We start from the raw sequence: 71487 nt of genomic DNA on the forward strand, positions 1-71487 counted from the left end.
AGTGGGAAAAAAGGGACTTTGACTTCTCTCTCTCCCCCTGTGCTGTTCCAAAGGCATGACCCAAAGCCCGTCTTCCTTCACGGACAGTGGGGAGCTCAGCATGTCTTCAAAGGATCTCCAAACCCGCTGTAGGTTCCTGCGGAGGAGCACGGTGGGGGGCTCAGCCTCAGGGTCACGGGCTGATCTGAGAACAAGAAACCTGCTAAGCCCAGGAGAAAAGGCACCTCTGGCTCACTAATTGCAAGTTACTGTGAGCAGTGGGCTTCGCCACACGATTTTATTTTCCTTTGCAGTTAGCATGAGTCTCAGTATTCCCCCAAGAGAAAACAAAACTACACACCAGATATCAACACAAACAGAGGCAAACCATTTGCAAAATCCCACAGCTCAGTGCAGACCAGCCATCCCCCTAGAGCTCGTGCTGGCAGGGTTTTCCCACCATCCCTTTTCATTCCCTCCCCCTCACCTCCAGCCTTGATTGCTCCAAGTACACAGCTGCTCAGGACACCGGATTAGAGGAACAATCTTCGCCCTCCCAGGTTATTTCTAACCCAGTTCATTTCCCTGATCTCATTCCCCAGGCAGCAGCACAAACAGGTGAACCTACACAACGCAGGGATCAGCCGCTGTGGGATACGCTTGAGGGATGCAATATGCTTAGGATATGATGTATTGCTCCAGAGAGAAATCCCTGCTTAGCTGCAGCCTGAGGCTCACCTGAAAAATCAGAATCAGCTATCAGAAAGCTGACGGAGCTGGTAGCAATGCTTGGTGTTCAGTGTACCTGAACAGCTATTTGTTGACTGTGTACCAGCCCTCTGCAGTGATATTTGTCATGAAGCCTCATACTGTTTAGACCTGTGCATGTGCCTATACAGAGCTATTGGTTCACGCAGCCAAATCTTATCACCTGTGTCTGGCAATACATGAACTGTAATTACTTTGGATAACCTGGTCACTTATTACTTGCATAGCGTGAAGATATATAACAGCGATATACTAAGAACGAATATTAAATAGTGAGTCTGTCCCCATATGCAGATTTCCATGCTAAATCATTTAACCGGGTGGGGGAGAGGAGGATGGCATTAAAGAAAAAAATAAAAGAAGAAAAATCAGTGTAACATTTTTCAAGCAATGGTAAAAGCCCCCTAGCAGCCTGTAATTCCAACATGCATCTCATTGTTGAAGTGTCTAGGCACTTGATAAGCACCTGCATAACATCTAGCCACTATTTTGTGGGGATAAACACCTTAATTTTATAGAAGGGAAACTGGAGAAGAGATTTTAAGCCCACCTCCAGTTACCTGAAAAGCTGCTTCCTACTAATTCTGTCAATCTCATTATAGATCAAAAGCCATCAGCAAAAGACCAGAAAATTGAACCCAGGTCTCTCAAGGCAAAGGTGAGCATCTGAAGCATTAGGGTCATGTTTTCTTTAAGTCAGCTACACTGAAAGTCTGATCCCTGAATATCCTAATCACTACAGCCAGGATAAATATGAAGAGGGCTCCCCTACACAGCTCTCCTCAAAGCAGCTAGGCATCTAGAGATTTTGCACAAAGTACTGGAGCAGGTGGGTTATTCCCAGCAGAATTTTTTATAGCAATTAACATCAAGATTGAAGCGCTGCGTGTTGTACACAACTGCTGTGCAACATCCACGCAGTTGAGAAGGACTGTTGGGGTCTGAGAATGAGGTTTTGTCAGAAGAAACATTCATCGTCTCTTACCAAAGTCCAAAATCCATCAACAATGACCTCCACCCAACTCCCCAAAAAGTGGAACGATGTGTGTAGAGTACCTGGGCCATGGTAGGGGAGGTTGGCCCAAATATGGTCACAGCCCCACACTGTTTTCAAAGATGAAAGAACAGAGTGACCACATCTCAAGGCACTGAGCTGGATTTATTCATTTGACCATATCAGTATCAAACTAGAAATCATCTGTTTAAGATCACGTGTTAGATAGGAGCAGCATTAAATAATAGACGTATGAAAAAGAGACTGTGCTTCAGAAAAGATTCAGTGTACAACATACATAGTATGCCATTTTAACACAAATGCTTATAAGAGTCATCCTAAGCATCAAAGAGAGTTTTATAAAAGTTTACGTTCTCATCCCATGGGATGTACAGAACTATGCAGTTTACATAGTTTTACTATCATCCAAAACATCATGTTTCAAATGTATGAGGCACAGCAAGAACAATATAATTCCATTTCCATAGGAACATAAACACAGCTTGTCACTAATGACACGCTTTCCAAACCATAGCACTCACGGCAATTATACATGTGTACAATTTTAAAGTATTAAAAAGCAAGAGGCTGGAGCCTGCCGACTGTTACCGATAAGGGAATAACATTTGCTCTACCCTTGGAAACTACCCAAGGTACCCTCACAGTAGCTGTAACATAGGAAGCAGGTGAAGTCACTGCTGTGCTTTGCCAGGGCCAGCTTGCTGTGCTATTCCCAAAGCTAACCAATATAGCCAGTGAAGGATTCGCTACACCCACAGAGAAGGGGAACAGCACCCTGCTTATCTCTGACAGCCCAGGGAAGATGCAAAGTTAAAACACATCTGTAACCAAGTGATGCTTTGGCTCCAGAGACAGCTGATAGAAATTAGCTCAGCTTAAGGGAGGCCCTGATTTCCATTAAGAATGACCAGAGACTGGCCAAGACTCAAAGACAGAACAAGACTGAACCAGTCTTTGACTGGCTAAGTCAAGGACTTCTTTTTTGGAAGGTTTTTTCTAAGGACAGCTCAGATAGACTGAATGTTACAGCCCACATGCTCAAGGTTTTTTTTGTTTGGGGTTTTTTTTTGTTTTTTTTTTTTTTTTTGTTTTTTTGTTGGTTTTTTTGGAGTTTTTTTTGTTTTTTTGATGGCAGTATTTGCAAGCATATATTACAAGTTTTATAAAAGTGCAAGGCCCAGCACAGGAAGATATCCCGGATTAAGACATTCCCAGTGTTCTTTTTGCCGCCTTCTTGTTGGTCAACCAGCAGACGCACAAATATCGTTGCTTGTGATCAGCTTATCAGAGCCCCTAAGGGTTTAGCTTAATCATCTGTTCAATTAAACACTATTCACATTTTACAGCCTACAATGGCAGTATTTTTATGTACAAATTTGAAAATCAAGTCTTAAAATCAAGTTTTAAGAGGTAGAGGTCCATTTCTGACCTGCCGACACACAATGTTACTGAGTCAGTCGTATTCTAAGGCTGGTGGTCCCCTAACAATATTGAAGTAACCAGCTAGAGCTCCAAGATCTATGTAGAGTGATCTTTGCCTCTTTAGCAGGTCCGACTCTTCCATGCTTCCAGTACACAATGAGGAATCTAAAAAGGAAAGAGACAAAGCATGTTCTTATTGCACAAATAGCAACATTAGTTCAGTTCCATGGTTGCAGACATTTCTGGAATAATTGGCCTAATATTTGCTTTTATTTATCTGTGGTTTAGAAAGCTTCACTTTTAAGGACAATATAACATAAACCTCATATAAAACAAAATAAAAGATGCCATATCAACCCACAACTCTAAGGCAAAGAAAGGTAACCAGTTTGCTACTGAAAAGAGCAAGTGTGTTCAACTATTTCAAAAAAACCTCCATCAGCTGGGACAGCTCAGCAGAGCTTCCTCATCCTCTGAGCCATAGCGCTAAAGGAGAGTTTGGTGCAAGAAAAACCTCTGCTAGCTTTCTGCCAGTTGAGAATTCCCCTTCATTACAGGGGAATTTTAATCTAAACAGATGACATCCTCTTTGCGTCGCTGGGTGTGACAATACAGAACAAATCTGGGACCATCAGTCTTAATTATTTTTTTCTTTTAAATCAAGGTCTGAAGAAACCTTTGCAATGGCAGAACACTGAATACTTCTGTAATGAGTGTCCTGCAATCTCAAGCACCTAAACTAAAGTTCCAGTTTGATGGTCAAATATTTTTTCATCTTCAAAAGAATTGATTCAGATAGCCTAAGCTAGTAAAAGGATTACGCACCCACAAGGCAAAATCCAGAAGGAGCAATGCCATTCTAGATGCAAAGGCATTGATTTAAATGTTAAGTAGATTCGTTGCAACACTTATGCATTATGGCACCCAAAACTTTGCATAGATATCTTTTCAAATACTTATCACAATCAAATAAACCACTTGCCTGGGGTCAGTTTTTAAATGCTTTTTGTCAGAACCCTCCAAATATATTTTACAAGTAGAAGAAGAGCATTTTGAAGCCTGTTAGCAGGTTGCTGGCTGCTAATCTCCCTTGGTCTTGATATTAGCTGAGGACACACTGAGTTTTCTAACTGGTTCATGTATTATCCTTCATAAAGCACTTATTAATGCACAAGGGAACTGTGTTCTATCCTACAGTAATTTTTGTTTTTAAAACAAAGGGCTTGTACTGATGACACTCAGCAACATTACAGTTACAGTTTTGTGTGTGTCTTTAAGGAAGGGTTGGTTTTGGTGGTGGTGGTGGTTGTTGGGACTTTTTTTTTTTTTATATAACGAACAAATCATTAGCATCAATAAAACATCTCTACTACTGTGGCAAATTAAGGCAATTTGGGACAGCAGCCTATACTTTGTGAAGAAGTATCCTGAATGACTGCCAGGGCTTTTTCATGAGCCAGCCCTTCCGGAGCTGCAGAATTCAGGCTAAGTTCTTCCCCTGTTGAAGTCAATGGGCGTTTTACATAACACTTAATGAGCTCTGGGTCTGATCTCATCTGATTGGGATTTTTACTGGTCTCTTTCCAGAAGCTTTCTGAGTTTCATTTATTTCTAAACACTCTCTCACATCAAGCTTTCACACAAAGTAAAACCTACAAAGTGCAAGGTAAGTAAGCCTGATATCATTACCTGTAATGTTTTCTGGCAACTGCAGCTCCTTCCTTGCGAGTAGTCTTTTCCTTTCAAACAATGCAGAGTCCAGACTCTGGCACCGCGGTTGCTCTTCTGGGGGTGGGTGTAAGGCTTCATGCTTCAGTAAGTCTGCTGCAGACAGCCTATGATTAGGATTCCTTTCTAGAGCTGCTTCTAGCAACTCTCTCATGGAAGTGCTGCAGTCTTCAGCAATGTCCTCTAAGGGAGGAGCTTGCTTGTGTATCTGTTGGAATAAAAAAAAAAAGACCATTGAAACAGTTATTCCAAAAACAATGGAAGAGGAAGTCACAGATAACCACGAGTGGTCTGGGAATTCCCCACTTACAACTCATCATCTCGCTGAGCTGCATTGATCAATCAGAACAGAACATGTAACTGCACAAAACCCACCTTCTTTAAAATCAGATTTTATCATAAATTTAAAAACTCAAAGCAACTCCAAGGAAGCCTAAAATCCGGTGCAATGCAAATTCACCAGATTTCTGTACCACGCTGGAAGAACCAGAGAATCAGATTTGCCAGGCTCTGTTTTTTATCTGCAATTTCTAAGCAAAACAGACAAGTAGAACACAGATGAGCTTGTTTCAATGAAGTCTCATGCTGTTCTAACCCTGTCCTTGCAGTAAACCCCAGGCCTGTAAATTGTAACACAAACCACAGAGATGACTCCAGCTCAGCCTCTGTCTTCCCCTAAATGATCAAAACCCACTTCTTCCCTCCCTCCCCCCAAGCAAAAAGGATGATATAATCTCTCTGACAAATATTTTGATAGTTTTTATATGACTGGAGCTTTCCCAACAAGAGTACAGGAAACACTTCAACTGAAACTGAGCTACAGCTTTGCTAAGGACACTTACAATATAGAGGTAGGATGGATATGCAGAACGAGGGTATCTGTTCACCCAGGGGGGGACGCCGGTTTGCATATGAATAATAGTAGCTCCCATGCTGTAGATGTCTGCTTTTGTTGTGTGGCCTCTGCAGAGGATAACTTCAGGGCTCATGTAAATCTGTGAAGAATAGTCAAAAAAAGATTCATCAATAGGGGAAAACAACAAGCAAAGACGAATCGTGACATTTTGTGATTCAGGAAACCCCCCTCTGAAGGGATGCATCCCACTAGTACCTGCAGCCTAAAGACCAGGGAATAAGATTTTTCTGCTCTGCACATTGCCACAATCACAGAGATTTTCTGGTCTGGCTTCTGGACAAATTCATATTCCAGGTTTGCCCTCCCCAGACAAGCCACAGCTCAGTGGCTATGGGACTTAGCTGAGCTGTGAGAGGCTGATGTTCAAGCCATGGCTCTGCTTCATTCAGCTGGGTAGCAGGAACCTCATTCCTCCACAGCAAAAGGAGGTGCCTGAATTGCCAGTTTGTTTTGTGGGGCACTGCTGGGACTGCTCCATTCTGCTTGAACAACATGGGCATGCATTAGGCTAAAAAGACAGGGTGTCTCCGCTGCTAGCCACCCAGCTGGGGGTAGGAGTCCACTCCTCAGATCCCTGTTACACTGGATACTACACAACTGACAGATATACACCTTCCTGTCTTCCTTACTCTTCTCCTCTCCACCCCTCATCCAATAACCTGTATGCTGAGGCTTTATCCTAAGAAATGGGATGGTGAGGAACAAACCAAGTCTAAGCCAAGGCATAAATTAAAAAACAGATCTCTTAAGTCCTGCTGCGTGCCCTTTCCACTAGGCCACCCCAGAGCAGCTATTAAGGCAAGCATCCCTCTTCCATTCTTTTTTTAAACCAAAAATTCTAATCTCAGCTAAACCAAAACAGAGTTTCCATCCAAACATTTCACTGAAACGTTTGGATTTGCCAAGAGTCTGAAGAAGGATCCGGTGGGAAGCTCGAGGCAGCTGGGAGCGCGGTGGGAGGAGAACCAGCCGGGCAGGATGCAGGAGGCACACCCGGCGGCTGGCAGGGCAGGAGCGGCCCGCACGGCTCTGCCACGGCCACTGGCCCGGGGAGTAGGTTTCAACACAACCTGGGCACAGCCCACAACACACTAGGTTAGCAAGCCGCCCTATTTGCTTCTGGTTTCTGCTTTTCCCTCACCCAATTTCCCTCTAAAGGAGCCAAACAGAACTTTAATTAGTTCAAGTCATCCTGTCACAAAGAATCACACTAAAAGCCATTAACTGACACAAGAGCAGGAAGTTAAGTCATCACCACATGGTTTGACTACTTATTACCACAGATCTAGAACAGCTGTAGGGCTCACGCAAATTCCAGGGAATATTTCCCAGTAAATCACATACCGTATCTGCAAACAGAGCTTCAGATCGGAATTGTGTGCAAAGGTTCAGCAGGCATCTACAGCTGCTGCTTACCCCTATCCATTGCTTTCCTCAGGGCTAAGATACAGTAAGTGCATCTGCACCCGCTACATTTAAGTCTCATAAGGAGCAAAGAACAGAATTTCTACTTTTGCAAAAAGAAGTCATTAGCATATACAGTGCAACTTGAGTAAAATCTATGTGAACAAAAAGCAGCTGCCTTCTTGAAAAAAGGATGCTGCAACAAGAACCTGTCTGCAGTTATAGTCAAAGTGTGAAAATGGTCGAAATGCACCTTGATAGCACAGGGCCAAAAAGCAAAAACGAGATGTGCACCCAAGCTGTGATTTCAGACTGATTTAGACTGGCCTAAGACTCTGTTGCCACCAAAGTAGGCAGCCCAAGCCCCAGGTACCTTCCCATTCCCACTCCTTCCTACTGCTGGGCTGACACTTGTCTGCCAGTCGGACCAGAGACACGAGCCAGCTAAAGCCCAGTCCTTTTCTTCATGCCGTGCTAGTTTTAGTTTAGCATTCCTGCAAATGAATCACACCTTCCACATTCCATAAATCTTAGCAGACAACTTTTTCCTCCCCTCAAATGGTTGTAACTGAAGCTCACATATTTTAACAAAGTGACAGGAGCATAACAGAAATTGTGGCAAATGCCTAGAAAAAGTATTTCCTGCAGAGCACTTTCATCACAACCATGGTATATTGTGCTGCATGCGTTGCACACACGCTGCTCAGAAAACCCAGGTTTTTCATGCTACACCAACTAAGCAAAATTTAACTGTCTTTCAGTTACTCTGCCTAGAATTGCAAGTATTCATTTTCACAAACACAAAGAAGATTCACTATGTTCAGACTTTCTGTGCTATAGAAGCAAATAAAAATCCTAAATCCCCAGAGAAGAACATGCCCAGGAGAAAGGTAACTCCAGCTGCCACTTCCTTCGTGGACACGAGTCTCTGCCAGTACCAGACGTAAGAGAAACCCGCCAGTTCACAGGCACGATGCTGCATGGCAGTGATAGAGCCCTAGCAAGGGGTTGCACAGCAACATGCGGAAACAGCACTCCTGGACAACCGCACCACTTCTTAAGGGTGCATAATAGAGGGCACAAAACTCAGGAGGACTTTGAAGAGTCAAGATCTTACTCTGAAAAAATCAAGAAAGCCAGTGCTATCAAAGATTACAGAGGACATTTGTGAGTGACTGGATTAGGCACCCCACAAGGCTGAACACAGGCACTATGGAGAGGATGATGCCTAGGAGAAAGACTGTGAGCAGAAAACCCTATGGATTAGCATTCTCAATGTTCCTACAAGTCTTTGGTATTTGAAAATCTCCTTTCCCAGCGCTCTCTCTGTAACCTTACTTCTGGCTGCGATGCTGCAGCAGAACAGCAGAATTGCCAGTTCTGAGGACTGGCTACCTCTCCCCTCAGACAGCAAACACCAAGCACCGCCACGTTTCAGGGTTGTGGGGATTATCGGCTTTCTGAGGACATAGCTGCAGGTGCTCAACAGTGCGGAATAATTTTCTTCCTACTAAATGAAGAACTAAGTGTTTTTGCAGTTGTTCTTACCAACACGAACTTGACCTGTCCTGCAACAGCCAGGAGAGGATCATCACCAGTCAACTCTACAAACCTGGAAATTTCCTGTTTACACACTTCTCCATCCTTGGGAAATACCTTACCAGGGCTTCCAACTCATTCCCACCATTTTTCTTATTCTCATTAACAGCACACAAAAAACCCCCAGAACAAAAAAAACCAACCCAAACCAAAATAAAAACCCCACAAAGCATGTACGTTAAATGTCAGAAAGCATGTTCCTTCCAGTACAAAGCACATACATTAAATGCCAGAAAGCATGTTGCTTCCAGTACAATAAGCATTTTAAGCTCTTAACTCCCCTGACTAGAAAGACAGTGAAAACAAATTCAAGTATTTTCCCAAATATCTCAAAAACAAATAAACAAACAGGCCTGGTGTTCTGTGAAATCTTAGTTTATCTTACTCTTCCAAGGAGTGAAATGCTCTTTGGCAGTTATACAAGTTCTCTGAACACATGCCTATGCTGTGGAAGACTATGAAAACATCAAGTGCCAGCATTTCAGCTGAAGTGTTTCCTGTAAAAAACCTCCTCCGGCAACAGAGAGCATGCAAAGCCACATTTGCAGCAGCTATCCAAGCTAATTGTTGCTGCTTGGTTGTTTGTTAAAGCTCCAGCCCTAGAAACACTTCGGCACACGGGCAGCCCAAGTGCCATGCAGGACCTCTGTGCACGTTCAGAGTCAAAGTCGCTGAGAACATTTAAAAGGCCCCCACCTCCATCACTGTAATGCCTAAGCAGTTTACCAGATAATCATCAACCGTGCCATACATAACCCCCAAAGGACAAGATGGTTACATGTAGATAGGGAACAGAGCTTAGAGCTTATGCTGTGGAAGACTATCAAAACAGCAAGTGCCAACAAACAGCAAGCACTAAGGGATGAAACCCAGAGGTCTGTAATTTCTGCGGTTTCAAAGGAGCTGTCAAACTACTGTGTCGAGCAGGTCACCCCAGTCCAGAGCTGGTATCTCAGAAGAAATCTTTGCTAGAGCAAAGAACCAAATTCTAGTCTGAAACATCTCTGACCAGCAGCTGATTCACTGCAAACAACCCTCCTTTGCTTGACTTAAATGAATCCCAATTTCTCTTTGACTTCAGATTTAATAATCGCTAACAAATGGGACTGCAGAGAAGGTGACATAGCTTTCAAAGTGTGACAGCTGATTCTCCATTCAGTAAGTTGAAAAGAAAAATATAATTGAGATTATACAACTGTTTGCTTGTAACTTTTTGATAAGTTAATATAAAACTTTATTGCCCAAGCTTCTACCCTCAAGCTCCAAATTTGAGCCTAAGCATCACAACCAAGGGAGTAATACAACATAAGGGCTTTTGCACCTCCAGCTTCTTACCTCTGTTCCTCTAAGGTCCTTGGGATAGTAAATGTCTTCAGTCATTTGCACACTTAGGCCAAAATCCACCAAAACAGCCTTAGTTGACATAAAGACAATGTTGCTTGCTAAAAGAAAAACAAAACCGACAGCATTTAAGTTTCTAGCACATTAGGCATTTATTTTGCAACATGCCTGTTTCATTTGGATGTTAGCCTGAAAAGGGAGACTAGCACAACCAGTCTCTATAGCTGACACAGTCCTTCTCCTAGCCAAAAGACGTCCGTTAGTCATTGGGTCCAATTTTAAATTATATCTTAAAAATCAAACTGGACTGGTTTACGTAAAAGAAGAATCAACATTTGGACATTTTCCTAGCTTAAAAAAAAAAAAGGGAAGAGAGAGAAAAAAATGGCTGAGGGTAAAGGAGGAAGGTGGAAGACTGGTAGGCACCTCAGCACAGAGAGGCTTGCTCTGAAGATGTTTAATGGTCTCCAAGGTGGAAAGCATGCAGCGCAGGTCTGGCTATAAACAACATAACTGTTGGTTACCAAGAAGTTTCTCTACACTAATGATTTAAACGAGGACAGAAACAGAGAGGAACCGAGGCCCCTCCACAGCAGCCACACCAGCCTCCTGCGCTGGCCAGCGAGAGCGGCTCAGCGTGACGACAGAGGACAGACTGCGGCTGCCAAAGAAATAAAAGACAGAGTTCCAAACTCCCACTGAATTGCAGCAATGTCTAGGAGCTTAATTCACTTTCCTTCATAAAACTCTGCCTAAGGCACAACTTTGTACTCAGAGGCTTTCTTTGCAGTTGTATTTCTGATCAAGTATTTATGAAGGTAGTGCTCTGTATAAGCCTTCAGAAATTATTGTTTGCTGTTTCAGAAGACATGGACAAATGAAGTCACCAAGTTACACAACATAAACACATCTTCTCCCAGAGGAAACTGTGGGTCATTCTCCGCCTTGACAGTGCCCACTGTGACCCTCCAGTGAGAAGACGCAGGCTTGATTTCAGCAGGACTGGTTCCTGAAGCAATCCTTCACATACCTGCCTCCTTACCAGTGCTACAAAACTACATAAACTTGTAATTTTAGGGATACCTTTGAAGATACGGACTTTAAGCACCACATAAATCATGGTGCAGAGGGCCACGCTGCCATAGCGCAGCAAGCTCTGCAACGAAACAGCGTGGCCGGGGTTTGCACCCCGGCACCTCCAGGCCTGGCGGCCATCAGCCCCGGGAGGCCTCCGCCTCAGCTCCTGCCCTGCACCCAGCGACGCAGGAAAAGGCTGGGAAAAGCGAAATGCACTCACATCCACCACATTCACAATGGGCTGGTTCTCCTACCCACTATCTAGATGTAGTGGGTTGGGGTTTGGCTGGTTTGGTTTTTCAACCTTTTAATTAATGTCGTTGTTACTGCCAATTACAATAAACCCATAGGAAAGACTCTTACTACAAGCGAGAATGCACAACTAAGGGAAAAATTAAGCAGTTTTATAGTTGCCAGAATCTCAAAGGCTTACATCTAAAGTACTGACCCACATTAACTAAAAAAAAATGCAAAATTAAGATAAAAATTTAGCAATTCCTGATAATTGCCTTCTGTCAACTATTTATTGTAACACTTCAGTTCGAATATTTCTATTTCAAACCCTCAAGTTTAGCAAAAATTAACTCTCAGAAGCAATATGTCTTCATTAGAAGCACTGTTACTAGAAAGCCTGCGGGGGGAGGTGGTGCTGGAAGAAACAGTATTTCATATTAAATTAAATTAAATGCATTAAAATTAAATTTTAAAGCAATTTGATTTAGGCTTAATATCAATACATTTTGATTACTTATACATCTTAATACCCAGAGCTTTTTAAAAGCAAATATATACTAAAATTTGCAGTAACTGTTGAAAGAAAAAACCAGGACAAGTTACGTATTTAGTTTCAAAGTGTCTCAAACTGAGGAGCAGCCACGCAGAAGCATAAAAGCTAAAAGCAGGTGCAACTGGAAGGTGGGCATGGAAGCACTCAGGATGAATTTACATGGAAAGAGGGAAACTTCTGGCTTAACACAAACTGATAATTTTGCTCATTTTCTTTAGGTTTTTATTTCAAATTGAGCTGCTCAAGAAAGGCAAAGGAACTATGACTTTCGAATCGTCCTCACCACTGAAGTTAATTAATAAATAGCGTAAATAACAATTATCTCCAGAACCTGACCTTGTGATTTGTGGGGCATTATCCATCCCTCCCTCCCAGAGCCCCAGGCTCTCCACCAGAGCTCCAGCCCAGCCTGGACTGGGAATCACACACACATACGTTTGATATCGTGGTGGATAATCCTCTTGGAGTGGAGAAAGTCAAGTCCTTTCAGAATATGCTTTGTCACCCAAATGATTTCAAATTCTCTCATAGGACCACAACTCTCCAGCTTTTCCATGACAGATCCTCCCTCTCCGGCTTCCATGAAGAGATGGATCGTCTCATCCCACAAAATAGCACCGTATAATTCAGCAATGTTTTCGTGACGGAAACATGCCTGTATTTCAACATCCGATGGTTTGAACTGTTCCACTGGGACCTAGGACATTGAAACAAAACCACAGAAAAGCAGCTCAAAAAACAAGTTATGTGTACTAACACTAGTTATCCTATAGATTAAAATGGAAGAAGGAAGCAAAGCACTCCTATCCACTTGTTAAAATACAGAGCTTTATTTTGATCCTGTGACTTGTTCTTCCTTTCCAGTCGAGATACATCCTGTTTAAAGTTGAGACAGTTTTTGGAATCATGCCCAAATAAAAATGCAATCTTCCAGAAAAAACAATGTAGCAAGAGTTATTCCCGTCAAAATCTGGTGGTTACGCAAAAGCTCTATGCAAATTTCCTGGTGGAGGAGATAAAAATCCCAGTGCTTTTTCTCTTAGCTTTGTGCAGTCTCATCTGCTCTACCACAACTATACACCTGTCTGACACGTGGATCAGTGCTTGCAGCACTCAGCACGGGTTACAGACTAACCATGCTCAGAACCACTACTGACCTCGATTCAATCCTTATCAGTGCTGGTTTATGGCTTACAAGAAATTAAGCCTGCTTTAAAACGAGCACCCGGCAGCACTATATTTATTTAAAAAGTACTGACAGCAGATTGCTAAGACAATAAAAAACAGTGTTTGCTTACACACAGAAAGGCTACTACGCTCTTTTTATTCTCTTTCCCTCAGACTTGTGGCTATGAACCAAATAAGAGGCTAATATTCTTACTGCGAGGAGAAATACTGTTTGTATTTTCAGAAATATTAGGATGTTTTAACTCTGCAGTGGGTTATGCAGGAGCTGCAAACTAAATCTGTTCCCATGTGGATACGTTGGCTGCAAGGGAAGGACATAAAACTGCCTCCCCAACTCTTTGACATGCAGAAGTAATACAGGTACTTATTCATGAGCTGGGGGATATAGAGCAATGTCCCAGCTGAGCTTTTACTGGCCCTAAATATTTACTGCCCAATTTAGAATAACAAGTTGAAAGAAAATGTTGGCTTGTATAAAAATAGGGGGATGCTCAGCAGTTTTCTTGAGACATCTCACGACCCTAAGCTGAGTCAGTGCCCAAAACAGAATGAGAGTTACACGTAAGCTGAGCTTTCAGGGACATTAATGGCACTGCAGTAAAGAAAATTTAAGTCTGAGGACCCCAGTTAAAGGACAAGATCCTAAAACCATCTGTAGCAACAGGGTTTTGCTATCACCTTCAGCAGGGACGTGATCTCATGCTGATATTTTACCACTCTGAGTACAGCAGGACAAGTAGAAATTCTTCTACCCCCACACCGCAGCAGACCTGCCCACGTGGCAGTTACACATACTTCCCGATACTTTCAAAATGCAGAAACTTCTGCAGTCTCAGAGCCAAAAAATTAAAACAAGTTAACAGTTAAATACATACCTTTTTCCTACCTTGTGTAGGCCAACAAAACCAAGATGATCATCAGCCTAACAGTGGAATTTGATGCAGACATATTTGAAAATATACTGTATGTACTATGTCGTACAATGTTTGCTCAGAGATAAAACTATTGAACTAACATACCAGTTTGCATGCCATTCGTTTCTTGGTTTCTCTGTCTTGGGCTAAGTACACCTTTCCAAAAGCTCCCCGAGGAATAAAATCAGAGCCAATGTTCCTGTAAGTCAGCTTCCACGGAAACAGAAGCACATCCGAGTCGATTTGATAGCGGCCATTCTTGGGTGTGATCTGTGAAGTTAAATAAAGTTCACAATAAAGTTAAAACTACTTCAAGCCTAATTAATTTTATACATGTAGTGGAAAAAAAAAAATATCACTTATATACGTGCATGATGCATGGGATCTGTTCAGCAGTCTTTATTTAGAAACACCAAATGGGAACAGCATGTGAGGTGTGGCATTCATTCACAGCCCAGGCATCCACGTTTCTCTCCAGTGACTAACTTACAAAGTGTAAGTTGCAATTAATTGTCTTGAAACAACAACAGCAGCAGCAGCTGGGTTAATGAAATTACCCACCTCTTGTTATTAGATTCACCTGCACATGTTTGTCCTTCCTGTAATCTGTTAACTTGTTATGCCACATACCTGTTACTCACAAGCTATCTTATATGATGTGAGCAAGAGTTTCAGCATTTCCTAATATCACATGTACTGCTAGGGGAACACATTTTAATTTTCCATCTTGTATCAGAGTTTCTGATGCTTAGTAAAAGGTCGAAGAAGTCTGCCATGATTTTACCAGCCACCTTCTTCTAGTTTTATACGGTAGTTAAAAAAAAAAAAAAGAGTGGGAATCACACTGTCTGCTTTAGCTGGGTAAGGTTGGGATCTTTGGCTGTCTATACTGTCAGCAAGGCGAGGAGGGCTCCTCCAGGAAGCAATTCAGAGCATCTAAGTCAGTATCTTGCTCTAAATCTGCCTCCGAAACAGCTCCCTCCCTCTGCACATGACAGAGAGAGACCAAACTCCTAACTACAGCCATGTGAGTACTGCTTGAGGTTTGATGTTATTTCTTCAGTCTCTTAATACTCTCTCAGCTAAAGAATTGGTAATGTTTACTGTGAATATGCTTTTAATTAATTCAGGGATATACAGTATTGTCGGTACCTGGAATATCATTAACCTATTTACTCCTACTTTATTAAGATTCTTGAAGTTATGTAAAAGCAGATCAAGGATATTTATCAGTTTATGTCTGTCACATGGTCTCATGTACTCAGCTCTTCAGCTACCCCATTTAAAGTAACAGCGCACTGGAAAGATTATTCGGTTTAGATTTCTTTTTAAGATGTAATGCACACAATCCTTCTGTGCTTTAACTACCTTCATGTTTTTCAATTAGGAAAGTATCTTCTTGACTGCTAAACTGTCATTTGTGACTAGTATCTACACGAAAAAAGTTAATTCTTAGAAGTTCTTAATTTTGGGGAGGGTAAGTTCTTAACTGTTGCGGGGGTGTCTTTTAATAAAAAGTATTTTACTTCGGATATGCAGAATGAGCCTCCCCTCTACTCATCAAAGCCAAGGTAAAGACTCTAGCAATCCGTACATCTCACCTGCGCGCTTCTGCGTTTCAAGGGGTTGAGACTAGCTAATCCACATGGGTTACACCCATCCTGAAAAGTAACACAGACCAAGTGGAGTGGATTTGCAAAGCAAGAGAGCAACAACCACCACACTATTCATGTTTTTAGGAGGCCTTCAGGACTAGTTCCTAGCCTGGTCCTGCGGAGTGAATGCTCGTTTGTGGCTGTAAGGCATCCTCCAGTTTAGTTTCAACTGAAAGAAATCCAGCTTGTGTGCTCCAAGACCGTTCATGACATGAGCCACGGTGCGTCAGTGGGGCTCACCAGGCAATCAGAAGCACTCCTGATCCTAACTAAAATGCAGTAGGTATTTACAATGTAGATACACCTGCTGAAACGCATGTACAGGTAATGCCCTGCCTCCAATCCTCAGTTGCTCAATGGATCACGTGCATCTAATAGTACTTGGCTCATACCAATTGCATGCATCTATAGAAATAACATGCAAGCCAAACAACCACGAGTATGTAGAACACTGTCTATCCTAAGTATAAGAAACATTTAATATTAGTAACTGTCATTTCAATGTTACAGAGTTTAAAAAGTGACTGTTTTGCAGTACTGCAATGCTCTCTCCAAATCAGAATAAAGCAATACCCTGTGCTATTTCACATCTGAGTAACCAGCATGCCTCAAGCAACCAATGTTCACATATAAAACATATTATATACAAGATATTTAAGATGATAGATGTAGAACATCTTAAGAAAATAAAGGAGCAGCACAAACTTATATGAATAAACTTCCATTTCATAACTGATTGTTTTCAGAGCAACTGATTTTAAATAGAAGTCCAACGACACTAATATCTACAGATGCTTGCAGAACACAAATCATTTTAGGGAAAAAATGAACATATCTCAAAACAACGCACCTATACTTGAATTTAGCAGTGTGTGATATTACATAATATTGTAATTGTGAAAGTCACAGTTGATACTATACGCTTTTTCTCCCTACATTACTACTTTTTACATATCGTGCAGATAGAGTGAACTCAGCTACTATACCAAAATAGATCTTAGACCTTTATTTGGGAGTTTTGCATAATGAACTCTTTTTACTGCAAGAACACAAGGCACTGGAAAACCCTTACCATCTCCCAAACCTGCAGGCCATCATAGTTGTGGCTTTTGCTTTTTTACTGGTTTGCATTCAATGTTGGGAAATGTTTTCTAATCTCCAGGGATACCAAGAGGCAACACAGAGTGGATCCTTCTGAACAAAAGACCTTTCTCCATAGCTGCCTGAGACTGCAGAGGCTAGACTTGATAACCTCAGAGATCCACTCCAGCCCCCCAGGTCTGCACAGGGAACAACAGCCTAACTATTACTCCTGAGACTGCGGCTGATTTTTATTTAGGTTCATTAATAACTTCTAACTCCTAAGGTCTACTAATTTTCAAGTAAAAAAAAAAAAAAAAGAGACATACCATATTCAAGAGGATTCCAGATTCTTGCTGTCTGCATCCTTTAAATTGTTTTGCAGTGTTAGACACCTGATTTGCAAAAGCAAGCAGGTCTTCCACAGTCCCGTATTTGACGGAGGACATCAAAGAAACCTCCCTTTCACAAAACAGTAAAGATTCGGCGCGTTCTTCATTTTGATTTGCCTCTTCACACATTGTAATTAAGCTGTCTTCATAGACTGCAAGGTCTCCACCTGGATAAAGGTTTTCCATGATGTCTATCACCTCAGACATATTTAAATTAGCTAGCAACAAGTCAATCTCCTCTTTGCTATCACTACCCGTGCTCATATACTCCATTCCTGTCCACTTTGCAAAACCACTCCTGAAAAAAAAGAAACAAACAAACCTGAAAACACTTTTCACCTAAATTTGTTTTAGCAAAGTAAGAATGAAAAGAAGTGATCAGGGTGATAGACAGCTCATCATTATACAGCTAGATTTAAAATTATTAATTTGTATTATGCAGAAAATGATTATTAGTAGACTGGGTGAAGAGGAAATGGAGAAAAAGTTTTTGGTAGTGAAACTTTATTTAGAAGTTATTAGTGAACTTGCCCTGTCATTCATTCTCAGAACTTACTTTGATAAAGCTTTTCGTTAGAGGAACTGGCACATTAAGGAAGCACAAGCTAGTTATATTTTGCTGGATATGCAAAAATGAAGGAGCACCCTCAATATAAATGAAGGAATTCATTATTTGGAAATGAATGACAGAGAGATATAAATGTAGTCAATTAGTTTATCCCCAAGTTTTTATGAGCAATTTATGTGATGTGTCCAGAAAGAGGAGAAGGTCACGGAGCAAGATCATTCCACTAGTAATAAGCATCTGTTAGCATCGTTGCATAAAGCACAAGTAAGTCACCACCTGAGATACAAAACCCATCTTTTTTCCAAATAACTGACCAGAACTAGACTTGAACTGAAATTTTCACCAGCTCCAGAAGCAAGTCAGAAATGGAGCTATTGTAAAAGCAATGAGCTTTCAAAGCAGTTTCCAGCAGCCTGTCCTACTCTCACTATTCCTAACAATAACTTTTAAAGATAAATCTTGACCATTTTGCTGAAGTGGACTTTCACTACTAGAAACTGGATTCAACATCCCAAGAAGTCCTTTCCCATCCCAGGTTTCTAGCTGAAGCCAGAGAGAGTTACTCTATTCAAGTTAAAACCATATGCACGGTCAGTCATTAAAATATTTACACGAATAGTTTTCAGCACGTAAATGTCTAGGAGCACTTACCCTGTATTTATCCTGGTTACATCACACGAAACCATCAAAAAGGTCTCAATATAATCCCTAAAGCCGTCATGTTTCTTGAACCCGTATTTACCACCGATGATAATTTCACAGTGTTCTGTACCAGTCTGTTAAAAAAAGCAAAACAAATAAAGCCATGGCAGAGCAGCTCAAGCAGAAGGACTGGTTTGTACTCATATGATCATTTGCTTCACAGGCTTCACGGAAAGAAAAACTAGTAATCACAAGGCTGAGATAACAGGGGATTTTTTTTGCAGAAAGAAAAAAAAGATGACAGCTCAAAAAGAATCAAGCTACTGTATGATCATCCAGATTTCCAAGTAGTAGTGAAAAATAAATTTTCCATGGCTAGGTCCTGAGTTTTATTCTTTGCTAACAGCAAAGAAGAGAATGATCTCCTTTTCCTCTAGCAGAACCGAGTAGAGCGTGCCCTATTTAGACAGCTCTCGTTTCCCTTTTTCATAATCCACTGCAACCATCTATTTTGGGCAAAAGATAACAACCAGACAAAAAGATACTAAAAAAAAAAAAAAAGAAAAAAGAAAAACAGCAAGCACAACCTATTTATCTCAAGGACAAGCAGCAGACTCGGTCCCCTGAGGCCATGAAGCAATGCCGTTTACCCAGGTACAGTTTCTGGTTATGATCGTTATCTTTCTTACCCTCCCCACAAGGACGTGGAAGCTTTGTGGCACATATTTCTCATGGGTTAGAGTATTTACGTCAGCTCTAACGTTGAAGAAAACCGAGTAAAATGACGTGGCTGACTTGGCAAAGAAACTCAGACCACGTGCTGCGAGTTCGAAAGACAGGACAGGACAGCTCAGCAGATGCAGCCTAGGAAAAGGCAAGGGGAGTGCCTGTGGTGCAACGCGCTCCTTCTCAAACCCCGAGGGTGACGGTGGCAGAGCAGCACCGCGTCCCCCCGTCCCCCCAAGATGGACACGACGACTTTCACCAGCACTCTACACCAGGTCACCCCGCCTCAAGTCAACCTGACGGCAACCCTAACATCACGGCAGCCGGCCAGGAAATCTTGTGGTCACCAGCACCACTCAAGCAGGGCTGAGAGAGGTCAGGTTTTTCCAACCTTCACAAGAAATAAAAGATGCTAGGCGTGTTTTCTAACCCCGAGCATCCCACCTTCCTGCTCTATGCCCAAGCTAAAGGCTGTTAACAATGCCCGAAATTATTTACACTTTGTTATAAAGGAAATTTCTATTTTTCCCCACAGCAAGGCTTTTATTCATTGCTTTTTCTGGTGCTGAATTAATGGGGGTGGAGAGAAAAGAAACAGTCCAGTCATAAAAGGAACTGAAAGACTACATGTGAAAAGTCAGGTAAAGTTAGAAACTAGTCCTGAGGGACTTTCTGAAGACAAACACGAGCCTCCCGATGCTCTAGTCTCTTGTGGATAGAGACAAGTACATACCACAATTAAACTAATTCACTCTCTGATAATGTTTTACGTGCAGAAGGCACCTGTACAGTTTAGACCAAACGCAGCTTTCCACAAGTGCCAGCTCTGCTCTGTTCTTCAAAATGTTCCCAAATTACAGCACAATACTAATACTATTCTTGACAGTTTCAGTACTACCCAAAAAGCTCTGAATAACAAGAAAAAGTGACTATAACCTGAATATTCTCAGTTCTGTGCTTTTAGTGCTTGAGAAAAGTTGCCGACCCTTCATTTTTCCCTATATCTAGCAAATTCTAAATACTAAATATTCACATAATGAGAGCAGTGTCTAGACTCTGTAAAGCTGATTTTTTAAATTATGCAGCGATTTATATATTTCCACCACTTGCAAAAAAGGTGTCCAGTTACCAACAGAGAATTCATTCTCCCTTTTTTCCCCTAAAATCCTGTACTAGTATCTGTGCTGGGCACGTAAGTAATGTTGTAAATCATTCTATACAATCCAGTTAAATGAAGAAATTACAGCACTAAGTATGTTTTACTTATGTTCTCAGTTAAAAAAAATGGTTACCTACAGTGGAAAAATAAAACTAAATGTAAGCACTTCAGTCAGTTGCTAAAGCACAAGACTGTTTCTCCAGTTCTGCCATTATTTCAACATCATCACATGAGTAATTTGTAAGCCAAAGGTTTATTTCTCTAATTATCACGAGTAGCTTTTCCTTAAACCCCTTTTTCTGAGAACTGTGCTGCTTGAAAGCATCCTTATATCCACCATATTAAAATAAGAGTAACTGGGTACCAGACTTCTGAGCCCCTGTGGGATTTTTTTGTGTCAAGGATCAACAAAACAAAAAATTAAAAAAAAACTACAATAAAAATCAATAAAAAGAAACACAAACAAAAAACTAACCAAAACCTGCACAGAATGGCTCAACACAATCACACCCCCATAATCAGGATTTCTTGTGCTGCTTTTAGGGAATAATTTTCTGGTCTAAGTGGCAAGTAATTGTCCACCACTGATGGAAAAAAAAAAAAAAAAGTCCTTATTTGCTTTTAAGAAAAGTTATCAACAGACCTTAAAAAACACAATCCCTTTGAAAAAAAGCTCTGCTGTTGAGGGACAAGAAATATCAACAATTTCAATTTCTAAAAGAAAAAAAACCCCCACCCCCTCGCCGGGAGAGTGGCACAAGGCTCCCCTCCGGCAGCGGGGTGCTTCAGAGCCCGCCCGCCGGGCCGCCCCGGGGAGAGCCGCGGCGCTGCGAGGGACGGGCTGCGGCCGCGGCCCGGGCGCCGTGCGGGAGGCGGCGGGCGGCCGGGTGCTGCCCGCGGGAGCCCCCCCGCCCCTCCGTGCCCCGCTGCGCGCCGGCCCAGCGCAGAGGGCGCCCAGCCGCCCCCGCCCCGTCCCCGGGGTCTCTCCTCCCCGGCGCAGCCCCGCGCCCCCCGCCGCCCGTCCCCGCTTACCCGCGGGGCGCCGGGAGAGGCCGCGCCGCCCGCCCGCCGCCCGTCCGCCGGCAGCCAGCGCCGGGGCCGCTCGGCCGGGGCCGGCGGGAAACTCCCGGGGGCGGGGAAGGGCGCAGGTAGCGCCGCCCGCCCCTCGCCGAGGGCGGGGGACCGGGGCGGCCCCGGCCCGCGTTTCTGTTTCGGTTTCCTGGAAGGCGCGAGCCAGCACCGCCTGCCCCGGGCCACGCTGCCGGCGCGCCCCGTCCTGTCCCGTCCCCGGCGGCGGCCGCGGCTCACGGCCGGTGGCGGCGGCGAGCCCCGTCCCCGCGGCCCCGGGTTCCCGCGGGCAGCGTCCGCGCCCGGAGCGGAGGGCGGCAGCCGGCTGCACGCGTAGTTCAAGCACTTTCCGAGTAAAACTTCAGCCGAAGCGCGGGGGGCACTCAGGACGCAACGTGAAGGACGTGTGAGTGGCAGAAAGATTAAAATACTCCGGGAGACAGCAGCGCGACAACTGCTAAAACTGGGTAGGGCTACGCTTTATTTCTCATCCAAAAGGCAGTAACTCTCACAGGGCTGCGCTGCCCAACTGCTCCTCTTCAGTGAATTAGGTTTTGATTCAGGAGGGAAGTGGCACCTCTTGATCGCCAAAACCAGCTCCCGCAGCACGAGCAGCTGATGAGTTGAACCAGTCTCCGGATCTCATGAGACACGAGCTGTATTTTCTGTTTCTTACCTGCACTCTAATGACTATTTGCTTACTGAAGTCAATGGCAAAACTTTCACTATAAAGTTTCAAGACAAACACTTATCTTAGGCTTCAGTGTTTATTTTCAGTACGTACAACTCCTTTTCTGTTTATATTATCCAGACACACTGACTCCCTTGCTTAAAGGCTACCCCTCCTATGTTCAAAATTGTTCAAAGTATGGCACAAATGACATTCTGAAACGTGCGGGGATTCAGACAGACTCACTACTTGCTCTCGTTTTCCTCAGCATCGCAATTTAGTTTGTGGAACACTGCTAGCAGGGTTCACCGCTGTTCACACGTGGTTTCTTCTCCAATATTTACAGATGATAAACACATTGGCAAACCTCCATAAAGAAATACGCACCTGCTTTGTTGAGTTTGACCTGGTTCAATTGCACTACTCAGTGCACTTGCTAAGAAACGTCTGGGAAAAAAATGCAAGAAAGTTGAAGATGATTAAAGGAAGAAAAAACAGAGGAAGGAAACGAAGGGGATTGAGGAAGAAGGCAGGCTACAGGAGAGGTAAAGAGCAGAGAGGCCAGGCCTAGGAGGGGGCAGAATTGGCAACACCTTGAAGGTGGGAGGTTAAGGCTGAGTAACACATCCTTAATGTGCAGCAGCTCTCACGCTAGGATACTTTAGGTATACTCTTTCGGGAACTTGCTTGGGTTATTAGTTTTCCTAAACCCACAATTAATTTTAATGAAACCATTTTCCTTTTTTAGACCAGCTTCAAAGGGAAAAAGAGGAGGAGTTTCCCTCTCTCCACATCAATGAATTTAGGAAGGACGAGTCAGAATTCCAGAGGAACCTTGCGTACTTACTATGGAGAGATGGAGAAAACACAAGTTTCTGCTCCATGGCATGCATACATAGGATATAAAGTAAAATGTAGTATTTTAAAACCAATCTACTCTCTGTCTTCTGGATCATCCTGGGATACAAAAAAAAGATAATACGATTATAGCAATTACCTACAGACCCTGACTTACCCGGAGGCTACCAAGAGCGTAGCTCAGCAGTGAAGACCTGCTAACACACAAAGTAGTCACATGGCCCCTAACACACACTACAGACCTACCCACAAGTTTTACGTAAATGACTGTTTTTAAATACTAAAATAACCGATGACGTCTCCATTCCACATCCAGGGAACCACACAGCAGGCCAACGACAACTCCCCGGGCGCCCCGCAGCTCTGCGCCCCAGCCACTGCCCTTCTGGTCCCGCAGAACGGGAGCACTGCCGTCGCTACAGCTACCCCGCTTTTGCGCCCCTGGCATGGGACAGACAAACGTTGCGTTTCCCCTCCGCGCCCACCTTTACCCCCCTGCCCTGGCCTGGCGGGGCTCCTGCGAGGGACAGGCCCAGCACCTGGCACGCAAGAGGCCCAGGCCGCTGTCTGCTTCCTGGCCCCGGGCAGGCCGCTGCCGGGACGCGCAGGCCCCCGGCCCGGCCAGGGCAGCTCCCCTTGTTCCCTCTGCCTGCTACAGGCCGCTGCCCGCGCCCCCATCTCCTGGGCCTGGCCTGGGCGGCTGGGTTTGCTCCCTCCGGCCGGAGCAGGCAGCTGCCTGCACCCACACGCCCGGGGCTGGCGGGTCAGGTTTGCTCCCTCACGCCAGCTGCCTGCTCCCGCACGCCTCGGCGGCACCAACAGCCCTTCCCGGCTGGGGGAACGTCGTGCCCGTAAGCCCGGCGCACCGCGGGCCGCTCCGCGCCAGACGGAGGAAGGCTGAGCCTCGCCGGCCGCCGTCGAAGGCGGCGGAGGGCGCCTGCGCAGAGGCTGCTGCCGGCGCGGCCCTGCCCGGCAATGGCGCACCGCGCGGGCGGGCGGGCGCTCTCCCTGCTGCGGGGCCGCCTGCGCCTCCCCGGCCCGGCGGCGGCGGCCGGCGGTGGCTGCGCGGGCCGCGGGCAGGCCCGCCTCGGGCAGGCCCGCCTCGGCTCCTCCGGCGCCGCGGTGCAGAGGGCGCCGCAGGCCGCCGGCGGCGAGGAGGCGGGTGAAGGTAGGGGTCACCGGGCCGCGCCGCGTTCCCCTCAGGGCCTGCTGCCGTGTGGGAGCGGGCCGGCGCGGCGCGGCTCGGCACGGCGCGGCACGGCTGTTTCTCCCGGGGGGCGATGAGGATGGGCGAGGGCAGTGGGATGGCCGCCTGTCGTGTGTGCGGCAGGCGGTTCGGCTCCGGGGGAGGCTCCTGGGCACCAGAATCCGCTATCACGGTCCGGGACTTGGTTTATTAAATGTAGATATCAGTTAGAGGTAGATGAAGTGATAGTGGTTTTCCTGAGAGACCCCCTTAAAAAGGTGTGGGGAACGTTTGGTTGATGCTGTGTCTTTAGTACAAGCCAAGAACTAGTGAGGACTGGCCACTGTTGATGGGCTGTAGCTTGGGCGTACCGCGTAACTTACAGTTATGCCTTTGTGAGCCTGAGGCTTGTACTTCTACTTACGTTCATGTTTTAGAGCTCGAAAAGCTTTAGGTAGCAACCTTTTTTTTAAAGAGAGAAGATCAGGCTGTATTATCACAGTTTCACAAAAATAACAGTCTTTTGCTCTTCATGTCCTTGTACTAAAAAATATGCAGCAAATTGGATTAAGAAACAGTTCCAGATTTTAGTTAATCATTCTTGTTTTGGCGTATAAATTTGATCATTGCTCTCATCTGGTGTGCTGCGTGACTACGTGAATGCTTGCATTAGCATCGGCGTGCGGAGGGCAGCATTAGCATATGTGCAAGCACCATGTGGAGGATGGGGCTGTTTCTTCCAGCAGCAGTGCTGGTGTATACCTGTTTAAAATGATTGCGAAACTCTGGCACTACCTGGAAATGTTGTGTGGAACAGGGGAAGCAAGCAAAATGGACTGCCTCTTGTGCATTTAAAATGCTTACAACCACCATTTGGATGTGATCGTCTGTGTCTGGGCTGTGCTCAGAGTGTGCAAATGACAGAAGAGCCAGGAAGAGATGTCAGAGTGCATCTTCTGTAGTAACGAAGCATGTACAGGTAGTAGGTCAGGCAAGAATCACGTAGCCACTCTGGCCTAATGCAGAGCTGTGGGAGTGAGAAGATCTGGGTTCATCTCCTGATTGTGTCACTCATCCATGGGACTTGTCCTTTCTGCATCTCAGTCGCTTCATCTGATGAAAAATGCTGTATAAAACTAAGCTATTGAAACAACTGTTTTGCATATTTATTATTTACAAGCCTGTGTGAGACCGCAATAAAATTGCAAAATAAAAGATTTTTTAAAAATAACAGTAAATACTAACAACTGTCATTAGATGATACTTAAGATTTTCTTGAGGCCACAATATCCCGTGGGTTCCTCAAAATCAAAAACCTAGAATAAAAAGCTCTCTGTTCGATCTTTCTGTAGCAGATAGTAGCTGCAGGGAAATAACTGCATGTTCCCGAGCTTCCCAGTCTGAATTATGAATGGCATAATTCATCAGGTAGCCGCTTCACAGGTTCTGGTAATGTGATGTGGTCAGTGGATTAGTTTGAGAGTTATACAGGGAAGTGATTATGATTTCAAATTAGAGACGTGGCCCCTTTGCCTGTATACAATCAAGAAAAAAGTTTCTGTGTGTCTGGATGTTCCAGCATGTCTCATTTCCGTGTTGATTCTGTAGGCAGTCAGCAACAATATAGATTGCCAGTAGTGTGGCGAGATATGACTGATCTGTGGGTTTATTGTAGTAGAGTAGATAAAAGTATGGTATTAAATGAAGATTTTGAGTAGGCGTTTACTGTAAAAGAAGGTGATGGGTTGTAAAAATAAGCAAGTGTTGAATTGTTCCGAAGGTGAAAGTGCTGGTTTTGTGGTAGCTGAGAGAGATTATCTTTTCTGTGCAGCTTGCCAAAGATCTAGCTCTGCCTCATGCCCTAGCTGGTGTTTCGAGACTTGTATGTAGAGTCCGACTGTGTGTGATGAGTTTTTTGATGCTGAACAGCAAATCAAAGAAGAGCTAAGATTCCTTGTATCATCAAGCTTCCTGTGGCATCAAGGGAAGTTAGTATTGTTTTCTTCCTACATTTCCTATTCCTTGTTCTTAAAATGTATGCATTTGTGAGAGAAATACACTTATGTTTGTGTCTTTCATTCATTCTTGTTTGTTTTCTGTTTTGCTGTGACCCTTTTAGAGAGCCAGGGCAAACCTTTGTTCAGTTGTTCAATGTCAGAGGAGGAGATTAAGTGTATTAAAATAAGTTTTAAACCTTTTTCTTTATATAGAAAAATGTTGATGCTTGTTTCTTCTCACAGATGCCGAAGTCAATATCAGAAAGAAGACATTCACTGAGGTTCAAACAGAACGATTGGAGCAAGCAGAACGGACTGTTTTAATTAAGTGCCCACCAAAACTTAATGAAAAAAAATTATTGCAGTATTTATCCAGTCATGGAAACATTAACAGTCACTTCTTTTTTGAAAATCGTGTAAGTAATTAACAAAGTAAACTAAAATCTGGACTTAGACAAAAAGAAATAATAGCGTTTGGTCAAGGCCTCGTACATATAAGTTAAGCAAATTATATACAATTGATATATTAAATTAGTTTTTGTCTTTGTTAATGTTTGCAAGTTGCTGAGCAGCAGATTTTTATTCATAAGTCAGCTAAGCAACACCGCCTCTAAGGGACAGGTAGCAACCTGTTTTGCACTAAATCTTTGAAACTTTTACATAGCACTGTTCATTGTTCTAACAATAGAGCTAACTTTTTAATGTGCTTCTTGAGCATTACAGTTGTGAAGGTAAACAGATTTTAGAACTTTTATGTTTAGTGCTTGCTGCCAAGAATAGCATATCTTAAATATTTTTGACCTCTTGTGAAAAAGTGTCTAATAAGAGTTGAAGTACCGAACCTAGCATTCAGCATCAGGACTGTTGTATTAAAGTGTCTCAGTACTCCCAGGAACATCTGAATAATACCAGTAGAATCAGTTCAGGGCTTGTATGCATTCATCTAACCCTGTCTGTTTCCATTCTTAATGTTTTAGGGTGTCCATGCTTTAATAGAATTTTCTGAAAAAGAAAGTATAGCCTCATTGCAGGATGCTATTGGAATCCCAAATGCTGCAGAGCATCACGTTGTCCCATTTAAATCTAGACTTTTTACTTTCACGCTGAAAAACCCAGTGAATCAAGCTACTGAAGAGACACCAGTTCACCTCTCTCCTCAGTCTCACATTCCAGTGAAAGAGCTTATTCAAAAGCTTTGTAATGCAGACGATGTAAGTATAGGTTTCTAGATCTCTCTCAGTTAAAAATGAACCATGTCTATCTCAGATTTGCAAGTGGTCATGTGCAACTTATAAAGCAATTTATGTCTACTGAAATAAAAAAGTAACCTCTGTTAGTTTTGTGTGAATGGTTCTCTTACAATGAAACAAATAGATGAAATCCGTCATTTTAATTGTCAAAGTAATTTCTTCTGTATGAAATAAACCTGTTTGAGATTAAAAAAACCAATCTTTTAACTGCAATGATATTAAGTAGATGAAAATATATGTTAATAGATAGAAGATGGGTCATTGTATTTTTACAATGTTTATTTTCTTAACTAGATAAGCAGTCAGATGTACATTCTACTGAATGAGTATCAGCTTACAGAAGAAAATATCAAGCTGCGATTTCTGGCCTGTTCTCTGGTTCGGGATTTCGCACGTGCATATTTTCCAGACAGCACGGTAAAGCCATTTGGCTCTTCAGTCAACACCTTTGGCAAATTGGGCTGTGATGTGGATATGTTTCTGGACTTCCATGATATACAAAAGCATGCCACAAAAATGGTAAGTTTATGCTGTGCATCTTCAGTCTGTTGGATTTCTTCAACAGAGCAGCTCATTTGCTGTTTCACACACAGGAATCAGTTTATTTATACTTAGGTTTTACATGAGTTCATGCTGTAGACTGTGAACAAGTTTATTTGAATGTTTAGACTTGAAGACTTTCAGAAGCTGGATGTGACATGAAAGAGATCTTCCTTGCAATAGGAAGAAAATGATGTGGTGTTTGCATAGACTTGGTACTGTCAAGGTGAATTTCACTGTGGAAAAAAACCCCTCATCCTCTGAAATTGATTTGGCAATGTTAGACCTTCCCATCCTACTGTTGGGTTTTCTTCTCTGGAGCTGCTGGGCTTCATGCTTTTTTAAAGCTTGTCTTTGATTTTTAGGGTCCCCCATGTTCTGAAGTGGAATTTTGTGTGTATGTGTACATGTGCGTTTTCGGAGGGTTGTCAGGTTCTTTTCCTTAGTTTAAAGAATTGATTTCATGCTACAGAAAAGTTACTGAATTATGTACTGGGTTGCATATATATATACACACATAAGAGTGTGTGGAGGTGTGAAAGTTTAAGACTTCCTGGGATAGTATTGGTGAATAGTTGCAGGTGGCACACATGTTCATGTTTGTGATGTCTGTCCAGAGAAAATTACCATGTTACCCGCACTTGATTTTCATTGTGAAGGGAATTAGTTGGCTTACTCCTGAAAGGAACCTGAGGATAAGCTGGTACATGTGAACTGTAGATATTTTGGGAACCAGGACCCAGGAGCAAAACAGGAACAGAGCCAGATCAATAATGCAGATATTTCAGTTGTCAGACTTTCTATAAGATACTTCATAATCATTTGGGTGCCTCATCGATAATACAGCAGTTAGCACCATGACAAGTGATAATTACTAAGCAAGTGTAGAGGCATGAAATTGAATACACTCATTTGAACTTGCTGACCAAAGTGCAGAATTTGCATCAATGCCTCAAGAAGCTGGAGGGTTACAAGACTTCAGTAAGCAATATTCAGTCAACAGTATTGCCTTTTTCAATGCACACATTCAACTTCATCTTAATCATGTCTTAACCCATACTACGATTTGGAAATCTGTGCTATGTAACCAAGTTGACATGTTTAGTGTTGGGATTTGGGCAGCTTCAAATCATAATGGTTATTTAGAGTAGGTTGCACCTCAGTCTGTGTGTGTGTAGGCATAAAGAATGGGACAGGACTAGATAAGGCATTTTTGGAAGGCTCTTACCTCTTGCTGCTGTTTTTTGATTGCGGACTGTGTAAATGTCCTTTCGGATTGGAGAACGAAATATAAAAGAGAGAGATGAGACTCAGTGTAGGAAGAAGGGAAAGTTGGATCAGAAATGCCCTGTGGCGAAGTTGGGATTCTTCATGGATTCTGAATGGGTAATTAAGTAAGTGATTCTGGCGTTCTAAAAACTTTTCTTTATTTGTATGGTGACAGATAGTTTGGGGAAAACTAGTTTTGTTTTCCTTAAAAAAAAAAAAAATTGGCAATGGATTTAAGCTTTTGAAGACTGAAAATTCACTTAGCTTTTCTGTACAATTTGTATATTGCCACATACTTTATTTTTAAAGAAATATCCCTTCAAATGTATGTATATTTTACTATTATTGCAGTGATGAAACACAATGAAAGCAAATACGTCATCTGAAAAGTAGGATCATCGTGTGTGTGTGGGAAGTGTTAAAATCTAGGAACCGTTTACATTTAAACAGTAAAGTTGCCTCTTAAATTTTGAGGGAAGTATCTTTCAAGTATAAAATGTCTATTTTCAAAGCATGTTTTGTAACTAGCTGTTGTCTTTAGTATTCATTCTCTGTAGAAATAGAAGTTCTATTGTGAACTTCAGAGTTATTCGATGGTGGATGGGGTTACTAGCAGTTGTGATTACTTGTGGACAGTTGACAGACATTACTATGGGGATGCTGCAGCAAAAGCCAACAGGCATACTATCTGAGCATATGTCTTTAAGTTACATGACAGGTTAATCGGCTGCGTGGCACACTTATAGAATCATAGAATAGTTTGGGTTGGAAGGGACCTTTAAAGGCCATCCTAGTCCAACCCTCCTGCAATGAGCAGGGACATCTTCAACTAGACCAGGTTGCTCAGAGCCCCGTCCAACCTGACCTTGAATGTTTCCAGGGATGGGGCATCTACCACCTCTCTGGGAAACCTGTTCCAGTATTTCACCAACCTCATCGTAAAATGTTTTTTCCTTCTATCTAGTCTAAATGTTCCCTCTTTTAGTTTAAAACCATTTCCCCTTGTCCTATCGCAGCAGGCCCTGTTAAAAAGTCTGTCCCCATCTTTCTCATAAGCCCCCTTTAAGTACGGAAAGGCTGCAATAAGGTTCCCCAGAGCCTTCTCTTCTCCAGCCGGAACAACCCCAACTCTCTCAGCCTTTCCTCACAGGAGAGGTGTTCCATCCCTCTGACCATTTTTGTGGCCCTCCTCTGGACCTGCTCCCACAGGTCCATGTCCTTCCTGTGCTGAGGACCCCAGAGCTGGATGCAGTACTGCAGGTGGGGTCTCACCAGAGCAGAGTAGAGGGGCAGAATCCCCTCCCTCGCCCTGCTGGCCACGCTGCTTTTGATGCAGCCCAGGATATGGTTGGCTTTCTGGTCTGTGAGCACACATTGCCTGTTCATGTCCAGCTTTTTGTCTATCAGTAGCCCCAAGTCCTGCTCTGCAGGGCTGCTCCGTTCATTCCCTAGCCTGTACTGATACTGGGGATTGCCCCAACCCATGCACAGGACCTTGCACTTGGCCTTGTTGAACCTTATGAGGTTCACATGGGCCCACTTCTTGAGCTTGTCCAGATCCATCTGGATGGCATCCTGTCCCTCAGGTCTGTCAGCCGCACCACTCAGCTTGGTGTCATCTGCATGCTTGCTAAGGGTACGCTCGATCCCACTGTCTATGTCATTGATGAAGATAATCAACAGTACTCGTCCCAATACGGACCCCTGAGGGACACCACTGTCACTTATACTCTGTGTGGTGCAGTGAGGCTTTTGTCTTGTGTGCAAGCACAGTCTTTGTGCATTAAAGATGATGATCTTGTTGGTTTTGTTGAAATTTTGGAGCACTAAAATGCGGGCATATATGCTGCATCAATGTGAAACTATGTACAAAAATAAGGTACATCAGAGCATTGTCCTGTAAAGGAGTGTAAAAATCATTAGTGCGACTCTTGTGTCTTGATTTAAGCATAGCCAAAATGGGAGACTAAGGTGCCAGCACCTAGAAAGCTTTGTACTTGGTAGGTGCGGTGGGTTAACCTTGGTTGGCCTCCAGCTGCCCACCTGGTTGCTCTCTCGCTCCCCGCTCCTCAGCAGGATGGGGGGAGAAAACAAGATGAAAAAGCTCGTGGGTCGAGATAAGGACAAGGAGATTACTTAATCAATTGCCATCACGGGCAAACCAGACTCAATTTATTGCCAGTTAATAAGAGTAGGATAGTGTGAAATAAAAAAAACAAAGTTAAAAACACCTTCCCACCACCCCCGCTTCTTCTCAGGTTCAACTTCACTCCCAACACTTCTGCCTCCTCCCCACAAGTGGCGCAGGGGGACAGGGAATGGGGGCTGTAGTCAATTCATAGTGCTTTGTCTCTTCTGCTCCTTCCTCCTCATGCTGTTCCCCTGCTCCAGCGTGGGGTCCCTCCCATGCGCTGCAGCTCTTCAAGAACTGCTCCAGCATGAGTCCTTCCCATGGGGTACAATCCTTCAGGAACAGACTGCTCCAGTGTGGGTTCCCTGCGGGGTCACAGGTCCTGCCAGAAAACCTGCTCCGGCATGGGCTCCTCTCCATGGCCTGCAGCTCCTGCCAGGAACCTGCCCCACCATGGGCTCTCCATAGGCTGCAGCTTCCTTCAGGGCATACGTACCTGCTCTGGCGTGGGGTCCTCCACGGGCTGCAGGTGGATATCTGCTCCACCATGGACCTCCAAGGGCTGCAGGAGGACAACCTGCATCACCATGGTGTTCTAGGGAATCTCTGCTCCAGTGTCCGGAGCAGACCTTCACTGACCTTGCTATCTTGCAGGTTTCTTTCTCTCACATTTTTCTTACTCCTCTCTCCCAGCTGCTGCGCAGCATTTTTTACCCGTTCTTAAATATGTTATCACAGAGGTGCCACCGGCATCGCTGATGGGCTCAGCTTTGGCCAGCCGCAGGTCGGTCTTGGAGCCGGCTGGAACTGGCTCTGTCTGACGTGAGGAGCGGCTTCTGGTGTCTTCTCACAGAAGCTACCCCTGCAGCCCCCCCACTACCAAAACCTTGCCACATAAACCCAGTACAGTAGGAAAATAAGATGTTGGGTATATCTCCTGTAACAGGCAACACGCAGTACTTCAGAGGAAGGCAAAAATCTCATACAGTTGGCATATAGATATATAAGGATATAGATTTAGATATAGATGTATTTTATAGATATATCTCATAGATTTTTAAGGATAATGATATTGTCCCAGGCAAACTGTGTTACTAGTATGTGTAAGTTGACGGTCTTAGAATAAGTGAAGGCAAGGTGAGGTACCTTTAGTTATAAGGTTATGTAGCAGCAGTGGAAAGGGTATCTTCTGATTTCTGGACTATTGCAGCCTTTCAGGAGGTACCAGCAATGGAGGAGGACCAGGCATTTCAGCACCTATTTACATTAAATAACATTCTTTGAGTCTTATGGCAAACTGATTACTGATAGTGAATTAAAAAAGCAGCAAAAGTGGGAACATCCTTTACCGAGAGTGGATTATCAATACAGTGTTTGACCACAGATACAGTGTTTTTAACATGCAGGCAGTTTGGGAGATTAGTGAATGACTTAAAACAGAGTTCTGTGATATTTTTAGAGTAACAGGTATTGCGGTAAAAGTTATGCTTCTTGCTGAGGGTACTATATCAATTTACCCCAAAGTAGTAGTTTACTTTATCTACATTTGCTGTTTTGAGCAAGACGGCAAGAATAGGGGGAGAAGCACAGGGTTGGGGCAAGTGTATCAGTACTTCATCCCCCCAGCTGGCACCAAAGCTATCTATGAAGGTCCTGTCAATTATTAGGAGTCTTATCATTACAAAAAAAGTCTTCATCCAGCTTCTGAGAGATATTGAGCTGCTGTCTGGGAAGGCACATAGTGATTTTTGTCACAAACAAAGGTGCGAACACCAGCCAACCTACGTGTTGGCTGTGTCCCCGTCTTTTACTTGCCTGTTACCTGCCTCAGTGTTGATAGTTACAGGCTCCTTTCACTTTGAGCCAGCCCTGTTGTAGCATGCAGCTACACAGCCAAGTAGGATTGGGGACCTCTGTCCTGGTATGTTCAAACACACGCAGTGGCTGGAGGACTGTTGGCAAGAGGAGAGCAGAACAGTCACCTCAGCGATTGCCAGTGCGACTGAGAAATTCAGCACCTGAAGTGAGTTTGTGGGAAAGGTTGCAAGGTCCGTAACTTCTGAATTGTTTCACCTGTCTGTGAGCGCATGTTTTCTTTGCACTAACCTGGTGACAATGAAAGTAACCTCCTCTGTTTGTGTCTCAGAGGACTAGTTAGGTCACTGTGTAATGCTGCTTGTGTAGTATGCATTCACCCATGACGTGTTCCACAGGGGAGGGTAAGTCAGTGTCATGTACTGGATTAGCAAGCAAAATTAGCTGAGGCTTAAAAACAGAGAGAGACTATAAAGAGAGCAGAGATTTCATAAGTATGAATTTATTTTATTGAGGTATAAACTACAAAGATGACAATTCAAAATACAAAGACCTACAGGAAAATTCATGTCTCGTGTTGTCAGAATACATCTTCATGGGGTTTTTTATTTGTCAGAAAAACTGTATCTGATGTGAAGCGATGATTTCAAGTCTTATAGAAGCTTACCTTCATTTTGAAGGATTACGTAATTTGCATGCTAAATTTTTAAAATTTTTTTAAATTAAAAAGACTTTTTCCTTTACATTGCTACTTGTTTCACTAATAATGCACTGTTCTTTGAGGATTTGAAATGGAATTACTGGTGGTTTGAAATTAACGGTGGTTTCGTTGTGCTTTGTCCCTCTTTAATTTAATTGTATGCTCCTCTTTTCAATCAGAGCATATATGCTCTCTTGGAAATTCCAGAATTACGTGTTTTAGGCAATAGTGAGATGTGGTAGTATTATACCCTCATCTGAACAAGTAACTTTACAGTAAGTTGATCACTATTAACCTGGAAAAATTTAATCACTGAAAAAGAATATAGAAGAGAAAGTAATGTGTTTTTACCTTTTTTAAGTTCTGCGGGCTGCTTTGAATAATTCTTGTCTTTCAGTCTCTAATTGTACAAACTCCTTTGTAAATTGTTCTAGTCTTTCAGAAGTATTCTTAAATGTTTCTTTCATTCCAGAGCTAACAGTTTACTTTTAAAATTCTGTGTTAGAAAAAAGGTCCCTTTGAAATGGAGTATCAGATGAAAAGATTACCATCTGAAAGATTAGCAACTCAGAAAATTCTTTCCGTGATTGGTGATTGCCTTGATAATTTTGGTCCTGGATGTGTGAGTATACAGAAGATACTCAATGCTCGCTGCCCACTGGTGAAATTTTCCCATCAGCCGACGGGATTCCAGTGTGATCTGTCAGTGAGCAACAGGTGAGACCTGGTTTAAAAAAGTTTAGGAAGAATGTACTTACGTTCTGAAAACCTGTAATGAAAACTGTTTAGTCTGCTCCTTTCTGTGTTCTTAACAAATGTAAATGTTGGCTTTGAATAAAAAGGGTATTTTCGACTTCTAGAACTTACGTTTTAATGTGCTTAAGATGTCTTTCTCCAGCATAGGAAATACTTGCTAGCTGAAACTGAAGGCTTGAAAACCAGTCTATACAATAATGTTGGCTTACAAGGAATTGAAAGCAGGCAGTGTTCGTTAGTCATTACTTCCCTTGATGTATATGGGTATATGCACAGCCTCCTTTTGATTGCTTTTTGGATTAAGCGGCTCCATTGTGTTAATTTTCAGTCATTGGACTTCTTTTGGTGTCCTTTTTTCCTTCTTAAGGGCCTGCATATACCTGTTTGCTGGCAAGGTATCTTGAATGCTAAATTAACTCGCTGCATCAGAAAACAGTCTGAAGTGTTACTGTCATTTAGGACCTTTCACAGCAGTGCCCAATAGAGGGAGCAGGCTTCTTAGAAATGCCTCTCTTTGCATCTATTTTTCCTCTTCCAGCTTGCTCTCATTTGGTTGATAGTAAAGCATATAATTTGTTTTGCTGTCACTTATTTTATTAAGAAATCCCCACCTTAATCCAGTATACATCCATAGCCCTGGCATAAGGGTATGTAATCAAAAATCAGTTACTAACCCTTTTCATTGTTGTTAGGGAATAGTAAAATATGAGTGATTATCTTTCAGAATACTTTTGATATTACTTTTAGTGCAGATTTTGTGATTTGTCTACATCAGATACAATCAGACCCTAGAATGAATTTTCTGAATTACCCAAAGTTCTGTTTCAGAATATGCAGGAGTTGTTAAGGCAGTACTGAGCAAATGTCTTACAATAAAATTACTTTAATATATGCAGCCACAGTGAAAGTCAGCATGCAGTTCTGTGCAAACTTCCTTGTAATTCTCTGCTGATGGTTTGGCTGGTTGGGACTGTGTGTGTTGTCTTGTTATCATTTGGAGTAATAACAAACCTCTGTGGGCACAAGGAAGCACTTCACAGCTGAAATTTTAGAAGTCTAGGTGTTAAAAAAACTTTGACATGGTAAACTTCCCCAAAATGCCATGGTGGATTTTTTAGAAGAATTCAGTGCCAGATTAGGAGTAAAAACTCCTGCAACTGTAGTTCAACAAGCACTTTAGACTTAAACTGATCCCAAAGTAAGTTTTGCTCTTGCATCATGCTTCCATTTTTCTTGTGCTTTTTCTTGCCCTCCCATTTTTATACTATATGAATGTTTGTATGACCATATGCTGAAGCAGGTCAAAAACTGATCCATATGAAAACCTTTATCCTTCCAGATTAGTTGTTTTTTCAGCAGGACCAAACACTAGTCATTTGAAAACTACCAGATTGACTTATTTTGCAGATTTCATTGTGTTTCTGCATTTCATGTATTTTTCAGTGCATTATTTTATTACTTTTTAGATTAAAGTTGTAAAAGAAATTCTAGTTGTATTTTATTATATATTAGGATAGATAGATAACGTACCTCAAAGGCAATTGTGGCTAAATTATGGTTTTTGCCTTGATTCTGCATAGTTTCACTCCTGAGTACTTGAATGGTGGGGTTTGTTTGTTTGTGTTTTTTTTTTTTTTTTCCTTCTCCCACTGTGATGTGGAACAAAGAAACAGGAAGCAGTGCAAATGCAGTATGCACTATTATTATTTACCCATAGCTGTATCCTTCTTATTATGGAAAACTACCAGGTATTTAATCCTGGATAATTTCAGGCGTTCTATTCTATTTTTTTAGATGCATAAAAGTTTGTGTTTTCTGTTTGTGGTTGGTTGGTGTTTTGTTTGTTTGTTTGTTTGTTTTTTTAATGGATACTCTCTTCCCTTATAACTGATGCTTTAGGGCTGAACAAAAAACACTTCATCTGGTACTTCACAATTCTCTCAGTATTTACATGTCTCTTACTTTTCATTTCTTCTTCAGCATTGCTGTAAGAAGTTCAGAACTCTTGTATATCTATGGCTGTCTCGATTCCCGTGTAAGAGCACTAGTGTTCAGTGTACGATGTTGGGCCCGTGTTCATGGACTTACAAATAGTGTTCCTGGTGCCTGGATTACAAACTTCTCTCTAACCATGATGATCATGTTTTTTCTGCAAAAGAGATCACCACCTATCATTCCAACACTAGACCAACTTAAAGAACTGGCAGGTAAGGACAGCTGTTTATGTGTTTATTGACGTGACTTTCACATTTGTTTTCTCTAAAGTGATGAATAAACCCAAGCAATTTCTTCATGCTCTCAAATACTAATGCATATTATGTGTGCCTTAAGTTTGAGGGAATATACAAATTTTACTTGTGTTTTTTTTGTGAAAATAATGCATTTTTAAAGGCAAAATAAATCAATTTTCAATATAATACTAAATTCTATTTCGAGGGCTTAGGCTTGTTCTGTGCCTCAGATAATTAAAAGTAATTTATTTGCTCAGTGCTCCCATGCTGGCTGTTTTTTGTTTATTTTGTATTTTGTTTTTTAGAAGACTTGTAGGGTCTCAAATGTCTCTGCAATTTTTAAGGATTTTGTGCAGGTTGATATAATGTGTATTGTTTTATAGATACCAAATGTTTAGAAGAAAGGCTATATTTTTTCCTCACAATTTGTAATATCCTTGAGAATGTTCAGGCCATCTGCAAATAATTCTTATATCTTCGCAAACAAGCTGTTCTGGCTGTTTCATACATAGCTTTCAGGGTGTATTATCTTCAGTAAATCTAATGAAAGCATAGAGAATGACACCCCAGGTTCCTGATTCCTCACTCATGCCTTCTGCTTCCTTGGAAGCTTTGAGTGGAGAAAAAGGTCTGTGTTCAGTTGCTTTAAAATCAGGTTAAACATTTCCATCAGAATTCTATAGAATTTTTATACGTAAAACAAAACACCTATCCTGAAATTTTGCAAGAATATTCCTAATTCTCTTAAGTTTTTCAGAAAAAGACGGTGGACATTTTGGGTCTGATTTTTTTTGAAATCCTCATGTAGGTATTAACCTCAGAGATTTGTGCTGCTTAGTGTATATTAGAGCTCTGTATGCAGAGATCTTAGCTTTGTTACTTAAAAGAAGTAACTTCAGAGATACAAATATGTCATATACCTTATTCCTGTAGGCTTTTGAAAACATGCCATTTACTCATACTTCTTTTCCTTTGCCTGTCCATAGATGTTTTCCTTTTAAATCTTTAACCACTTAGATTGAATCTTAACGTGAAAGTTCACTTGTGAACTTGTAATTTGATTTACTTAATATGATAGCATTCATCCAATTTTATTAAATACAATGGCATTTTATTGTTTATCACTTCAAAATATGCCCACGATTTTTGTTTCAGAAGCAAAAGACAAGCACATAATTGGAGGATACGATTGCTCATTTGTTAGTGATTTAAGCAAGATTAAACCTACAAAAAATACAGAAACACTTGGTAGGTAAATCTTCATCAACTGTTTTGTTTTGTTTTTAATTTTTGTAAGCATATTGAAAATAAACTTTTCCTTAATGTTACTGGTGGCTATTGTTTTTCTTTCCCTTAGATGTACTGTTGGCTGACTTTTTTGAATATTTTGGAAATTTTGATTTCAGAAAGAATTCCATAAATCTTCGAAAGGTAAATGCATTTTAATCTTTCATCATTACCAGTTGAATTTCTCTGTCTGCCTTTTGTCAAACTACATATGCTAAGCAACAATTTCTGTCATTTGTAATTGTATATACAAAATACATTTAAATTGGTTGTATCCAGAAACCAAGTCCTTTCTGTGAATGAAGAGAGTTTTTCTCTCGGAGCCTAATCACTTGCAGCAACATTAAGAACATTTACAGTGTCATTACTTGGAGATCTTGGCAAGCACAAACTCTGATGCAAAGCCTGTATGATTTTTGTTGAAAACCCTGTAATAAAAGTTGCAGTTTAAAAAGTAGAAGCTATTTTGCTGCTGTGAGAGGAAAACTTTTAAAATGTTGTGATGTATGTCATAGAAAAAGTCTATGACAAACCCTGTACGCCAACAGGCTTTGCATTTAAAATTGGGAGTACAGACCCAAACAGCGTCTGCATTAAAACTTAACAACTGAGTTCTGAAACTCGCTTTTGGCACTTGAGTTGCCTACTGCAGTTTGTATCAGCCTACAGTAAGCATACTTACAACACAGTAAGCATGACCCATAACATCATCATTCTGTGCACTATCACTTCGGTTTACTTTATATGTTTAAGTCACGCTATTTATTGATACATGTGTGTGTGCACACAAGTATAATAGAAATATATATAAATGTAACTGTGTTAACTCACACCTGTTCTTGCTGGGCTGCTTACAGGATGGGGCTTTCAGTGCCATGTTGCTGTGTGGACACTCTTGCTTGTGTTCTGCTTCCTACTTGGGCACTGTGGATTACTGGCATAAAAGCTCTTTTTGCCACTGCAGGTTGATCCTAGAAAAGAATTCATTAAGCTGGAGAACCTTTGTTTGCCATTAAGCCTTAAAAAAGGCAAGCAAAACTGTACACAGGTTGGAGGCTGAGCTGGTCAGGGGAAATGTCTGCGCTGCTAATGTTTTTCTGTTTAACTAGTCAGTCCTTTGGGCCCTGGGGCAAGAGTATGTAGCACGTACGGGGACGCTTCCTGGACTAGCATTAGCTGGTAGGCTTCTGCCAGAGCTTGCAGTGGAAGGCTTGCAGAGGTTCTGTAATGCAGAGCAGGTCAGCTAAGGAGCACTGATAAGCACTGAGATGGAAGTGCATTTAAATAGCAAACTACATAGTTGTCAACCGCTTGCATTGTACTCTACCAAGTGCCCAAAAGTGGACCATGACCTGAATAGTTCTGTACTTAAAAGACAGACTGAACTGGGAGGAATTTCAGCCAAGGCAGTAATCTTGTTTTGTTATACTAGCTCTTAATGAGCACTGTGAGAGGAATGGTTTGAACAGTTTAAGTGCTTGTAGTAGTTTATCAAACTGGGCTATGCAGGTTAATATGACACACTCATGCTGCCCGTACACAAATGGAGATAGGAGTAGGAGGTTGCAATGAGTGAGGTCTGAGGTTTGTGGAAAAGCAAATGGGAGAGTGGCCAAAAAGACAGGCTAAGCTGCAGTTGTGTATTCTTTGCCGTGAAGGAAATCTAAGCTGAATGTGGCAAGAAAAAACACCACTAAGAGGATTTAGAGAACAGGAGTCATACAGTCAGGTTGACAGGAAAATTAACTTGATTAATAATGACGACTTTTTTTTTTTTTTTTTTTTCCCAAAAAGTTCTCTACTAGGTCAAAATACTTTCAATGCTAATGTAATAACTCAAGTGATTTGTTACTTGCCTAGCCTATAATACATTATATGCAACTTTGGCTTTTTCTTTACACTGTCTGCAGGGAAAGGAAGTAAATAAACCTGAGTCGTCTCCTCTTTATATCTGGAATCCCTTTGAACAAGACCTTAATATCAGCAAGAATGTTAATCAGCCACAGCTGGAGAAATTTGTAGCTATGTCCAGAGAAAGTGCCTGGATTTTACAGAAGGAAGATAAAACTCAGCGAATGATCAATAAAGAGCCTTGGGGACTGGCAGCCCTACTGATACCATTTGGAAAAAGTAATTCCAGCAAGATGAAGAATAGGATGAAAGGAATGGGAAGTGAAACAATTAGAAGCCTCTTGGACTCTTTAAAGTTAAATAATGCAAACAGTCTACAAAAAGCAGTGGGAAAGTGACTTTCAGCACAGGAACACGGTAGCTGATATTCTGTTTTAGGAATTGAATGTGACACACAGTCCGAAGAACATTACTTTTAATATTTCTAGTATGGTGAAATGGAGAGTCAAATGACCTCTGTTTTCCATTGTGATGCTTTTTGTACAGGTCTGTTTTCTTTCAGTACATTTTTCTCCCCCTTACTCTTCACTTTTCCATCTGTTTTATGAATGAAGAGCATTCAAATGCAAGTTTTACAGATACATTTTGGAAGCATCCTTCAGTTGGGCACTCTTAAAAAAAAAGAAAAAGACTGACAGGAGCAGCATGGGAAGAAGCCTTTGGGAATTCTTTTGACTAACATGCAAATGATAGGCTAAGTAAAAGCTCAAGAAACAACCACCTTTCAGTGAAACCACAGTTTAAAAGAAGATGAACATTAGAACCATTGCTTCCATTCCAGTCATGTTCTGGAAGCCAGTAAAACCAAAGTGCATGTATCTATTTTTGCAATTGTTTTCCATTCATGTAGATAGTGCCAAGACAAAATAAAGAGAATGGAATTAGATAGTAGGGTTTGCAGTTTCATAAAGCATTGCCCTCCAAGGCTAGTGCAACTGTTTTGTGTTGGAAAAGTGGTTTTGCTCTTGTGTTTACCACCTGATCTCAAATTTCTTCAGTCAACTGTCTTTTATTTTCTGTACCCATCGGACTGGTTGCCACACATACTTGTATATACACTCATGTTTCTCATTTTGCCTTCAACTTCACTTTAAACCTGTATTTCAGGTTCAGGCAAGGGCTTTTGCATGCCCTTCTTGCCTCCTCACTCTCCTCAAAGTTGCTGCCCACTAGACGACACCAAAACCTTCCTCTCACTATCCTTTGCAGAAGGATCTGTCCCTTGCAGAGATCCATAGACTCATCATGCTGGAGTCCTGTTCCCAGTCTTGCCTTGTTTTTCAGATATTCAGCAGAAGGGTCACTGTCCCCCTTCTAGATCAGTTGGGCCAGCGAGAGTCTATGCTTCTCATTGACTTGAAGCATGGAGTTCTCTCCATCTGCCACAAAAGAGAGGGTTTTCAGAGGACGGGGGAGAGGGGAGGGAAGGAAGGCAGTCAAAAAGGGAAATGGAGGGCAGGCAAATGTCAGATTTTCCAGGTGCATTTTTGAGTGTTCTACCTGTAATTGGAGAGCCACTCATGCATTAAAACTAAATGGCAACAGTGATAACAGGTCTACAGACTGTTGTCTTTATTCTTAACAGAAATTCTGTACAAGAAATTACTGTAACTCGGAGATTATCATACAGATGCAACATTGATGTTTATGATTACTGTTTCATTTTCAGTATTTTTAGAATCTTTAATGTTGCAGTGGTATATGACTTTGTGTAGACTTTCTTTCTAATGGTGTAGCCTGAACAGTTAAAAAGTGTGTTTTCTCTTTTCTCTGAGGTATTTGTTGGAAATACTGTGGGCAGTAATGCATACTTCCAAAGTACTTGTAAAAACTGAGCAAGGAAAAGCACTTTCCAGCAGTTGGCAGACTAAAGGGTTAGACCGTGAGTGGCAGGAAGACCCTCTTACAGATTGATTCCATGTTAGTTTATTTGGAGTTTAAAATAATATTCATACATGTCCATTCCTGATTCATCAATGTTTTCTCAAATAATGACCCATAGTCATTATCTTGGTCACAGGAATTAATTCTCATATTAACTTCTTCAAGATTGAGCCTTGAATTCCAGACTTTGTTTTCTACCTAAATCCCGGTGCTAGTGTGTGAACTTAATCTTCACAAAACCTAGAGGTACATTTTCTGCTGTTTCCCCAGCAATAGACTTTGAAGCTTTTTGAAGCTTTTTGAAACTTTTTGAAGATTAGGGCGGTACTCGAGTACTTGCGAGGTTGGTTTTTTTTCCAGCTAAACAAAATGGGTAATACTGCAGTGCAATAATAAGAAAATGGCTTATCAGGGACAGATGTGCGCAGCGGAACTGTGGCAGTATATACCTGCTTGCGTTACATTCACAGTGATTCACTCTGACATACATAGGAAAGATTTTATAAGAATTTTGACACATAGACAGAGGACGCGTGTAGTCAAATACCAATAAACTTTGTAATTTGGTTATACAGTTGAGCCACGCTGAAGCATGTGTGTACATGAAGTAAATGTGTATAGGCGTTCAAGCTGCTTAGTATTCCTTAAAAGGCAGGGCAGAACATGGTTACTGTACACGCAGCGCCTTTCAGCATCACTTTTCTGTTTAGACTGCTTGTCCCTTTTGGGAATAGTTCTGAACCCTTGTCATGGCTGCAGGCCAATTTCTGAAAAGAAAAGAAAGAAGCCAAAAGCGGTGTTGTAGCAATGGAAGTGCACAGGTGATTATTTCAGATGTCTGTAAGTCCAGGGAGCTGGAGGCCAGCTGCTGAGCAAAGCCTAGAGACTTCAAGGAGCAGCTATCATTGGTGATATAAATAAGCCTGACTGGCAGCTTGCTTAGAGGAGGCTGCTAGCTGGGGGTGGAGAACCGGCCGTAAGCTTCCCTAGAGCCTGAGCTGTGTCAGCTGTGTGACGCTGGTGGGACTGAAGCCACCTGTGGGAAGAGAAGAGGCAGAGAAGAGGAGGACCAAGAGTTGAGGGAGTGTATTTAGCAAATCAAGAGAAATGGTGTGATGATAATTTCCTGAGGGCAGCAGCCTTATCACATTGAGGATGGTTAGAAACAATCAATATGGTTCTGTCAGTGAAAACAAGGGTTGGATATTTGTCAAGAAAGGACTATGGTGACAGTCTGGATTTGAGAGCTTGTTCATATGGTCCAAAAACATGTAAACAATGTCTCGGCGAGAGCGAGGCAGTAAATTTTAGTTATTTCCCAAACTTGGCACTGATATGCTATATTGTGAGGTAGGACGGTTGGGGAGGCCACATGTAAGGAACATTGGTGCATTAAACACATTTTTGCCCCTCTGCCCCTTCCCCTCGCTGGGAATACTTTTTAGTGCAGTCTCACATTCCCTGGCTCTTAACTGGTTAGGGAAACTGAAAACATTTAAAAGTTCCTTGCCCCGAGAAAATGCTCTTTGGGACATTAACTTCAAGTTAACATATGTTGCCAGGGATTTTTTTTTTTTTTCCCTAAATGTTTAATGCTCACAACAGCTGCAGGAATGGGTTCTGCTACAACTGCCACTGCTCCATCATTCCTCCATAGCTTCCTGGGAATCTGCAGCCTTGGTCTACAGTTAGCTGCTGGGTGAGCATCTGTGTGTGCTGCTCGTGGCTAAGACACAGTCACCAAATCAGCTGTGGGATTAGACCAGGTTCCTCAGGGCTTTATCTAGTCAGGCCTTGAAAATCTCCAAGGATGGAGAGTGCACAACCTCTCCGGACAACTGTTGCGGTGTTTGACTGTCTTCATCACCCTGATGGACTGGTCTGTACTACACTGCCATCTGCTTGTCACTCTTACTGCCATCCATCACAAATGTTCAAGTTGCTCCTTCATGTAAGTAGCCCCCCCCCCAGTCTTCCCTTCTTCCTTCCCTGTCTTTCCTGAGGAGCTTGTATCCATCCGTCACAGTGCTCCCACCACATGCGAGCTCTCCCACCATATCTATTATTCCAGCAGTGCTGTTGGCAGCTAACAGCACGAGGAGCTTTAGTTCCTCCTGCTTGTTCCCCAGGCTGCCACACGTTTATATCCGTACATGTGAGGTGGGTTACCTGTTCATCCTTTTTTATTGTTTTTGAGGTCCCTCTTGTTCGCATTGCCCTGCATCCTTTGCTCTCAATCCATGTCCATGGCTGCCTCACTTGGTTATAATTGTCCTCTCGTGTTCCTAGCTGAAAGCCTTGATATGGACACTGCTCTTACCCAGCTTACAAAGTCCCCTCAACATTCAAATCCTGTCTAAAAACTGATTTCTAAAAGGATCTGCAGGAAAATAAGAGGTTGTAAGTACCAGATCAGCGTGACAAAAAAGCAGCAGAAAATACATTTGCACCTCCGCAGGGGAACGTGGTGGAAACATCCGAGCGAGCCTCAGCTGTGCATGTGCATCTGCAGAGAAGCACATAGCACCACGCAGAGTCACTCATGCAGGTGTGGAAGAGGACTCTGCTGCCCAGCAGAGCTTGTCAGCTTGGATTTGGCACGTTGCTGATGCTCTGTTACTTCTGGGTCCAGAGCAGTCGGGCTCTCAGCTGCAACACAGCGGTACTCCATGCTCATGCTGGGTCTGTAGTCATTGAGGAAACGTGTTCTTGCAACACCATGTCTTCGTTCTTGCAAATTTACTTCTAAGACCAATTTAGTTTATACTCTCTAGGGGGTACGGGCTATGTTTTTACTTGACACAATTTTGTACCTTTGGAAAAAGGAAAGATGGACAAAGAACCTTTATTTAAATAATTTTGCCAACAAACTAGTTAAAGGTTCATGCCAAGTTCAACTGAAGCAAGTTTAGGAATTTCAGCCTGGGCTGCTTTGGAGATCTGGTGAATTGACAATTAGGAAGATTTTCAAAGTGAAAGCATCCTGTTCACTGGAAAGCTCTCTCTTCCAAATGCTTTGCCTTGCTTATTGCAAAAATACCACCAAGGTTCTCTTCTAGTACAAAATTCTTTTAAACGTCATGGGTAATTTGAGGTCAGTTTGTTTAAAACAAGGGTTAGGATTTATACAAGGCTAACCTGTGCCTGGAAATAAAGTCTCTTTCTCCGTAAGTCCTCTTAGCTGAAAGTCTTGATCCACTGCTTTTGCAGACCTGTTCGTCATACTTTCTTTAAGTAGAGGTTGTTTTGCTTTTTTGCAGGACCTTCCTGCTTACTTTCCCCCTCCCCATTGTCTTTACATCGTATCTGATCTGATCTGATCTGTAAAAAATAGTATTTCATTTGGCCTATAGTATTCTGCTGGAGTGTGTCCAGAGAAGGGCAACGAAGTTGGTGAAGGGTCAAGAGAAGAGGTCATATGAGGAGCGGCTGAGGGAACTGGAGTTGTTCAGTCTGGAGAAGAGGAGGCTGAGGGGAGACCTTATTGCTCTCTACAGCTACCTGAAAGGAGGTTGTAGCCAGGTGGGGGTTGGTCTCTTCTCCCAAGTAACAAGTGATAGGATGAGAGGAAACATCCTCAAGCTGCACCAGGGGAAGTTTAGGTTGGATATTAGGAAAAACTTCTTCACCGAAAGGGCAGTCAGGCACTGGAACAGGCTGCCCAGGGAAGTGGTTGAGTCCCCATCCCTGGAGGTATTTAAAAGACGGGGAGATGCGGTGCTTAGGGACATGGTTTAGTGGTGGGCTTGGCAGTGCTGGGTTAACGGTTGGACTTGATGATCTTAAGGGTCTTTTCCAACCTAAACGATTCTATGATTCTGTTTTGTGGAGCAATAGTGAATACAGCTCCCTTCAAGAAATGGGTAGTTTTTAAAACGTGGGTCTCACATTGCAATGTAACTTTTTGCGACTGCTTAATTTCTTGTGTAGATTGAGTCTCTGTACTGCCTTTTCCCTGGCTCGTAGAGGGATCAATTATCTGGACTTGATGCACCTCACCTATAGCGAGCATGTATTTTTAGGAAGTCTGTTCATTTAAGAGACTTGTTTAACACAGTCTGTAGTATTAGAAAGCAGAAGTTACCTGCACATTTTTTGAGAGACACTTTATCCTTCAAAATTATTTCTGTTTTCCCCTGTTGTTATGGGGAAAACTATGTTCAATTTGTTTCACAGAAAGACTTCAGAGACAGGTTTTTGTTCCCATGCTGAGCTCTCTTGTGCATACAGATTTGTAGTCAATGTAAACAGCGCAGCCCTGTACAGGAATCTTGCATGGAACAACTCCCAGAATATGTCTTCTAGGTATTATCCTCGCAGCCCGACGGGGGAAGTAAAAGCACCACGAATTGCTGAGGCATAGCCTCCTATTTGTGTGGCTGACTCCACGGGATGGAACAATTCCTGTAATTCTGTATCGTTTTTTCTCATGTTGGACACAGGCAAAACTCTGCTTTCCTGCAGAAAAAGGTACGTATATTAGAAGTCGGATTGTTAGGTTGTAAAGCAGTACTATTTAAATTCTTTCTGAATATTTGCATCTTAAGTATGGTTTTCTAAAGTCCTTCTCTAGGAGCTATTGCTGGAGATTTTCAGGATGAGAGAAAGAACTGGAACAATACATAAAGGCTTCCTATTTCAAGTAATTAGATAAATGGTAATTACTATTAATTATAAAAAATAATTATATAGTGGAAAGTAATACATGTAACAATCCAGCAATAACAAGGAACACTGCCTTGTCTCTTTGAACCAATTTTCCTCCCTTAATTTTCTGTAGTCCTCCCAGTGGTGCCCTACTTTTATAAAAGGATGGGATTTGGGAGAGCATACTGAATGGAAATTACAATACCCAGTACATGGGAGGGTGAGTATTTAGCCACTGCAGTAAATAAAAAAGAAGCATTACTGACTCCATCGTGAAATGAGATTCAGAGATTTTGTGACTCCAAAGATAAAATATAGAGAATTGTTCTGTGGATCTTTAGGTGACTCATACTTCTTCCTTTTGAAAATTATCTTTGGACACCTATCAAAAGAGGGTTTGCTATAATTGCTTGATATCTGAGCTTGTAAAGTAAGATCTCATTTAAAATGACCGTGATCTGTTTTGTTGAGACACTAAAGACCTTAGCTATTACAGTTCTGTGCTAAATCCATGTTTAAGAGGGTTTGTGTTGCAGTTGGCTTAGGAATGTGGAATATTATAATTTTCAGTTATCCTAAAAATGCAAATGCTGACAGATAGCAACAGACTTTCACACTTCTCCCACTGAGGCTGTGTGATTTTAGTTCCCCTTTTTACTATAGACAATATTTTCAATCTTTGAAATGTTTTGCAGCAATTAATTTTATATTTCTTCTAGGAGATAAATAATAAAGTAAAAGATCTCCTCTGTATTTGTTCAGTAAGTTGCTGTTCCATTGTGCTGTTGAAGTCTTTGACAAGCTAAACTATCTGTTGCTTTCCTTCCCCAGAGGTGGGCAGAGGTTTGTTGCATACTGAAACGAGGATGCATTTCATAGAGCAATGGTTTTGAACGGTTGATCTCTGAACCCAGGGAACTATGTCTAAAGAGCTCACCAAAAAATGCAAGAAAACAAAACCCTGAGAAAGCCAACCTGATTGTCAGCCAGCTTCAGTTCACCCAACAGAGGTTTTTAACTTTGGGGATTTTCCAAACAAAACAAAGGTCAAACCAACTGCTGTTGAGTCATGGTTGGAGATGTAGCGTTTCTTGCATTCCAGCATCACTTTATGATTAATAATTTGTTTAAGTAAATGGTGGTCTGTGAAGAGTATGTCTCTGTCGCTTACAAAACGTGGTTTCTAATGAAGAGAGCAGAAATAATATTTTGGATGTCTGACAAACTCTGAAAGATATCTCTTAATGGGGAGAGAAGAATTTTTTTCTAGCAGGATATCTAAAGTTTCTGAACCCTGCCCTGGCAAAAAACTTGCCTTTTGTCCTTATAAATTATAAAGGGTGAATAAGGGCGTCTCAGTTTGTCTTGATTTAATTTTATCCCACATGTATAGGGTTACAAGTATGTGGCAGTTAGGCATAAGTGATAGGATTTTATGCTCCAAATGCTGGTAAGAGAGAAACTTCAGATCACATAGGTTAATGCAGGCTTGATTCAAAGACACCTAGTCCCAATCTCCTATGCTTTTTTAGACCCCACCCACCATTGCAGCAGCAGACTATAAATATTAACTACTGCCAGCTGCTTGCTCCCAGTAGGGGTGCCTTCCCCTGAAGTGAATCTTTCTGATTCAGTGGGGATCTTTCATTGCCAAGCTGACCCAGGGACTTGTGAAGCCTGAGAAGGCAAAGAACGGTTTGTCATCCCCATGCCCCATTCCCAGCAAGTTTTTTTCCTCCTGACTCCAATAGCAGCAGGACACAACCCTAAAATTCTTCTCAGGTATAGAAAGAGCAGGCAATGATGTTATAGCATGGCCATTTCTGTTCCTCAGATTTGTGCGATTTATGTTGTTGGGGGGGGATGGATGTTTTTATGTAGCATCTTTATTCTGTTTTTCAAAAAAGATTGATGAAATGATATTTTTTTTTTTCCCCTGGAGTTTAATAAGCTAGAGCTTTCAGAGTTGTGCTTCACTTGCTCCTGTGTTTGTCCTGGCAAAGAGCAAAATTTAAAGCTGAGCCTTTTTCTGCTGGGTGTTTTTCTTTTCTGCGATAAACACAAAATATGCAGTTGGTGTCATGAGAGCAGTAGGTGCGGGATTCAACTGACACTTCCCAGCAGAAAACTCTCCATCTTGCCAGGCTGTTGAGGAGACACGACATTGATTCATTTCGGTGATAACGCAGCAGGAACACAAGTCCAATTGTTTGTTATGTAGGTCAGAATGGGGTATGTTGGCATCTCTGTTTGCAGACTTTACAAAGAAGTCTGGGAATGGGAAGCATGACAGGAAAAACCCTATTCTGATACTACTTAAATTGTTCCCCTGGCAGAGGTAGGCTATAAACAGTTTGCTGTCAAATACTTGCTGTCTAGCTGGCATAGCTGGACACTGTCTGTATATGAGGTGGTTTAATTTTTCAGATTAAACAGCTTGTTTACTCTTTACCCAAGCTCTGTGATTGAAGTCTGGGTCTGTGTCAAGGAGAAGGCCCTTAGAAATACTCAGTGATGCTGTTCCAGCATGAGTTCCTGACAGCAGTTTATGTTCATGTGGACATTTCATGTATGTAAGAGCCAGGGGAAATTGGCAGGTAACTTGGTTAGCTCAGGACTTTTCTGTACCTGTGCCTTTTAATGTCTGTAACAGTGCTTCAGAAACTTGTTCACCTGTCAGTTTGGGTTTTGCCTATTCAGTCAACATGGGCTTTGCAAATTGGCAGGAGATTAAGTTGTTGGGGACATAATTTTGTGTAACGCATTACAACATTTTATTGGACACCCCATTGCACATCATGACGACATGTCTTCTTGTGGGAGTCTACCAGCTCTCCCCTGATGTCTCTGCCTTCCCCGAAAGCCTCTGGTTATTGAAGATGAAGACCCAAGCTTTTATCTCTTTCCCTATGTGAGTGCTCCACACTGGGACTGGACCTGGAACTGCTTTTGTTTAGTAGGATGGATGGTATCATGCACTCTTCAAGCGTGGCATGTTTCTGCACATGCCCATGCAAGCACCTCAGGCTCTAGTTACTACGTTTGTCCCTCTGGTCCTCCATTACCGTTATCTACATAAACAGCAGCACTGCAGCTCATACTGCTCTATAGCTAGGAGAAGTTGAGGCACGTATTGTGCTTTCCCAAATGATGCATCTCTCTGAAACTGTCAGCTTCTTCTCATACCAGTGAAAGAAATGTGCAATGTCTTACAGCATCAATCAAATATGTGTTATGGCAAACATTACAGCCAAAACTATAACTTTTTAGGTTCCACACCACACACACTCAAGGAAAAATTTACTCGCTTTGTCCCATATCTTGAGAGCTGAATAGATTTTTGAAGCAGTTGGAGGCAGTGTTCCAAGATCAGATCACATACCCTTTTTTTTCCCTCTGGAAAGAAGGAAATAAATCCTGATGGCTGGACATGATGTTGTCTAATGATCATACTTTTTCTTGGCATGTTTATTAGCACAGTGTGGACTTTTATGAGACTTCTCCTCCCTCTATCAGTCTTAACCATTTATAGCAATTATTTTCTCCAGGGTTCAGTTAATTATCTTATGAAAATCTGTCTCATACAGGAAAGATACCAAGTCAGGTGATAATACATTTGAAATAACAATATGTGCTATCAAAGATTTTAATTTGCAACACAATTCAGAAGGGAAGTGGGTGGTAACTCTGATATTTTTATGTGAGCCTCATCATGAGAATTTGATTTAATCTATTTTTTTTATTGCTGGTAAGGCTTAATTTAAAAAAAAAGCCAGGGAAATTCTATCTACCTGCCTAAGGGTCAGATTTCTCTTCTAGTAGGGGCTGAAGTCCTAGCTAGTGTTTGTGTGTGTATATATATATATATATATGTAGCTTAATGGCTTTCAACAGAAGTCACTAGCTGAGGATCTTGATTGTTCTTGATTACGCATAAAGGCATAAAGAATAAGAAAGGAAGGGGATTTTAAGTTCCGCTACTGCACTCTTACGTGAAATGCATGCAAACACAGAGCAGAACACCACGTTCTGACACAGAGAAGCATCTGTGCGTAAACACAACTTGAATTTTCAAAGGGCTCCAATGTCGAATCCCAAATCTTTTCGGCATCTTTGAAAAATTACTGAAAAATCAATTACACAGCAGTTTATGTTGGAAAGGAGAAACGGAGCATGTCTTCTGTTGCAGCATCACGCTGTGATGAATGGCCAGTAGGTCTGGTGAGCCAGTCATCCCTTCCAGTCCAGTCTTTGTTTCTGTAAATGAGCCAGTGTATATCTGGAAGAATGGGAAGTTGTCTGGAAACTTGATCCAACTGATCCAACAAATAGCTCAGTTGATGCTGTGGTAGAAGCATAGCTGGCTATTTCAAATGTTCAAATAATGGTAATGTTTTTAATTAAACAAGATATTATAATCTCATTTAACACTGCCACTTCTGTTTGTTGCTGAAAGAAGTAGAAAAAAAGGAGTATAGATCATGAGATACACACTAATCTTCCCATTTAAATATCTGTAACACCAGAATAAGGAGCAGCATGATAGGATGAAAAAACATCTTTTGATAAGACTTTACCACACATACTTTGACTGTCAGGCTTAAAGATTATATTTAGATTTGGATGGTATAATAATTACTGTTATATTAGGCTATTTTTATATGCATCTATTTAATGCACTAATTTAAATAAAGCTACTTTTAAAAAGTGTTGGATTTGGCTTGATTCCTACAAAAATCAAGAGAAACAAGGTCTGCCTTGGTTTTATCCATTGGCACTAAGGATGCAGCTGACAAGATGCTCAAAACCCCCCAAAGTTCAAGGATGGATTTCGCAGTTCTTCATGAAAGTTTTCTTGTCCCTCCCTCACAGTTCTAAGGCATTTTATACACATCTAAGTGAAAGCTTCTTGTTGGGCTATAACAGCCTATCCTAATGGTACCGTTTTCAGAAACAAGCTCATGTTTCTAACAAGCAAAATGTACTGAGATTTGCAAAACCTTTGTTAACAACTCAGGGGGAGTATAGTGCTCTTCTCCCTAGCGAGGTCAGACGTTGAGTCAAGAGCAAGCTCAAGGCTCTTAAACTATGAATGCGGATCAGCGGTGACAATAGTCCTGTAAGTCGACTGAAAGCCTTTTTTTAGTGTATTTACCTTGCTGACAGAAGGCAAATTCAATCTCACTTTTTTGGCATAGATAATCAAAGGAGGTAGAGTAGGGGAATTTACCCTAAATCATTAAAAGTAAAAATATTTTGATTAAATCCTGCTGTAGTATAACCCCATGCAGTTCTAGCGATACCAGGGAGTAACTGTGGCTGCACCACTTCAACCTCGAGTGAAAACTGTCAACAGCAAAATACATACGTGCTCTGGTGGCTCAGCACAGGCTAAGACAAGACAGTTGTGGAAACTGTTAGATTTTCCCGTGTCTCGGGAAAGAAACTCGTGCAGCGCTTTCCTGAGCGAGTTCTGGCTGCAGCTGCTGGAAGGCAGCAGCTTTGCACCCCCTTTCAGCTGCGGCTGCCCCCGAGGGAGCTGCCCTCTCTGGTTGCTGCTCCTGCATTGCCCTCTTTCATGGGCACAGGCGTTTCCATGCCCACGCAGCCGTCACCCCTGGAAGGGGGTCCATAAAAGTGACCCCAAAGCCTGTGGTTCCCCTGATCCTCTGTCAGTTTAAGGAGCACAGGAAGCTACAAGCTTGGTTTTCTTTTGCTTTATGAGCGCTTGCAGCCTGTCAGCAGTAAATATCAGAAGTTTCTAATAACTGATGTTCTGTTTATGTTTTAATCAGAAAAAAGACTGACGTGGGCTTTATTCCCAAGGCAACCGCCCCCACCGTCGCCGTACCATGCCCCGTGCCCACAGAGCATCCCGTGACGCAGAGAGATTCTTGCAGGGTTGGGCTCAGCAAGCTGCACTCCTTGTTGGGAAATCCCCCTGCGTGAGCAAGTCCTTCTTGTGCAATAGGGTGGACCTTGCAGCTTTCGCTTTTCTAGCTGTAGAAGAGGTAATGTGGAAAGCTCTGTCCCCATCCAATGTGACTTTGGAGCTGGGAGAAATTATGCTTCAATGCTCGAATAAGCTGCAGCTCTGGTTGAGGAATTTTGAAATGTCTCGTGGTCTCTCAGGAAGTTTGAGGGTACTCGCCATGTCTCACAGAGACCTTCTCAGCATCCTCCCCTGCTGTCCCTCCCCGGGGGACCCCCTGGGCACCACTATTCCCCAAATCATCCAAAGTCCCTAGGGATGGGGAGCTGGCTGCTCTACTGTCTGCTTGCAGAGAAAATCACCCCAAACTTTCCAATAAGGGAGGGAGGAAACTCTGACTGCTGTGACACTCCTGGGTTTAGCTCCAATTCTGAAACCCTGGGCTAAAGTGCTCCATTTCTCCCTGGAAATGGAAATTCTGGCCCAAGGAAGTGAATAAATCTGTTAACACGGAAAGGGTCTGATTCCCTCCTTTGCCCATCTCCTCTGCAAAGTCCGTAAGAGCGTTTCTGTCCTGCTCAGCCCTGTTAGGGGTATAACACAAAGCACGTTTTCTCTTGGTATGACACTGGAGGGAGAAGTCCCTTCCTACACGGACAGCATGAAAAGTGTGCTAATTCTGTTTTCTTCCTTTTAAGGCATTTACACAACTTGAAGAAATTTAATTTGTATTTCAAAACCAGTGAGCAAAGGCAGGCAGACGGTTGCTGTCAGCACGTGAGAGTGACTCCGTACGGCAGCCTGCGTACGGCAGGGCGGTAGGGATACGCCGAATGGTGGGGTGCAGCCGTGGCTTCCTCTGCGGTCGGGGGCAGAGCACCCCGCTCTGAGCCGCTCTGCAGGAGGTGCCTCCCTGGAAACCGGGTGCTTGGCAGCAGCCCAGGGCAGGCACTGCCCTGCGACCCCCTGTGCTTCTCTGCCTTTTGCTTCACACTTTTCATGATGGTAAAAGCACACAAAGCACACGAGTCAGGGTCTGGGCTGTGTGTTGTCCCTCCCTCCTCTGGTCTCCTCACACCTACCTCTGAACCTTACTCTCCTCTTCCCCTTGTGCTGGGAAAAGCCCTGGGTGGGTTCTTTATTGAGATAAATAATTCCTGCTCTCTGTCTGCTTTCTCTCTCACCTGCCAGCTTACTCATCGCTGGATTGCTGCATCACTTACTTAACACGTTTCTGGTATTAAGTCCATGTCCTGGACAAATGTTGTCCCCCTTCTGCATGTTCAACAGCTGGGAGAAAGGCAGATCCCGACAGTCAGAAGACAGCAAAACACCACGTCCTGTCTTGATTTTGAGTTTATCCCCAGCATTAATAGAAAAAACCCTTTTATCTGCATGGAGTTTAACCATAACCAGTCCTTGATGATGGCAAAGGTAATGGTTGGAAAGCTCTCCATCCCGTTGTGTGTAGGGATAACACGTGGACTTGGCCTTGCAGTAGCCTGCGATACGCTGAGAAAGACAGATTGGGTGGTCTGCTCCCAGGAGTAGCAACTCGCTGGGTGGGGAGATGCCGTAGATCATAATTTTGGATGACTTCAGTGCGGCACAGAAGACTAAACTTCACACTGCTGTTCCCTGTCAAAAAACATTTACTGCTTAGCTGAACCAGAGCCGAGCCTCCTCATGGCAGCTCTGTGAAGTTATACGTGCAGGTTGTCCTGCTGTCGGGGTACACAGCAGTGCACCAGCTGAGGTGCAAGCGGCTGACGAAGCCAAGCACATTTCCCTGACGGGGTGTGCGCTCCCAGCCAAGCAATGTCTGCGTTGATGGGCTTTACTGGAGGGTGTTTAGAAACGTTCCACCACAGGGCTTGGAAAACTTTGAAAAGCAAAGAAGGTGTCTGGCTCTGCCAGCAAAAACATCTCTTAAAAGGATAAGATAAATTACTTTTTCTGTGTGTGGGGGTCACTTTCCAGAAAGGCAAATGCCACCAATAGTGGTGGGAGGGGTAACAGAGGCAGCTGGTATAAGGAGGTGATTTCTTTCAGGATGAAATTATGCATCTGTTCTGCCTGCCACAGACATTGCGGCGGCGGCCCTCCCTCCCTCAGCTCAGCTTCTTTCTCTCAGTGTGAGGCTGCAAGCTGCTGTGCCAAAAATACATATTTTTAACATGGAATAGATGCTTCTGCAGTAGCACACATCAAAGGCACCAAAGCACACCTTGCAAGCTCTGAACCAACCTGCCTGGCCTTCTCTCCTGAGGCTGGAGCATGAGGCCATCGATTAGAAAGGGCTTTGCTGAAGTCCCAAGCAAGCTGGGAGCCTTTCCCGTCCCTCTACAGATTTCTCTAAAACTGAATTTGAAAAAGAGTCTTCCCAGAAGGTTTTCCATACTCTTGTAAGCATGAACCAGAATAATGATATCATTTGTTCTGTGGCATTTTCCTACAAAATTCTCATTATTCCAGGGTAATTCCTTCAAGCCCTGTTAGGTACATGCGGTAGCTGCATTCTTGAACCCATGTGAAGGTCTATAGACTTTTCTGTTTGTGCTGAGAGCTGATCCGGTATATCAGATGCTTCTTACAAACAAAAAGCTCATCTGTCATTCACTAAAAAAGTCCTTTTATCGATGATTAAATGAAGAGATAAAAATCATAACAATTTGAAGCTGGGTAACATTGGAATTACAGACTGATAAGGCTGGATGAGGTTGGCAGGGACCTCTCGAGATCATCCAGTCCAACCTCCTGCTCAAAGCAGGGCCAGCTAGAGCAGGTTGCCCAGGACCGTGTCCAGTTGATGTTGAATGTCTCCAAGGATGGAGCTGCCACTGCCTCTCTGGGCAACCTGCTCCAGTGTTTGACCACCCTCACAGTATAGCAGTTCTTCCTTGTGTTTAAATAGAATTTCTTCCATTTCAGCTTGTGCCCATTGCCTCTTGTCCTGTCACTGGGCACTGCTGAAAAGAGCTTGGCTCCATCTCCCTTAAACCCTCCCATCAGGTATTTATACACAGAACTGGACACAGCACTCCAGGTGTGGCCTCACCAGTGTGAGTAGAGGGGAAGGATCACCTCCCTCGACCTGCTGGCAATGCTTTGTCTAATGCAGCCCAGGGCACCACTTTGCCAAAGTTCCCCAAATCTTTTTCTTGCCCTTCCTGAAGAAGGGGGAACATTTGATTTCTTCCCATCTTCAGGAATCTCTCCTGATTGCTATGACCTTTAAAAGATTATAGAGAGTGGCCTCTCAGTGATATTGGCCAGCCCCTCAGCACTCATGGGTGCATCCCATGGGGTCCCATGGGCCTGTGTATGTCCAATTTGCTTAGATGTTCCCTAACCTGTTCCACTTCCACTGAGAGTAAGTGTTTCTTGCTCCAGATTTTCCCCCTGGTCTCAGGGAACTCTATAACATCCTATAGCAAGGATGCACTTTTCTGTTAATTCTCTGCCATGCTCACAGCATATTGGTTTTTTTTTTAAATTATTCAGTTCTACAATATTCTTCATAAAAAATTACCTCAGCAGCAATGTTTCTATGTAATTATAACCTCTATATATCTGCCTTCCTTGCCTCCCTTTTCATCCTACTCACCTCCAGCACCTTATTTCTAAATCCTCCTCCTTCCTCAGTGCCTACGGGAGGAGACAGGCTTTGCAGCATGTCCGTGGACTCACATTTCCCACTCTGAGGGGCACAAGGGTTGCATGCTTAAACCCCTGTGGTGTACACTTGAAAATTTCAGCTTCATTTTGCAGAGGAGGAGAGCTCTGGTGAAGGTTTTCCATTAACCTCATCCCAGCCCCAGTGCTGACACCATCAAATCCCCAGCAAGGGGTACCATCGCAGCATCTTCACAGTGAAAAGGTAAAATGATTCTGTTTAAACATACAAATTTAACTTGCTACCCAGGGTATGCTTTAGAATACTGCAGAATTTTCCTGAAAGATTAATGATGTTAAAAAGTGCTATTGGCAGGCGAGAGCAGCTTTTAGCTGTCCGGCCGTCAGAGGGTGGCACAGGATGCCGAGCTGCTCCCCCGCGCTGCTCCCCGCTGGGGCTGGGGACCCTCACGCCGGCTGCCCCATGCCTGGGATTGCACGGCATGGCACGGGAGCCCACCTGCCCCACCACGGCGAGCCTGGCACGATTTGATCGTGCTCCCAACAAGACTTGGGCAGGTTTGAAGAAGAGTTCCTGGCAGTTGCTGTCAAGCGTGCCAGTACTCACGCTTCTGCGGAGCAGGCGTACTCTAAAATGACAGGTTTTTTCCAAAGTGCTCCTCCACCTTTTATGTTTGCCTCCTCAAGCAGAAGAACACTCTCTGCATTAATACACCACTGCAGCTTTTTCAGAAATATTGGCCTGGCCTTTCCCTGTCTGTCTGCAGAGCCCCCAGCCAGCTGGTGGAAAGATTAAGCCCCCCCTCCCCATTTCTCTGCATGTGCCCACATCACCCCAGCAACCCACCTTGGCCCCAGCCTGCTCCCCATCTTCCTGTCTGGTCTGGGTGCCAACAGCCGCCTCTCTGTCCCACGCTGGCACTTTTTTCCTTCTCAGCTCTTTCAGTGAGACCGGATCCTTCTGTAGTTTCAGCCATGGTGTGACAGCTGGATTTTGGACTCTGCTAGCTGGAAAGATTTTCTATCCAAGAAAATATTACCCGCTGCTCCAGGACAAAAAAATGGAGCAAAAGTTTAGCAACATATACCCCCACCCTGGGAGACCTGTTGACAGCGAGCATGGAGAGCCAGGCTTCCTCTCCAGCTTGTTCCTACACACCCAGACCACGTTTGCAAGCCTAGAGCAGGTTGCATTTGGCATAAACCAGGAATCTAAAGCCAAGTACACAGCCAACACAATGGGCATGCCAAATCACCTAAGCAGGCAGAAGTGCAGGTCTTTCTTTGATTTCAAGCCCCTGCCCTTGCCAATTTGAGATTCTTCTCAAAAGACTTCAATTAAATTCCATGTTCTGGAGCATGTAGTTTTAACTTTGAGAGAAAGAGGGTCCTACATATAGGCTTGGCTAGGAAATGAGATGCATCCCATAAAGTTTTTTTTTCTGCACTTAACAGAAAATGAATTACATGGTATCATTCTCTATTAATCTGCATAGGATCAAAGAGTGATTTCTACAGAACCCAGTGGTTAATCCCACTGCCAAGGCCTGCCCCACTATGCGGACTTCCCAGCCGGGCACCAGAAACTGGTGTGGAGGATACTGGTGAGGCAGAGACCAAGCCAACTATGCAAGTGTCTCTGCGCCTGGAAGACCTGTAGGCAGGAAAGCCCCACCATGGTGAGCTGGGCTGCTCTGCAGTGCCGCTTCCAGGGGGAACAGACTGGATCCACACGCAGCCTCTGCTTTGCCTCTGACGTGACCAAGAAGTGCGGCAGCAATCACCTGTGCTCTGAGGTTGATCATGTCTGACTTTCTGTGACCACACTCAATGGATAGAGATGATTAGAGTAAATTCCGGTGCTCTTTGGCTCTCCCTGGTGCTGGGACGCTGATGAGCAGTGACAGTTGCACCACTCCTGTCCTTTTCCATGGTGGATATCGGAGATGTAAGTGCAGAGACGTGGCGGTATGTGCTGCTTCTTGCAGCCCAGTTCTGGGAGGCTTTTGGCCCCCAACATCCTCGCTGCCATATAAGAGAAATAAGAACTGCACTGGAAGGTGCCTGGACCTGTAGACATGTATATCAGTATTTTTATCTGTTTTTCTCCAAGGAGAAGTGGCAGATGATTGGTTGTTTGCTTTGGGGAGGTGGAAGAAAGGTCAGAGTGAACACTTTACATGGCTACAACAGGAGCCAGGTAATGCTGTGTTTGCTCTGTGATGCACTCTCTCTTCAGACCCATATCACCCTCCAAATGCCACCAGACCCAAACTGCTGCACGATAACTCGCATTCCCCCAGCTCTACCCTCCTGGATCTTCTATCTGTGCAATCCCTTTGCTTACTGCACAAATCCTGATCACACTCATAATCATACACCATTTGTCTGGACCCCAGTGGGAAATAATAATAAACCATTCAGAAATGCAATAAAAACATAGGAGCCTGCAAACAGGTGTGAAATCAAAGAGTTTACATGTGTTTGAACTGTTTGTGAAGGATGCTGTGGGCAGGGCGGCGTGCCCGCGCGTGCACCCGCAGCCGGAGGGCTGGCTGGAGAGCAGGCACGGGCTGCTGCAAGGTGAACGAAGGCGTCCAAGCGGTGCCGTCAGCACAGTGGCATTCGGGCTGAGGTAACCCACCACAGGTGATGTCAACACTGGCAGCAGAGAGGCGGCTTCCCGATGTCTTTGTGTTTTGTTTACAAAGCCTTAGTCTCGGTCGGCGGCAGCCACACTGACACGGCCAGCGGGAAGGTGGTTGTATTCCAGGCTTCAAAAGAAAAGATGCCATTTTCCTGTCTTCAAAGACACCGACCTGTACAGGCACCGTGTTTGCAGGAGATGATCCCTCTTTTTAGGGGAAGAGAGCTGTTAGTGGAATAGCTTCTCATCTAGCATCAGTGCCATATGGGACACTGAGCAGCAAAAAGTCACTGGGAAACCAAAGTGAAGGACAGCACATTTTGCTTTGAAACTTTAGTAGCTGTTTACAGACAGAAAACAGTTTTAATATAAGGTCCAGTGCATCCAGATTTGGCAGCGGAAACTCCCCAGTTCTGCCCAGGAACTGCCCAGAGTGTTAGATGCTTTACGTATTTAAGAACAGATGTGAAGCTAAAGTTCTGTTATTGCTGGGTATTTCTCAGCTATTCTTTGCCGTGAGATGTTTCATGTTTCATACCCCAATATGTTTTATACCCCAATGCACTTCCCCTCCCATTGCTATAGTCCTGAAACATTTAAATTAAAACTTAATTTTGTAGAAGGGGAAAAAGAAAATGTAGTATTTGCCTCCCATCACCCTTTACTCTTTCTCCTATCTGCCTCTCACACACAAAGTTATTATCCCAAAGGCTGTTCTGGGCTCTCTCTTGGTCTTTGTCACACACGAGGTGGAGGCTTGGTGATGAATTTTTTTCTGCCAGCAAAGACTGTGGTCATTCCTACTGTCCACTTCAGCTGTGCCAAAGCAACTGCTTTTTTGGGCTGTAGCATAAACTATCTCAGTGAAATGATTTGGGTTAAGAAATAGCAAGCCAAAGGAGCAAAGCTGCAGCTGTTTAATATATGTTTAAGCAGAGCAAATAGTTTACTTTTCTTACCCATTTTACAGAAGTGAAGTAACTGTCTGCTGGCAAGCGAGGCGAGATGCCAGGTTAGCTGTGGCCGGCAGCTGTGCAGTCCCTGGGCACAGGGGCTCCATGCCGGAGGCCACTGGGACCCCTGGGCAGGTCTTGGGACCAGGGCTGGTTGTGCTGACGTGGTAGGTTGCCCCTTTGCTCCAAATCCATCATGAGCTGATGTCCCAGGTGACGCTGGGACCCACACACCAGCTAATGGGTTTGGAGGTCACCAGCACCAGTAGACGCACAGGCAATACAGTGTTGTGAAGTGTGTCACCACCAGTGTGGGAAAATACAGAATAAAGCCATGAAAATAAATACCCCAAAGGAGCAGGGGCATCAAGGGGTCTCATGGTTCCTCCTTGTGTTCCCTTTCCTTCCAACATGCTCCATTTACAGCCTGGGACCCCATGCAACCTCCTCCACTTAGCTTCCTTCTGGTGTGCCACCAAGGGGTGCTGTGCCCGGCCATGCCAGCAGCCACTGTCACAGCAGTGCCTTTATATTGCCTCTTTCTTTCCCCTGCTCTAAGTTTCTCTTCAAACATTACAGCTACATGATCCCAGTGTCATGAAAAAAACAACAAAAAAAGATAATTTTCAACAGCCAGAAAGCTGGCATATTTCTAGTTATAACAAAAAAGTGACCGCAGCCTGATTTATACAGGTGACTTCCTTTGGTTAGGCCAAAAAATGTGACTATTTCAAAGCTGATTTATATTTCTAACCGAAGTCCAGAATCTTAATCTCTCCTACTGTTTCCCCCGCCTGAACTATGCTTGGCTGTCTGCAGAGCGAGGAATTAGGGTCAGAGGTGGAAGTCAGAAGGAAGAAGGATCAATTGTTCCTATTGCAAAAGTAAACAGCAGTAAGTGCTTAATTGTTTCTGTATTTTTTAATCAAGTGGATTTTTCAGGCTGCTCCAAAGAGCCCTCAGTGTGCGTGAGCAGCACAGACTGAAACCAAATCAATCCACGTCCTCCTCCTCTCTTCAGGTGCTTGTTTTTCTTGTCATCGGTCCAGGGTGAGGGCAAGCTCCTCCAGTGCTCCGGGCCTCTCTGCAGGAGAGGACTGCAAGAAACCCACTTCTCAGTGGATCAGAATGGCGGTATCCAGCCCCAAACTGGGACAGGTCTGGAGAAATGTCAGGAGATCCTGTTGGGTCACCTTCTGAGTGCAGCAGGGCAATGCAACTGCATGATCAGCCCAGAAAGCCTAGTCCTGCCTCTGCAGCTGACAGCAACATCGAGGGACTGCAGCACAGGGCTCTGACCCCTGGGCGGCCCTTGGAGGCTGCAGGGGGAAAATAAGCTCATGCAAAAACAAGCCCTCTGGTGAACACAGGAGCTACTGACGCCTCATTTCCAACGGGTTTGTGTTTCATGCTTGCCCTGGGAAAGTGTGGTCTCCTATGCTGTACTTTTCAAAGCAGGTGGGCTTCACTCAAAGCGAATAAAAAGAGGGTTTCCCAAAAGCCTTGCTCCATTTTCAACATCAGCCATGCTCCATATGCCCTGGTCCTGATGCCAGTCAGGCTCAACGGGAGTATCTGGATGGAGGCAGGGCAGACAGCTTGCACCACACACCAGCGCCTGGTACTGTTGCCACCTGCAGCAGCTGAGCACTATGGAAAACATTATCCATTTTGGAGAAAGCCGTTATCAGAAATAAACCCACAGGCTGGGCTCCTGGCTGCCCGCACGTTTACATGTCTGCCTGTCACCCCCCAGCCTGCCCAGGAACTTCCCATCCAGTGGGATTTTTAACTGCTCCCTCTTTGCCCTCTTGGAAACATGCTGTTTGCTTTAGCCCTAGTCCATGTCCTTCAGGAACATGTCTTTGAGTAACTGAGGGCCAATGCAGGTTCTGCTTCAGCCTGATTTCTAGCAGACCGGCTGCATTCAGCAGGAATGAACCCCTGCCACCCAGACCGGCCTGTTCCTTCAGCCCCTCCTAAAAATGCTGAAAGGTGCAGTTCCCCACAAAGATGACAATGTTTGATGCTCTGGGCCCAAACTGGGCTGTCACAGTGATGAACGATATTCCTCTGCTTGAAATGGCTTTGTGGATGGTGAGACTGGGAAGTACTGGACGAGTTTCCAGAGTCTGGCTCTCTTGTATATCCTACAGATGATTTCTCCCCCCTTCATATTTCTTCCCAAGGTTTCATGTATTTTGACAAACAGATGTAACCAGGATGCTGAGGGATTAACTAGGATCAGAAAGACTTTCATGACTGTTGGTGATTTTGGCTGTTATATTTCTTCTGCATTTCCCAGAGCCACTGGAAGGCTGCATTGTTCCTGTATGGGACGTAATGGGTATCGTATAAACCCTGGCTGCTACACTGCAGGTTAACTGTGAGCAGAGCGGAGATGAAGAAAAGAGTTTAGCTTGGGCAAGAGGGACACCCTCTATTTTGGCAAGAAGCAGTTCAAATTCTTACTCTGATTTATGCTAGTTTATAGAAAAGGCTGTACCGAGCTCTTGAAGCATGTGGTAGTATTTAACTGTATAAAACTTGGAACCAGCTTCAAGTATTGCATGCAGGGAGATCAAAGCTAATCAACTATATATATTATATAGGGAAAATCTGTGATGAAGAAACAAATTCATCTCAGTGATAGCCAACAGGGAGGACCTCATTCAAAAACAAAGGCTGGCAAGATGATGTTCCTCTGTTTGCTTGTTTTGCAGGGAGATTGTTTATTAGAACCACTATTTTAATATAAACTCTGCAAAGGCTTGTGTACTGTGCACGAAGGCGCTCGTGCTGTTGAGGCCGAGGCCGAGGCGTGCGGCAGCAGACGGAGCTGGGCTCTCCGGACATGCAGCGCCCGGGATAGCAGCTCCGCCTCCCCTGCCAGGGAAGGGATGGGGGCTGCACCTTCTTCTCAGGCAGCAACATGGAAATTACTTTCCTCCTGGTGTAGTGAGGCTGATATAACTGCCTCTGGCCATGTTTTTCCAAAAGGGGAAGAGGGAGAAGAAAACCTCTGCTTGGCTGCTTTTTGGCACAGCTAAAGACCAGTTGCCTCGTCCCAGCTCACTAGGAACGGAAGGTGACCTGCGATGCCTGCCCGGGGAAGGCCATGCATCCCTCAGCGCTGCTGCCGACCCTCCAGCCATCACCAGGGAGGGCCCTTCACCGTGGAGGATGGCAGCTGTTCCCTCGGCCGTCCTCCTGTGGGACCTCCCCTCTCCCCCTCCCCGCTCGCTCTCCCTCACCTTGTGCAGTTCAGCTTTTATGTCCTGGTTATTTATGTGAAGCTGGCTCTCCAGGGCTGCCCTGCGTGGCTATTTTAGTCATTTCCTCCAGCAAGTTCCTGCGATTGTTGGGCTGGCATTGTGTGAGTCACCCACTGCGCTTCCTCCCGTGCTCCCTCCCAGCTGGGAAAAGCCTCCTCCTGCTAATTTTCCTTTGTTAACCAAAGCATCCTGAAGCAATCCCACCTTTAACACCACAAAGACCATGCTTGGTGATGGCAGCCCCGTGCTTTGCAGGTGCCTGCACCATCAACTGGGGCAAAAGACACCACTGAGACAAAGCTACTGCAGATGGGAGAAACCACACAGCAAAGCTACTGCAGATGGGAGAAACCAGCTGGGCTGACCTGCCCCTTCATTTTCTCCCTGCAGCTCCATGTGGTCACCCTGTGCCTGGGGCTCTTGGCTGGCAGTAAAGCCAAATTTCAACCAGAGAGGGACCCAGAGCCTCAGCCTTGCTCCTGCTCTTTGTGTGCAGCCCCAAGCCTGCTGAGGAACGCTTGTCCCCCTGCAGTGACCTTCCTCATGGCCTCTCCTGCCCAGAGGACACCTGCACATTGCAGCCAGCATCTGCTAGCCCTGGAACAGGCAGCAACGTGTTTCTAAAACCAGCCGAGACTATTGCTTTAGTAGACAGGAGGCACAACCAACTACGCAGCCCAAAGCCACAAGTCTCTGTGAGCAGAACCCTTTTGGTGACAGGGGATCTCGGTGCTGGCTGTCACCGCTCTGTGATGGAGAGCAGGGCTGGCAGCAGCCACCCCAGCACGCTGAGTGTGCACAGGGTGGCGAGATGCTGCACGGTACGTCTGGGCACCCCATGGCCCTGGGAAACCACGGCGCACACTGGGCCAGGCACGCTGGCCTGGCTCCCCTGCAAATGAGCTGCTAGCGTGTGAGCACTGAAAGTATCCAAAATATACACAGGGCAGGTATCTAAATGTATGTGATGGGCAAGTGTTAACAATCTGAAAGAAACAGCCCGGCATGTTTCTTTACAGTCTATCATGTTTCTTTTCATGTTTGTTTTGCTTTGGGCTTTCTGATGTTGTCATCCAAAATAAAAATGCATTTTTTTCCCCGCTAAGCACCAGACTGGTATGCAACTAACATTTCTGCCCCCACAAGAGTGGAAAACATCAGCAAGCTTGAGTCTAGCAATTTCTCCCTTTTATTTGATGGAGACATAATGTTTTTCACCTTTGTGCTGTGCTGGAAGAACTAATCCTCAGGGATGTTCCTTGCACACCAGCCTTGCCCCCATTCAAAGAAGTCTAGCAATGTGCTTGTAGGAATGTTACCTCTGGCCACTGGTCCACACTGGAGGTGCCCAAGGGCACCCTCCACCCCAGTGTTGCTGCCTTGCACTGAGTGTGGGTAAGAAAGATGTAGCAACACGGAGTCCTTTGGAGTACGCCTGTACATGCCTGATGGGTGGGTGCTGAGCAGGCACAGTAGCCTGCCAGGCAAAGGCACAGACCATGAGCCTGCTTTTCTTACAGTCACGCTGGTGGATGCTTTTCTGAAGCTGCGCCTGAAAGACTAGGGACTGTGCATGGGCTTTATACAACTCCTCCTTTATAGGGGAGGAAATGTGACATTTCTCCCCTGTTACCAGCTGAGGACGTTGTCTTGTCTGATGTTATTTCTGCTGCTTGTTAGGTTTGTTCTTCAGTAACCAGTGACACGTTTCCCACTGGGAAGGTACTAAAATCATCACCCAGCTGTAGGGGGTAATTATAATTTCTGCTGGAATGATCCTGATGTTTCTTATTAGCACCAGTGGTGTGTGGAAACCTGTACTTTGGAGGGAGCAGATGGTGAAAGGGTCCCCCGAGAGCACTGGGAGAGGAGGAAGGCTGGACTGCCACCAGCAGAAGCATCTGCCAGCTCTGTGCTTGGGTAACATCATCCCGGGCACTGCCGGTCTGAGGCTTTTCTAGCACATGGAGACATGGCAGAAAGTGGGCAGAAAAGGAAAGGAAAGGAGTTTAGAAAGAAAGCTCAAAAAAGGGACCTGTGAACAAAATCCTACGACTTCTCTTCATGGCTTCACTCCAGGTGCGCTGATCCAGTAGAGATGCAGGAGGAAGTTCCAAGCCGGTGTCATCTGGAGGGATGTCATGAGCCACGGGCTGGGCTTGGCCTGTCCTTCAGCATCTCGCAGGATGGGGCCATGACGAACAACTGGTTTAGGTCTGAGGGACGGAGCCTGGTCTAATCTTACTGGGTTCTTTTCAGTGCACATGCAAGGGGCCAAATTTCCTCTCCTAAACACTGTGTCCTTATCCCACAAGGAACGCAGGGCCACCCTGTACATATGAAAAGGCAGGCAGCACATCCAAATTACTTCATTTGTCTCTGGAGACATCAATTCTCCCTCTACCAGACAGCTGCAAGGAAGCTGTTGGCTCTGAGCCTGGTACAACAGCAGAGCAACACAAGGGTAATACACTCAGGCCTTGCCTTTCCTTCCCTTGTTATTTCTCAGAGCATCTGGGACCTTATTTCCTAAAAAACCAAAACAAAATCTGAAAACCACCTGAAGCTCATCAAAATCAGGAGATCAGGAGGGCTGAAAGTGCCTCCTCACAGCTGTTTGGGATTGTGCTACACCTGGGGGCTATCCTGCTTTTGCATTTTTTTCTCTAAAGCCTGTTGGGAAGGTCATTGTTGGAATAGGCTGCTGTGGGGCTCCAGAAACACCCTCCTGAATTTTGGTGCCACACAGGTCCACCTGAGCCTTGCTGAATTTCTCTCTGCTGCCTTTCAGTAAGGCTACTGGGCTGTCACAACAGCAAGAGCATTAAGGAGTCTACTTCCTTCTGAATTCAATAGGCTTGGAAACCCTGAAAACCCTGGGGTTTGAGGTGAAGTAGTAGCTGGTGAGCTGGAAAATGTTTGTTTTACTCCCGGTCCTGCTTCTTCTGACACTTGAAGCAGCACGAGAGACAGTGAAGGATTCATTCCCTTTGTATCCCCTATGCCCACAGCCTTGTATCCTTTTCTTCCCCAGAGCTATGGAGAACAGGATCCCTGAAGGTTTTTTTCCAAAGATGAGCTTTTCCAGTGCAGCCAACAGTTACCATGAGTTAAAGACCAAAAGATACAAACATTTGAGAAGTCATATCCCAGGCCAGCCTGCCTCACACAAAGCTCTAGTTTTGTGCTAATCTGCATCCCATACCTAGGTCAGTAGAGTAGGTATCTTAACTACTCAGGTAGTTATATTAACTGTAAGACTGGAGCATCTTGCAGTGCTGAAAGTGGTTTTCACATGAGCTCCCTTCCACAGAGAAGAGTGGAAAAATCATAAGGGTAAGTGACTTTCTGAGGTCAAACAAAAGTTTGCAGCAAAATGGGGTCTCCTGAGTTCCTGATTGCCACCAAAGACACTTCAAGACCTCAGCAGCACTGCACACGTCAGGACAGGGATGCTCAGGGGTGACTTAGACCCCTTACAACCTCTGTGCATTTTGAAATGTGTATGCCTGCTCTGCTTTAAAGCCAGCCCTTTAAGCTTTAAGATTTTCTGGCACTGGCACAGAGATGCTCCAACTGACCTAATTTTACTGATCTTTCTCATCTATAAACTCTGTGGTTCATTGACTACAGGGATTGCTGGGTTTCTCATTAACAGTTAGAAAGTATTTTTATGCTCTTGTTCACTCAGCACGGAACATAGAGCAAAATCTTCCAGAAGGTTACCCTTCTGCACAGGTCAGGGCTGCAGTCCACGGAGGCAGCAGGCTCCTGCTGCAAACTCACCCCTTTTCCCTAAGAAAGGTGCAGCCAAGAAAACTGGAATGATACCTACAGTATTCACATAGAAAATTCTCCCTGTGTTGACATCTTATTTTTTATGTAAGCTGCTCAAACTGCTCAAATTCAGGATTTGTTTAGTCAGGGCAGTTCTCTAAGCACATAGCCCTGAACTACTATTTCATGTCTTGTTGCACTTTTGGGCGGTGGAGCTGCCTCTCACAGGTTGGCAGTGGAGCTCTTACTGATATATGTGATAGCACAGGGGCTCCGGGGTGTATTTCTGTCACCCCACCCTCGCTATCGATCATGGCGATGCTTTCCAGGCTCCTTTGCACTGGCTCGGGTGAGGACCTTCTCCCCAGCTGTCCCAAATAAGCCATCGCAGTCCTTCCAGGCTTACGTGGGGAGAAGGAGGAGCAGCGCAGGGATCCTGCTATCTCTCTGCAAGGGAGTGAACGCCCCAGCATCAGTGAGATAAGAAACGGGGCTGAGGTCACCATGAAACTCCCTCTCCCAGCAGCTAGCAGGCAGTGGAGGTTGTATCCCATCTCTGGGACAGCGCTATTCCCAGCACATCTACATCCGCGCTCTTCTTTCCAGACTGGGACTGAACACTGTTGCTCCTTGTTAGTTGATTTTTCAGTTTCCTTGCTGCCCCTTTTGATGCCCCATGGCCACCGGCAGGCAGGGGCTCTGCTGGGGACCCTCACCCACCGGGTGCCAGTGTTGGACCAGGCACCACGTTGCAGAGCTCTCAAGGGGGTGGCAAACAGCGCACCTTAGGTATGCTGAAGATATACCCTGCAGGATATGTTCCATTCTTCATACACCGTGGTCCTTCCCTTTACTTGTTCCCTCTTAAACACTGACTTGCTCTTTCTTAAGGGGGCAAAAAAAAACAAAAAAGAAAAAGGCAATTATTAATTAAGCCTAGGATTTCGCAAATACCTTCTCGGAGGCTTTTGGTGAAGATCAAGTGTAGTATAACATTAAATATTTAGTGTGTCCTCTCAAAAGGGATTTGATCTTTACATATGAAAAAGGGATGAGACTTGAAGATTAAACAGGTCTTTTTAATATCCAGCTTCAGTGACTCAAAATAACAACGCAAGCAGCAGCGACTGAAAAATTTGCATGTGGGGGATTAGGCACAGTGATTAGACACTAGAGATGGAGCACAGGTCTGGGGGAGCTGTGCCATATTGAGGGTGTCACTGGGGGAGACACGGAGGTACCTGGGAGGAGGTGATATGAGGCTGGAGAAACACTGACAGCCAAAAGGAGAGGGGCAGGAGAAAAGTGACCGTACGCATGAGGACGGGTTGTGTAGCATTCAGATGTGGTGGCCTGATACTTTCCCAGTTGGCCATCGAGTAAACAACCCATCCTGTTACACCACTGTAGTATCTCTCTGTATATGATGAAGCCCAGGAGTCTTCCCAAAGGATGCTGAGGAGTCCCTCCCACTAGACACTGGATCAAAAACACCACTCCTGCTCCAGCTAGTGTATTCAAACAGAAGACTTTATGCCATAGGTAGGTATATTTATACACACACATGCACGCAAGTTAAAAAAGAGGCTTTGTGAAATGTATTTCTTAAGTAGACCAAAAAAAACTTTCAAAAGGCAGAAGAAAGGGAAAATCACAACACATTGCACAGTTTGTTAAAATTAAGGGTTAAAACAGAGGGATGCCCCTGCTGCCACAAACCCTTCTCTTTTTCTGCTTTTAAGCAAGAAAACTGTGAGATGAAGACAGCTCATGTTAGGACTGGCAGTTTGTTTCTTTAAACCTCTCCAGGAGGGCTTAACTAACGTGATGTGGCAGCGGCAGGAGGTACAACGCAGAGCCCTGCCTTGGTAGAGACCAGCCAAACACGGCCAGAGCTGTGGGGAGGCTGCACTTTGCTGCTGCCCTGGCTCAAGCACCTTTTTCACTTCAATCTTTCCTAAACAATGCACCTATAGTGTTTGGCCTGGAAAAAAATGCTTGTCTGACCTTCTGTGAAGTTGATTTCAGCCTTTTTCCCAGTCCAGCTCTGTGCCATTCTTGTGTCTGAATGAGCAGAAACTACCTACATGGGAAAAAGGTGGTGGTGGCTCAGTCAAGAAAATAAGCATTTCCCAGCCTTTCCACAACATCCCAGTTTCAATTGTGTCCCGTTTTGTTCTGTGGAGCAAAACCCAGAATGATTTCAGTCATTTCCCTTTCAAAATAATTGCTTTCCTGATGCAGCCTTGGACAGTCCAAGCAAAGACATATTTTTCTTTCTAGCAGCCCTGGTGAAGGAGTGGCAGATACTGCAAATGGAGCCGCGGTGAGCTCAGCATTACTAATACCTATCAGATCTATTTCTCATCACTGTAGTGTGGCAACTTGCAAACCTTAAAAAAATAACATACTAAAGCTGGTGAAACCTGTTCTCGGTTTGCCGTTTAGATTTGCCAAATACAGAATCAGATGAGACTGTTATGAACATTTACTCTGACTTCCCAGGCAGCTCAGGCCAGAGCTTCCCTGAATTAGTTTGCCTTTGAACTAGAGTATTTCTGTTTAAAAATGCATTATAGGAAAACTTCTGGGTTTTGAAGATCCACCCCAGCCTATGCTAAACCATTTCCGTGTTTGGTTAATGTCATTCCTAAAACATCTTCTTTTTGATCTAAAACCCCCGTGCTCTGACATCCAGCTCCAGATTTTGCTGCACTTTGTGTTCCAGATTGGTGAGCTCCCCAATCACATTTTTATTCTGTTCAGCCTCACTTACGGTGGGGTTTGCCTTGCCTTCCTTTGGATAGCTGCAGTGGGGATGTCTCCAGCAGAGCAAGTCACCACAGGCTCTTTATACTCAGTTGAGGGAAACAGGTACTATGAGGATACAATCTCTGTCACCTGTTTTAGACCTCTCCTTCAGCAGAAAGAGAATTGCACCCTTAAAGTAATTGTTTCTCTGCATTGACTTCAAAAGGGAGTCTAAAGAATAAGCTTAAATATATCTGTGCTTAGTCAGATGAGACCCACCCAAGCAAGCGGTGATCCCAGCCCTCTGAACTCATCTCTGACAAACTCCAAAACCACACTGAGAGCCTCAAACGCTGTTTTACAAAGCGGAGTTATCACTCCTTCCAGTTACACCCATCGTCCTTCCTCAAGCGTTTATAGTTTCCCAAACCCTTCCTGCAGCGGTTGCTACTATGATTCACAAGATCCCACCACATCCCACTAGCACAGCAGCCCAAGCTGGGGAGTCAGCTTCCTACCCATGACAAGGGTGCAGCATCGTCATCATTCTTTCAGGGTTTATTTTTACTGCCTTGCCCGTGTCCATGGAGAGCCCCAGGGTCCATTTAGCAGCTCCATGTTTGCAATGAGGTTGCTACCTAAATAAGCACAACCTGCTCTCAGGGCATGGCATGTCTCTTCTTCCCTTACAAGACAGCTCTGCTACGCTACCCTAACCGCCTTGTCCAAAACATAGTGACACACTGAAGGCATGAAATAGAAAGGGAGACGTTGTTGACTCAAAGCCAGGACGGAGTTTCCTCAGCTCTCAGAGAGAACAGTCACTAAAGGAAAAGCTTCTCAGTTTGGCGGGGTGAGCCCTGAGCTGAGATTAACCGGTGTGAAATACAGTTTCTGCAGGAAAACGCTGTTTTCCTGCCGGCAGAGCGGGTGCACATCTGGCTTCCTCCGTGCCCCACAGCAGAGGCAGGCGGCTCTGCAGCTGCAGTGACACCAGCGCTGGCTCCGGCCACGCTGCTCCTGCCCCCAGGGACAGGCACTTGAGCCGCTGAGCAGTGGTGGTGCATCCCTCCCTCCCTGCTTCCCCCGGACTGCCATTTCCCCTCTCCGCTCTATTCCAGGTCTTCCTTTTGGAGAGGCTTTTTCCTGGACACCCTTCACCTGCACCATGTGTACTTTCAGCTCATCTGAAAATGCCTGTTATCTCCCAGGCCTTTCTCCAGGGCACTGCGGACAAGAAGCAATCAGACTGATTGAGGCCAAAACACAAGGGTCCCATTTTCCTTCCCCTCATCAGGTCTTGAGACATTTTGTTGCTTCTGCAAATTCAGAGTAATCCTTGCTTGCTGTGGGGCTGTGTCTGGGTCTCTGCTCGGTCCCCGGAGTGCCTGGCGTTCCCCTGGTAGCCAAAGGAAGGAAGAGAAGTTTTCCTCTTCTTTCCCAAACAGGAGTAGCTTAGCCCAACCTGCATGCAAACACAGTCCTTAAGTGGAATTGCCACCACTGCAAAGCAGCTGAGCAATGTGCAGAGCAGGAGGGAGCACAAAAAAGACAACAAATGCTCTGTAAGTGGATGGTTTGCATATTTGGAAAGATCACCTGGAGAGACTGCTGACACCACAGCGCGGGGCAGCTTCAGGCGCTTCAGAGCAAACAGCGCAGATCCAGCTGAGAGACAGCTGTCTTCTGAGCCTGGAAAGCCAGTCCTGTCCATATCAGTCCTGTCCCCTCCAGCCCCGTTTCCCCAACCCTATCCCCCCACATCCTGCCTCCTCCATCCCTGTCCCCTCCATCCCTGTCCCTTCCAGACCTGTACCCTCAGCCCAGTTCCCCCCGGCCCTAATCTCCACCACAGCCATTACCCTTCATAGTCAGAAACCCCATCTCTCATGTCTATTAGATTTTCCCATTTAAATACATAAAATGGGATGTATAGCCACAGGCTGTCAGCTGAGC

General features: G+C 44.0%; 2 protein-coding genes across 3 annotated transcripts; one reads left to right on the forward strand and one right to left on the reverse strand.

Annotated features, from left to right (window-relative positions):
* Positions 1 to 2122: 2122 nt before the first annotated feature.
* Positions 2123 to 21445, reverse strand: MAP3K8 (mitogen-activated protein kinase kinase kinase 8). Of its 2 annotated transcripts, XM_082325270.1 has the most exons (9): positions 21393 to 21445; positions 18485 to 18609; positions 17203 to 17563; positions 14244 to 14408; positions 12472 to 12733; positions 10167 to 10273; positions 5755 to 5907; positions 4874 to 5120; positions 2123 to 3349 (listed from the first exon to the last, which is right to left on the reverse strand). In XM_082325270.1, exons 2-9 carry the CDS (start codon positions 18517 to 18519, stop codon positions 3216 to 3218), a joined length of 1464 nt encoding a protein of 487 aa, XP_082181396.1. In that variant the 5' UTR covers positions 18520 to 18609; positions 21393 to 21445; the 3' UTR covers positions 2123 to 3215. The 2 variants fall into 2 exon arrangements, with proteins under 2 accessions (XP_082181396.1, XP_082181395.1); XM_082325269.1 differs by lacking the exon at positions 21393 to 21445 and having other exon boundaries at positions 17203 to 17432; positions 18485 to 18547.
* A 2486-nt stretch (positions 21446 to 23931) lies between these two features.
* MTPAP (mitochondrial poly(A) polymerase) lies at positions 23932 to 42427 on the forward strand (the record flags this gene model as incomplete). The annotated part of the gene is made up of 9 exons (XM_082325260.1): positions 23932 to 24124; positions 26383 to 26555; positions 27117 to 27350; positions 27684 to 27908; positions 34350 to 34561; positions 36581 to 36807; positions 37987 to 38079; positions 38189 to 38262; positions 40029 to 42427. 9 exons carry the CDS (start codon positions 23932 to 23934, stop codon positions 40365 to 40367), a joined length of 1770 nt encoding a protein of 589 aa, XP_082181386.1. The 3' UTR covers positions 40368 to 42427.
* Positions 42428 to 71487: the final 29060 nt, after the last annotated feature.

This window comes from Platalea leucorodia (assembly GCF_965183815.1).
Source record: "Platalea leucorodia genome assembly, chromosome: 1".
Classification (NCBI taxonomy): domain Eukaryota; kingdom Metazoa; phylum Chordata; class Aves; order Pelecaniformes; family Threskiornithidae; genus Platalea; species Platalea leucorodia.

Excerpts from the sequence above, each read along its gene's own strand:
- MAP3K8 (XM_082325270.1), bottom strand. The coding sequence starts at position 18,519 with ATGGTTTCGTGTGATGTAACCAGGATAAATACAGG. Across the intron at positions 12,734-14,243 it reads AACGAATGGCATGCAAACTG|GTCCCAGTGGAACAGTTCAA; the intron begins GTATGTTAGTTC and ends TCAATGTCCTAG. Across the intron at positions 3,350-4,873 it reads GTTGCCAGAAAACATTACAG|ATTCCTCATTGTGTACTGGA; the intron begins GTAATGATATCA and ends TTTCCTTTTTAG.